Raw genomic sequence first — 72089 nt, forward strand, 5'->3', positions numbered from 1 at the left:
GAAGGCCTGGCAAGTCACAAATGTACAGAGAATCTTTGCAGAAAGGAAAACGAGAAGGAGGGGAGAAAGGAGAACAGAGAAAGGATAAAAAAGGTGGGAAAACAGGGAGGAAGGGCAAAGCTAGAAGGAGGAAGAAAGACCGGATGAGGGACACAGGTGAGAGCTATGGGGACACACACAAAGCCCTCTGGGCCTCCGGACCCAGTCTTGTCCCTAGCCCACCTGAAGGTCCCTGCAGTCCTCCCTGTCCCCTCTGTCAGCCTAGTGGCTCTCTCTGCTCCAGAGCAATTTCCTGGCTTGAGGCACATAGCCAGACCACAGTCAGGACAGGCGGCAAGTGCCAAGGCAGCTCTGCATGCATGAGCTGTGGCACTGACGCTGAACCCTGCAGCTCCTCTGCCCAGTCTAGAAGGAAAGGGATTCCGGGCCTGTGCTGCCGTCCCGGGAAGGCCCCAGAGGGCACGTGCTCCCTGATCCTGCAGGAGACCGCAAGGTGCTGCCTGTCCTCTTCGGGTTCCTGCCTCCCTACCCGACTTCCTCATCCCTCACCAAGCTCCAGGGGACACCTCCCAGGTAAGGCCCATCTTTTCTGGGCCTCCTCCGGGACAAGCGGTATCACCCCAGCCCTGTTCATGGCTGTGGTAGACAGCACTAATCAGTGTATCACTTGGGTTCTCCTTGAGCTCGGACAAGTCTGCAGAATCCGCCTCCCAGAAAGTTGTGGGCAGCCTCCACTAGTCATCCATGGAATAACGAACCTCACTTCCAAAATTCCATCCTTGGACATCATCTCATGAGACCAATGGTGACCACTGTCCTGACACGGTGATACAATGACCCTCAGTCCACTGGGGAAAATACAGCATATGACCATATTTTATGATAACTGGCCTTTATCATAGTATTTCATCACACTTTTATAAATTAAAAAAAATAAAGCACAGAAAGGTCAAATCACTTACCGAGGATAACACAGCTTAATACTGGTGGGCCCAGGTGGTTGCTAAACAGTACTGTCTCCAACAGGTAAACTGCAAAAAGCCATTAGTCAAAGTGAGGGGGCCACACGGCCTGGACCATGGGACACACCACTCCTCTGAGTGAGCTCAAAGGGTCAGGAGCACACACACAGCCTATAGCCTCTGGCCCATGGTGGCTACGCCTGCTCCAGCCCTGACACTCATCAGAGGCGAAGCTCAGTGCTGTTGGTTACCCTGAGTGGCAGAGGCCCAGGGCTTAGGAGTTTTTCCTAAGTGCCCAAGTGCCCGGCTGCAAACGAGTCATTTCTGTGCAGAGCTGGGAGCCTCTTGCAGAGAGTTCCCTTGGCTGCTTATCAATGCCTGCAAGCAGAAGCTACAACATAGTTTTCTGTACCTTAGATCTTTCGCTACCTCTCTCCAAAGCCACTTCCAAGGAGCCCATCCCTGGCTGCCCAGCGTGAGGCCGATCCTGCCCCACAGGGCTGACAGCTGGAGCCGTGGGTCTGGAGTTCCTGCAGACCCAGGGGCAGCATCAGAAGAAAGAGGAGCTGGGCTCTGACCATGGGCCCTCATGCCACAGGCTGCCTGTGGCCTCCGGAGAGAATCCCCCAACTATACTAATAACTGTAGTTACTGAGGCCTCCCTGCACCAGGCTCCAGGCTAGGAGCCTCCCCTGTGTTCCTATATGAGTCAGGCAGATTGCACAGTGGTTAAAGTCAGCCTAGGCTTCAGATTCCAGCCCTGTGGTAGCTGTGACTAAGTCATTAAACCTCTCCGACCTCAGGTTCCTCATCTCTACAGTGGGACCACTGATGGTCCCGCTTCATAGGCGTCTTATTGAAGAAGAATGTGTGCAAAGCTATCCTTGTTGTCACTGTATTTGATTTTCACAGGAACTTCTGGAGGAGTGATTATTATTCCCATTTTCCAGAGGCAGAGACTGAGCGCTCAGAGGTGGTTAGGCTGGACCACTAAGCCTGTGTGTGTCCCAGAGAAGATAAGTGAGGCTTTCTTCCCTATGGACCCAAGGTCCTCCGAGGGCCAAGGGAGTGAGCTGATCTCCCGGCTGGGAGCTGGTCTCAGCTCTGCCTCCAGATCCCAGAGACGGGAACTTCACTCTTTTCCTCTCCAGTCTCGTTGGTGTTATGGGCAGGTAGATAGTGGGGCTGGAAAGTAACCGTGAATCATTCCTGCTCAGAGATGGCCCGATCCTCCTAGGACGCCTGTAGCTTTACCACCCCAGAGCTACTCTAGCAACTTCTTTGTCCATGTATCTGCACACCCAGCACTAGCACTCATGCATGTAGTGCTTGTCTGTGAATTCAGGATGGATCCATCCCCACTGCCTTTTCGCCAGGAGCCTTTTGGCAGTACACACCTACACAGCTGCACGTGGCAGCTTAGCAAACACCTGGTGTTCCACCTTCAGCCACATCTCCTTTAGGTAAGCATCGTGGGTCCCTAGAGTATCTATAAGCAGTCAGTCATCCTGGTGGAAGTGGTAGGCGCAGACCTGACCCTGTACCATGAGGGGTATATTAGAATGAGGCTGGGCACAGACAGAAACTGAGGCAGGAAGTGGTGAGAAGATGCTCTTCTGCCCTCTGTGGGCCATTCTGCGTCTGGACCCCAGTTCTGAACAGGTAAGCAAGAGGCCCTTCTGTTCACCGAGAAGAGGTCAACAGCCCTATGGCTTTCTCCCACCAGGCTGGGGTGGGTCATGCCCCTGGGACCCACAGACATATTTCCCAAAGCCTGTCTAGGCTGCAGCCCTGGGGCCAGGGCATGAGCCATCAGCAGTGGAGAGTGGACAGAAAGTCTGGCTTCGGAACTGCCAGCCCGCCATTCTCAGACTACTCTTGCAGCTGGCACAGTCCTTGGGGCTTTCACTGCGGTGGGCAGCCTCTCTGACCAATGACAAGCCTCAGGGACACAGGGGTGAAATGGCTGTGACACTTGTCACCTTGATAGTCCATGGGTGTGGCTCTGAGGTGCACAGGCAGCTTTCTGTCCCAGAGCATGGGCCGGCCCTCGGTGGGACTTGAGTCAGGAAGGTCAGTCTAGACCATCCATTGTTCCCACAATGACCTCCTGTTCCGATCTCCCAGAGGCGGATGTGTCTCTTCCCCCCAAAGCTGCAGGGTCCTCCTGAAGCAGTGCGTCAAGCCTGTTTGCAGTTTTCTCAGTTCTTGTAGAAGAAGCCTGACTGTGCTCCCCGAGAGACAACAACACCAGCTAGGAGTGCTTTTCCCACATTCTAGGTCCTTGGCTTGTGAAACAGCTGCATCATGTCCAGAAACACCCGTACTAGTCAAGTGGAGGCCCCTCTTTGGACATCTAAATCCCAGGCTCCTTCTCTAAAAGCCTAGATTTTGATAATTCTAATTCCTCTCATTTATTTCCACATCCATGCATGCATAACTACCCACAACTATATAAGCACGCATAACTTCTCACACGCCTACATGTACACACGTGTGCTGTGCATACCAATCACAAGCTTTTGAAGCTTCACACAGCATGGATGCATACCACACACATTGTACATGCACATGAGTGCACTGTGCATAGACACATGCAGAACTATACACAGCATGTATGTACGTGCCCATCACGCACATTGCATATACACACACGTGGGCACCATGCATGCACATCACACCACACTACACGCAGGTGTGAGCACATACTAACGCGCACCCTGCATATCCCATCCACATGTCTGGGTATGCTGTATAGGCAGGTAGAAGCACACATATTTGTGTACATACTCGTGCATATCACACATAAACATATATGCACCTCACAGGCAGGTCCTCAAGAATGTGTAACACATCGCCTGTACACAGCTGCACATCATGTGCGCATGTACAAATGCACTAAATATGAACGCACCTGTGTGTGTAAATAACCAGTATACATTTGTATTTGTACGTTCATGCACTCAGCATCACACACATTCACATCCTACGGGTGCACACACACTTACCATGGTACACGAGTACACAGCACCCTATGTGTGCACATGAGTGGCCAACATATGCACATGGAGCCACACACACGCGTCACATATGCATCTCGCACGCACTCACGCGAGCGGTCTCACCACCCGCAGCACGCACGCCGCAGGCGCACGCGCGCTCACGCCCTGCCCTCGGTCTCGCGCGGCAGCCCCGCCGGGCCGCCTGTAATTGCTCTCAGCCCCGGAGTCTGGCAAAACGCTCTTGCGGGGCGTGGGCTGCGGCCCCTGATTAATGCCAGCTTTTCCCGCGCCCCCAGCGTCGACGCCCCTGCACGGCGGCGCGGCCGGGCCCATCCCGGCCCAGGCTGTAATCAAAAGGCCGCTCTGCGCGCCGGGCACCTGTTTGCGGGCTGCGCCCGGGCCGCGCTGCGTTTTATCTGCGCGGTGAATAATTCATGGCCAGGGCTGCTTTGCAGTCAAACGCGCGCGCTCTGTCCGGCGCCGCCGCCGCCCGCCGGCCGCTGTGATTTATTATTTACTACGCGGCCGCGCCGTGTAAGGTGAGCATTGTGGCTGCTCGCAGAACTGTTACAATCTGGCCTCGTTAGTGGCCTTTCTTGCTGCCTCTCCAAACAGCGGCCCCGCTTATTGATTTTCCCGCGGAACCTCTGCCATGAAATCCCACCGCTGCTGCTCTCAAAGCGGCTGCTATAAAGCCAGGCTTGGCCCTTCTTCTCCAGAACAAGAACGTGTGTTTGGGTGCGCTGGCGCCTTTCATCCATTGTGTCTCCCGCGCAGCCGAGGCGTCCCCCATTAGCGCGTCCCCACCGGCTCCCTCCTCTCCTGGCGGCGACGCGCACCTCGCGCGGCTCGGGCCGCTTCTGGCGGCGGCGGCCCTTGGGGGACGCTGGGGCTTTCATGGCGGCGACGGCGACACAGCCGGTCTGAGGACAAAAGTTTTCCTGTCTTGGAAGTTTTCAAACGCACAGAGGCTGATCCGGGTAGAGGGTGGGCTGGCTCTTCTGGCGACTTTCCCTGATGCAAGGAAGAGGGGTCTCGGAGGACCCCGAGAGAAGGCGGAGAAGGGAGGCCGTGGTGGGTGCCGACTGCGCGCCAAGCTCTGCGCTTGGGATTTTCAGGTTCAGTGAATCCTCACAAGACTCCCGCGGACAAGGGCGTGAGACTCAGTTTGTGAGCTGGTGCAGGTCCCCTAGCTGGCAAGAGGATGTTCTGGGTTTGCACCCGACGCCCACGGGTCTCACATCTTGCTTTTTCCAAAGCCACTGTGTGCCCGCGGGGTACTATCAGCGCTGAATCTTGCTGTGCGTTGGGGTGACCCCGGCGTGTGTCCAGGGTCCTCAGCGTGAGCATCCAGTTTTCCAGGCTTCAGGAACCCACTCTGTCATTGGGAGAGCCTGTTCGCCACATAAGTGCTCTTCCCCGGGCTGCCACCAGGCCTGAAGTTGACCCTGGCGGCCCCCTCTACAAAGGAGGTCAAGGCTGTAAGCCTGCTTATGGTTTCACTGTGAAGAAGCCGTGATGACACATTTGGAAGGTTCTGCAGGGAGCTCAGAACAGGTCTGCATTTCCCTAAACAAGCATTTCTGCTTTGCAGTTTGGCAGAGGCTATGCCTTGGATAGGGCACCCAGAATCCAGCAGAGGGTCCTGAGGAGAGATCCCCTGGGATCCTGGGCTAATCTGGCCCACTGATTCGAAGGGGTGCTTGGACATTGCCCTCCTTCTCTTTAATCTGCTCCTTGGCAATACTGAGTGTCTTAAAACCTGTCCTGCACTCCATGTGGTCCGGGCTGGGAACCTGCAGGAGAGGAAGGAGCCACACAGGCTGCATCCTGGGTTCTTCCATTCAGCTCTGGAGCAACCTGCCAGGCAAAGCACAGCCCATGGTGCCCCTTCCTATGTGGCCGTGCTCCTCTCTTGCACACGAGGCTGTCTACTGTCAGCGCTGTAGTTTTGCTTCACCTTCACTGTCACTTATGGGGCTCCTGCCAACACCCAGACAATGATCAAGGTCCTAGGGAACATGGTCCTAATTGTAAAAGACAAAAACCTCTGCCCTCATGGGTATGCCCCACCGGAAGGGAAACCAATCATTCAAAACAAATAAATCAATAAATGTCATCTGGAGTAGAGTGCTCCCAGCCATGGGAGCCACTTCCCGCCCTCCTGTGCCTTGCTGTGAGCCCAGGGAGCTGGGTCACACAAACTGTCTCCGGGTCGCTGCCCGTGGCCTCCAGTAGGGGGCACTGACTGGAGGCTGGACGTGGTGGGAGAGAGGCAGGGTGATTCTGCCCTGCGGCAGGGTCCTCCATCCACTTGTGTCTTCCTGGGCTCTGGCACCACCCCTGCTGCCTTGCCTAAGTGTGGGAACAGCTGTCCACTGTTGCCAGGCCCCAGTGTCCAGAAGGTCCCTTTTGGTCCCTGAACCCAGCCCACAGCCCATAAATAGTGCCCTATGGAAGCCTGGAATCTTAGTCCACTGTGTCTTCTGTTTCCTCCCAAGACCTATGTGAAAACAAATGATATGAAAAGCAAAGCGAGGTAAGAGGATGGAGGCAAGGAGGATGTGGTTTGGGGTAGGGTGGTTCGGGATAGTTTCTTTGGTGAGAAGACTTTTGAGCAGTGAAATGAAGAAAACACATGACTAACCATGACAGTGTGTGAGAACAAGAGGCTGAGGCAGGACAGCCGGTGCAGAGGGCCCCGAGTGAGTACTGCTTAGGGCATTTAAGGAACATTAAGAAGGGCGATGCGGGGGAGTGAGGAGAAGAGATGGGTGGGGTTGAGAGGTGGATCCCATGTTGTAAACAAAGCCTCACAGATAGGGCTGGGCTCGTGATCACTCTTCTTTGGATCAGGAAACTGAGGTTTGGAAGAAGAAACTGGCCTGAGGTCACACAGGAAATGTCATGTGTCCCTTTCCCAGAATGGACATTGTACTGAGGGGTCCTGGACTGAGGATGGGACACCAAGGAGGATGCTGGGGACAGTGTCACCCTCGATCTTGACCAGTCTAGTTGACTCTGTGATGGGCTGAACAGTGGCCCTGGACGTACACTTCCTGATCCCAGCACCCGTGACTAAGTCACCTTATCAGAGAGGAGGCTTGCAGGCCCTGGAGGCAGGGGAGCAGCCGGGCCCAGTGAGGTCATCACAGGCACCCCTGGAAGATGGTTGAGGAGGGAGGCGCAACACAAAAGAGGAAGAAGGCGAGCTGCAGTAGGAAGGCAGGGAGTGAAGGCAAAGGGATGCGGGTGGCTTCCCGGAGCTGGAAAAGCATTGGAGGGACACCTGGCCTGTAGCTCAGGGAAACAAACTGATGTGGGTCTGCTGGCCTCCAGGATGGTAGGAGAGCACCTTCCTGTAGGTTTTGGGCACTAAGTGTGGGACAAGTTGTTACAGAAGCCACTGGAGGTCCAGTCACGCCTCTCCTCCGCTCAAACCCTTACATGGCTTCCCATGGCAGTGTCAAGGTCAGGCTGTCCTCCAGGCCCAGCATGACACGTTTCTCCTACCTCTCGGGCTCATATTCTGCCCTCTACCACTCACCTGGCTCACTCTGTGCCAGCCACAAGGGCCTCCTTTCTGTCCTCACGCACCCCAGGCATGTCTTCTCACCTGGGCCTTTGTGTGGACTGTCTCCACCTGGAAGCCTTCTCTCAATGCTGCTGATGGGCTATCACTTTCTCAACAAGGCGTTCCCTGGCCTACCCAGATTTTTTTTCTTTTACGTCCTACTGCACACCAGCTGCTATGATTTCTTGATCATAGCTTTGTTTCTTGTCTATTTCTGCCACTAGATTGTAAGTTCCATGAAGGCAGGAATTTTTTTTTTTTGTCTGATTCAATACTGTATCCTCATTACCTAGGCTGTGCACATAGCAGGTGCTCAATAAATATGTGGTCGATAGGTGGATGAATAGTGTTCTCCTGGGACTGTCCAATCCTACTAATTGCCCTTTGGATAGCCCAGCAAAGTGAAACTGTGACCACTCCCCCAACTTCCTTTGGCCTGGAGAGCAAATAGGTCTGATATCCTTGCCCTGTGATGACTGGACAACACCTCAGTCTGGGATCATTCAGTGGACAACCAAGCATTTAGTGTGAAAGACCAAGGGAATGTTGAGGTCACACCCAGTCCCTGTCTGGACAGGAGGAGCCACAACCTCATGGAGGGGAGGCATTGATTATCCAGGGACCCACCCCATACTCTGAGGTGGGAGATCCTCTCCCAACACTGCAGGGTCCCGGGTAGACACAGAGTGCTCTGGCCTCTGTGCTGGGTCCTAGGGAACAGCTGAATAATCCCTGCCCAGCACTGTCATTTATTCCCCTAGCACACATTGAGCACCACCCATGGGCTGGACCTTGTGCTAGCACGGGGTGAGGTCATTGGCTGGACCAGGGTTCTCAGCCACGACGCTATGAACATTTTACCCTAAATAATACCTTGCTGTGAGGTTTGTCCTGCACCTTTTAGGAGGTTTATCTGTAACCCTGGGCTCTACCCACTAAATGCTAGAAGCATCACTCTCACTTGTGGTACCTCAAATGTCTCTAGTCATCATCTTATGATGAGGCATTGCTGGAGGTGCGAACCGCTCAGCATCACTGTCAGGTCCCAGCCCTCAGGGCTTTGCAGTCCAGTGCAGGAGCCAGTAAAGATAACTGCCAATGACAAGACGGTGTCCCATTTATAACTGGAGAATGTGGAACCTTGTCTAGGGCTGGTCTAGGCTCTGCTCACACTTCCAATGGGCAGCTCTGTGCCTGTACAGGCTTTATTTTTTTCAAACTATGATACTGATCTGATGGCTGCTCCTTGAGGTTCCCATTCATTGGATCTGTGGATGAGTCCAAAGACCACATATTCTCTCTCAGACACAGAGGATTATACTTCACGGGCCCCTAAGAGTCTCCATACTGACCCTCATCCCTGCATGAACTTGCAGACCTAGAGATCTTTGCAATCATCTGGCATCGTTGCTCTGACACAGATACAAAACCAGGGCCCCTGTGAGGAAGGATTTGCTTGTGGTCACACAGAGCATTCACAACATAGACGAGACCAAAAGTCAATGTCCTGTTCTGTGCTCACCCTTCTCACTTTTCTATGCCAGTTTCCATGTTTCTTCCCCTCCCAGAACATGCCAGGGACATGTGCAGAAGGCCAGGGACTGTGTGTTAGTGCTAGAGTTCCCACCCTATGCCTCTGCTACGTTCGGGAGAAATGGGCCTCCGCCCATGTAGCCCAGGCTCACAGGCTTTCAGACACTATTGACTTTCACGTTATTTGAGTCTGAAACTCTAAATTAAAAGAATCAACTATTGGACAAGAAAGCCAATCTTTAAAAAGGCAAATATTAACTCTCCTGACAACTGAAGATGTAAGAGAAAGTAAATCAGTCCCACTATAACATATGACTCAGCTGTAATATTTTCAGAGTCATAAAAATGTGAATATTTAATGTTCTTTTAACCAAATCTATAAGGAGAGGATGGGGGAAGGAAAAGGGAGTGGAGATGGAAGACTGCTGGGCAACAGAGATTCCTTGAAGTTAATACACGCCAAAAAAAGCCAAAAATGGACTTTCAGGAACTACATTTATGCTCCAACTGGAACAGGGATAAAATTCAGCAAAGCAGCTGAAGCAGTGGTTTTGAGGATGTTGTACATGTGGTCCTGAAGACACTGATCCCTGAGAGATGGGAATCAAAATAGGTGAGCTCCACAATCCTGTCTATGGCCATACCATCCTGAACGCTCCTGATCTCATCTGTTCTGTAATCTTAAGAGAGTTTCTGGCCACAGCATAAAAAGAGGGGAATCAGCATCTAGTGGATCCTTTGAGTTGGGGAGATAGATAAAAATGTCCAGCTGGACCAGGCAACTGAGGTGCACAGGGAAGATTGTGAGAGGAGAGAGAGCTGCATTAGATGTGCAGAAAGTCCCCGAGTGCTGGTGAGCATAAGCAGTTGGGCAAACTCCAGGAGGTGGGAGAGAGCCACTAAAAGGAGGGAATCAGAGGCTGGGACTCACATAGGGCTGGGATAGACCCCTCCCGTGAGCCAGAGTAGAAAACCCTAATAATTTATGGGACATTGAATAGACCACTCAGAAGAGCCTTGCCTCCATAACAGGAAGAATTAACCCTAGACTAAAACTACTCTGGTCCTGCCAGAGACAAAGAAGTACATTTCATAATGATAGCAGGATCAATTTCTCAAGAAGACCCGGTGATCTTGAACATGTATGTGCTTAATAATGGATCTTCAAAAAACAGAAAGCAAAAACTGAACTGCAAAGAGAAATAGAAAAGTACACAATTACACTTGGAAATTGTAGTGCCTCTCTCTCTACAATTGATAGAAGTATACAGAAAATCAGTAAGGCTCTGTAAGATTTGTGCCGCTATAGCAATCAATTTGACTTGATGGAATTTCTAGAATACATCATCCAACAAGAGCAGCACACATTCTTCACCAGCACACATGGAACATTGACCAAGATAACCCATCTTCTGGGCCATCAAACAAGTCTTAGTGCACCTAGAAAATGCAAAATATGTTCTCTGACCATATAGACATTAGAAACCCATAGGAATAATATCTGGAAAACTAACATTTCTAAATAAATCATGGGCCAAAGAAGAAATCAAAGGAAAATTGGAAAGACTTTTTGAAATAAATGCACAAGAAAGCAAACTATAAAAGCATGTGATAAATTTAAGAGAGCATGTAGGATAATGTATAGTAGAAGGAATAATAGCTTCAAATCAATACCTTAGTTTCTCTCTGAGAATCTTGAAAAACTTTGAAGAACAAATTAAACCCTAAGTAAGTAGGAAAAAAACCTCAAAATTAAATAACAAAGTAGAAATAAATGAAAACAGAGAATAATAGAGAAAAGGCTAGTACTTTGAGATTGTAACCAAATGGAATTTATTTCAGAAATGCAAGATTAATTTAGTATTTAAGTACCAGTCAATGCAACTATATTAACAAACAGTTTAAAAATGTAAGCATTCAAGAGATACGTTTAAGACAGTTAAAAATCATATATTGTTTGATTTTAACACACACCCACATACATACAGCAAATCATGAAGGGGAGAAAACTTCCTAAATTTGATAAGGCCTTATATAAAAATCTGTAGCTATTCATTTTAGCTAAATCTTAGAAACAACTCAGACACCCACCCGCTGAGGAATGTATAAAAAAGTTATGGTATTTTTATACAATGGAGTATCACTCAGCTATTAAAAAAGATAAACTCAAGGTTTTTGTAGGTAAATGGATGCAACTAGAGACCATACTCATAAATGAAATAAATAGGACGCAGATGTGGTCCTTGGTGTAGAAGCCTGAAAGACTAGGTAAAATTCAAAATGTACAATAGATGATAGGAAAGGGAAAGAAATTGCTCAAAGGAAGGAATGACTGGGATGAGGGAAAGAAGAAAAAAGAAAGAAGGAAGGCAAAATATAAATATATATATGAATAGCTGCAATGACTGTATTGCTGATGTCTGGTGGTGTATTGAAATGAACAGTTAATGCTTACAATCTTTTATGTTCTGATTGACTTTGCATGCTTGTGTCTGGTGGTCTGAGCAGCTCACTTGAAGGTAACAATATGCAATGGAATTACAATGGTGACCTCCTACCATCTTGTCTAGTGATACTCTGTATTATCTCTAATGTTTTATTGAAGAATTATTTTCTTATTCTCTTTAATGGTTTCAGCAATCTTTCATTCTTACATCTGGTAATCTGAGCAATGTAGTTGAGGATAGCGATATGTAATGTAACAACCACTGTTGATTTGTATTATTTTGTCTTGAAACTGTATCACTTTGAATGTTCTTGCTTTGATTTATTTATGTTCATGATACTGGTATGCTGCTACTGTTTTATTTTTTTGTTTGTTTGTTTCTCATTTACTACCCTCTTTAAAATAAAATTAAAAAATTTAAAAAACCTGTAACTAACACTTAGTAGTGAAACATGAATTAAGATAAAAAACAAAATATGTTCACTTTTTAATTTCTATTTAGTATTGTTCTAGAAGTTCTAGATAGCATACTAAAGCAAGAAAAGCCACTAAAAAGCATACAGATTGGAAAGGAAGAAACAAAACTTTGGTTAGTCACACATTACGTGATTGTCTAGATAGAAAAAAACCCAATGGTGTCTGTGGAAAAATCTACCTGAGTTAAGTGACTGTAACAAAGTTGCAGCATTCAAAGTCAATGTACTAATATTAACTGTATTTCTTTATACCAGTGAGGGTGAACCTTTTAGATACAAGTGCCCAAACTGCAACCCACTTATTTATTACAAAGTGCCAACACTGCAATTATACCTGAATACTGAGGTTTTACTTTAGAAAAAAAGCAACACATATATTAGCATCTTTTGTCTTAAAAGAAAAATAACATGCATGCCATAGGTTGGCCACCATTGCTCTATACTATCAATGCATACTTGAGAATTGAAAGAAAATATACTATGCACCAGAATGTGAAATATTTAAGGATAAATCTGAACAAAATATGTGCAAGATATGTGCACTCAAAGTTATAAAAATTAATGAAAGGTATTAAATAAGAACTAAATAAATGGAGAAGATATCATATTCATGAATCAGAAAATTCAGTGCCGTTAAGGTATTACTTGTGCCAAATTGATCTTTCAATTCAGTGCAAGCTCAGTGGAAAAGCGGGCTTCTTTGTAGAAACTGACAAACTCATTCTGAAAACTTACACAGAAATTCAAAGGACCTGGAAGAGCCAAAATACTTTTGAAAATGAGATCAAAGTTGGAAGACTAATACCACCTTATTTCAAGTAATCAATATAATATTCAATATAGTAATTAATATAGCATGGTATTGGTCTTAAGGTAGACAAATAGATCAATGAAACAAAACAGGGATTGTGTAAATGGGCACACACATACAAGAAGTGATCAAAAATACAGTGAATGTTTGAGATACATTGCCAAGAGCAAAGTGATGTGTGTTTGAAGATAGGATAAGTATTCTGAGTATTTTGAGGGGAATTAATGACAACGTGCCTTTTACTGTAATATTTCAAAAATTGAAACATTCACTGTTTTGTATGCTCACTTAAACATGGACAACCAACTTTTTAAAAAAAGGTTTGAAAAGAATTTGATGAAGAAGTGATAATCTCCTATATAAACAGTGGCAGAATAATTTGATATCTACGTGGAAAAAATAAGCCTTGATTCATACTTCTCTGCATGTACAAAAATGAACCACAGATCTCAAAATAGATCATAGACTTAAAACATAAAATTTAAAAATATAAAATTCAAAGGAGAAGGCAATCTTTGGGTTATCTAAAGATTTCTTAGAAAAGACATCAAAAGCATGTTCTATAAAAGATAAAAGTTGATCAATTGAACATTATAAAAACTAAGGAGTTTTACTCTTTGAAATGTACTGTACAGAATTAAAAGCAAATCATAAGCCCTGGGAAATGTTTGCAAACTATATACACGAGAACAGGCTTAATAGCCACAATATATACGTAATGCTCAAAGTTTGATATTAAGAAGACAAACAACTTAATGAAAAAATGGGCCAAAGATTTGAACAGACACTTAGGAGATACAGAAGTGGCAACGTAACATGTTCAACATCTTTCGTCATGAGATAAATGTAAATTACCTCCACAATGAAATACACACCACACTAATTAATTAAGATGGCTGAAAGTCAAAAGACTGAACACACCAAGTGTTGATGAGAGTGTGAAGAACTTGAACTCCTATACAGTGCTGATGGACATGCAAATGATACAACAATTTGGAAAACCATTTGGTAGTCTCTGCAAAGAGTTACATAGACACACCCATCTTGTGACTGAATCATTGCAACTCTAACTATTTCCCTAAGAGGGATGAAAGCGTATGTTCCCAGAAAGACTTGTGCATGAATGTTCATAGAGGCTTCAATAGCTGCAAACTGGAAGCTGTCTAAATGTCCATTATTTTAAGAGGTAAACAGATGGTACCGCCTACAGAGGTATATGAGTCAGCAATAAAACATAATGAGCTGTTTAATGCAGCAACATGGATTAATTTCAAAATAATTATGCAAAATGACAGAGGCCAAAAGAAGAGTATTTGTATACAATTTTAGAAAGTGTAAACGCATTCACAATGACAGAAAGGCAAGCTTGGTTGCTCGGGGGTAGTGGGGAGTCCCAGTGGGGGGTAGAGGGAGGGATAACCTAGGAGCAGACGGAAGTTTGAAAGGTGGGATGGTGGAGGCGTTTGCCACCATTAACTGTGGTGATGGTTTCATGGGTCCGTGTGTATGTCACAATTTATCAAGATATATATAATTTATCCTATGTCGGTTATACCCTAATAGGGGCTGGGGGTTTAGCTCAGCAGCACAGCGCCTGCCTGGCAAGTGCAAGGTCATGAGTTTGATTCCCGGTACTGGAAAAAAACAAAACAAAAAGAAGTTATACCCTAATAAAGCTGTGAAATTTAAACAATGTTACATAGAACTTCAGTAAATAGTACAAGGCAGAGCTTTCAAGGTAGAAAATGGATGTTTGAGGGAGTGGGAATTACAGACAAGGTAGGTGAGGTGGGGCAGAGGACTTCTGCTTTTAACTTTAGAAAATAATTGCACTTTTACAAACACCTACATTTATTATTTTGATGCTTTTTTAATAAAAAAGTCTCTCACACAGCACACACATCCTCATGCGGTCCCTCCTCTCAGGAGAAGGCTGGCAAAGTGAGCCTGTCACCCCTATGGACTTAGGCCATTTCTCCTCTGGGTTTTCGGCATATTTCTGTCCTGAGTGTGCCCAGCAGGCCCTGGATAGAAAGTGTGATGCTGAGATTTGGAGGTTGGCTGCAGGGTGGAGACAGAGCAGGCCCCTGGAAGGACCTTCTGGCACCCTGAAGAGCCCTGTGCTTACCAGGGAAAGCTGAGGGAGCAGAGCAGAAGGGGCAGGAGCCCAGGAGGCTGGCAGAGCAGTGGTGGAAGTGTGCAGCAGGGCCTCTCCACTTCCTATGGGTGCCTACCCCAGACTGCAGGCCAAAGCTGGGCCCCCAGGCACATAACAGTAAGCCACAGGGAGCAAGTCCTCCCTGTGGCCCACACTGGCCAGGCTTAAATACCAGCTCTGCCCTTTCTCGGCCCTGTGATGGATGTCATCTCTCAGTGGTTGAGTTTGCCCCCTTTGTGAAATGGGCTACTGAAATAGATTTCCATTCCTCTGCTCCATATGGGAGGGTCTGAGCTGAGTAGCTGTTTGACTTTTCATTTATTCACTCATTCATTCATTCATTCTTCACATATTCAGGGAATGGCACATGATTCACTGTCCTCCTACTGAGGACATGGTGGATAAAGCCCTCTGAGAAGTTGCTCATTCAGGCTTAGGACCCAAGAAACACCCACTGTTGTCATGAACCCAGGTGACTTAACCTCTCTGAGGCTTAGTCTGTCCAGGGGCCGTGAATATGCCACTTACATCAGAGGGTTGTTGTCAGAATTAAGTGAAATATTAGGTTGAAAAAATGTCTAGCAGCAGCAGGCATTCAATAAACACTAGCTTCTTCCAGGGTTCCTTTGGATTCTCCACCCTCTCCAAAGGACAATGACCAGATCTGATTCCATAGCATAAGCCCTGGCCTGTGGTGGATGCCCTGGCAGAGGTTTCCAGGTGAGTTACTCCCTGAGTGAACAAGGCAATGCCTGGAGAGAGGCCACCCGCTCTCTCCCCCTGCAGGCCTGCCTGAACGACTGACATATATATTATAGATGCTTTTCATCTTGATAAATATTTCAATGCAAATAAATAAAGGATGCTATGCGCCTCTCAGTGAATCACTCTTTGCAGCTCACTGCACTGTCCAATGTCAAAGTGTCCCCCGGGATCCTTCCCTGGCTGTTGTGGGACACTGTGTATGCCCACACAGGGGCAGAAGGAAAGAGCTTGGCAGGTTCCTTGCAAAGGGAAGGTAACTTCTCACTCTGAGGATCTGACCTTCTATTTATGGGGGTCTGCATTCAAGTGACATCCACACGGCTCATCACACCAAGTGGCCCTTGATCATTGGCGGGGACATGCATTCCACATGTCCAGCCTTGTCTGCCACAAGGAAGAGTGGCACCTGAAGGTGTGTTCGAAGAAGGAGCTGGCTAGAAGGTGAATCCAGATGCTGCCTTCCAGATTAATTTAACTCCATTCTACTCCTCTGCTCCAAGTGAGCGGGTCAGAGCTGGGTTGCCACTTGATTGAGTGATTGACTGATTCATTCATTCATTCATTCCTGTATTCAAAGAAGGGATCTCAGGCATCTTTGAAAACCTTCTATGTGGCAGTGGTGATAAAGGAGACAATCTCTTTGTGGCAGGTACAATGCTCAGATGGCCCTGATAAAGTCTGAATGTGGTTTTTCTCCTGAAGTTCACATGTCAGAACCTGGGTGCTCAGGGCGGTGGCTTTGGGAGATGGTGTGGGACCTTCCAGAAGTGGGGTTCCAGCCAGAATCCCTTGGATCACTGGTGTCCCCTTAGAAGGGCCATGGGACCCCTGTCTCTTTGGGACTTCCTGTTCTGCCATGATGTAACATAGCCCAGAGCGTCCTTCCTGGAGCTGAGCTGATGCTGGCTCCGTGCCCTTGAACCTCCGATCTCCTAGACTGTGAGTTAAGTAAACCTTTTTTCTTCATAAAAGCCTGGCTCAGGTATTTCATCATAGTAGGAAAAGGGGACTAATACAGCCCCTGAGATTTCTTCCTGTACTATCTATGTCCTGTAAAATCCCCTCCTTTTTACCATGGGCAGGACTTAGAAATATAATGGAACTGAAATCTGTGATTATGTTTCCTTATATGGCAAAAGGGAAGAGATTTTGCAGAAATGATGTCTCAAATCAATTGATTTTTATTTCAACAAAAAGGAGGTTGTCCTGGGTGGGCCTGGCCTAAGGAGGTGTAAGAATGCCTAACAGAGACTGGGACATTCTCTTTCAATTTCTCCTGCTCTGCAGAAATCAGCTGTTATAGAGGAGAAGAATCTGCACAAAGGTTACATGGCAGATAGCACCCCAAAATTGTGCACTTTTTTTTTAGTACCAGGAATTGAACTCAGGACCTTGTGCTTGCCAGGCAGGTGCTTGTGCCACCGAGCTATACCCTCAGCACCCCAAAACTGAAACTATGAGTGCCACAAGGGAGCAGGGCTACAGCCGTAGGAAGCAAACTGGATCCCACCAGCAATTACAGCTGAGTCTGGCTGAGTCAGTTACAGCATCCCTGAGTCTGTGACACCATGACTGTAGTTTCCCAAGACCAGAGGCTGCACACCCACACTCCTGAGCCAGGAAACTAAGAAAAGAATTATCTGTTGTTTTAAACAATATAGCTTTCATGTATCTCTCTTGCCATTCTCAGAGTCTTATAGGGGAGACAGACAATGCCAGACAGTGGGGCTGGGTGGTCATGAGGGTAACAGGAGGTAGGGGAGCATCAGAGAAGACCTGGCCAAGAAGCAGGACTTGGTAGGGGATTAGGACAACTCAGGGGAATGGGGGAAAAGAAGAAGTGCTCCAGATGGATGGAAAGGCCCTGCTAAAAGCCAGGCATCAAACAATTTGGGCTGATAGGTGAGAGGGATGGAGGGGGGCCAGAAAGAGACACAGGAAGAGGCCAGCTCCTTGGTGGCCTTGCTCAACCTTGGGGCCTTGTCCCTGCGGCAGTGAGGGCAGTAATGTGCTCAGGCTGAGCCTCAAGAAGATCATCCTAACTCAAGGTGGTGGGCAGAGAGAAGAGGAGGCCATGGGCCAGGTAGAGGCTGTGCAGGTCCCAGAGACAGAGCAAATGGTGGAACTAGGGGGGCGGCTGTGGCGGCTGGGGTGTGGACTCGAGACTTGAAAAGCAGGGCAGATGCCCAGCCCTGCGGGGTAGGAAGGAAGGGAACAGGCAGGACACAAGGATGAGTCCTTTGGGCTGCAGGATAGGTGCTGATGCCCTTTCCTGAGACAGGGAGGATGAGGAAGGGCAAGTTTGGGGCAGGAATAACAGATGGAAACATCTATATAACGAGTACCAGGCAGCAGGGCTGCTCCAGGGTGCGTTAGCTGGGAGAACTGTGAATCCTACCCAAAACTCTGCAAGGCTGGGATGGTCATGATTCCCATTCACAGACAGCGAGGTTAAGACCCAGAGTGGTTAAGTGCCTACCCCACGGCCACACAGCTGGTTAGTGTCAGGGCCCGGATTTGAATGCCAGCTGTCTGGCACCAGAGGGGGTGCTTTGAGCCACAAGGAGCTGAGTCTGGAATGGTTGTAGGACTCCTGTGGTGCTCCCGGGCGGGCAGTAGGGTGGCTGCTTGAGGCTCAGGAAAGGGATCTCCACTGATGCAGGATGGTTGCATGTGGCAAGTGGGTCCATGGGAGCCAGGCGCATCCAGGAAGGAGAGGCTGGGGAGAGGAGAGGCGGGCAGGACAGCGACAGGAGGCGCCGAGGTACTGAAGAACCTGGGTCAGAGGGGCAGCTTTGAGAGTGTGGGGAAGGTTGGTCAGAACCCTCAGGAAGTCTATGGCACAAGGAAGGTGGGAAGGATGTGCTCTGGAGAGGACTTACCAGAATCAGTGCAACCAATGGTTCTTATCAGCGAAGGACTGGAAAAGGGAAATGTCCTGCTCTCCCCCAGATTCCTAGTTTGAAAAAGGTAGACATAGACAGCTCCAGGCCACCAGCCCAGGGGAGAAAAGAGACAGCATAAAAAGAGGGAGAACTCTGCCAGGGGTGTCAGAGAAGGGCTTCCAGAGCAAGCGGCATCTTAGCTGGACCACAGCAACTGGGAGGCAGAGAAAAGCCAATGTTTCTTCTGAAAGCTCAGCATGGTCAAAGGCCCTGTGGTGTGTGGTCTTCCAAGCTAGGCTGGCATACCCCCCAGATCCAGACCCCACATTCATTCTCTATTGGTTGTGCGAGGCCTAGAAGATGAACACTTGCTGAATAGACTTTGCAAGGGATCACAAAAGCCCAGGACTTTCCTGCCTCCATTCTTAGAGGCTGGTCAGTGGTGTCCTCTGGAGTCAATAATCCTCAGGGGAATAGGAGGAAGAATGTCCCCTTCAGGGGTCAGCAGTGAGCTGGCAAAGGACCTGGGAAGCCCTGGAAAGAAAACTGTTGAGAGGTGGTGCAAAGTCGCCTGGGTCCCCGCAGAAGCTATTGGTGTTGAGCCAGGGAGGCGCAGCCTGGCCAGGGCCTGGGCAGGCAGAAGAAGGAAGCGGATGTATCCCAGGGCCTTCAATGGTCAGGGAGGAAACTGAACCCTGGGGTTGTGGGGTGGGTATACAAGTGGTGACTCCCACTCCTCTCCAACCCGCTTTAGTCTCTGTGCAAGCTTCCCCTGTGCTTGCCATGTTGGTTCCCTGAGAGGGCCAGAAACCCGGGAGACATTGTGAGAATTCTCTCCCTACTTCCAGGTTGGGGTTTTGTGGTCTGGCTTGGGATGCCTCAATCTGGCAAGGGCCACATGGACCTGGGTAAAATGGGATATATCTAAAATAAATAAATAAATAAATAAATAGTGAGGGTGGAGTTACCGAAAGAAGAAGGAATTGGTGGAGCACCTACAAGGATAGCTGTCCACATAGCAGGACAGCTAAATCCTTCCAGCAGCCAATGTATATTTGTCAAATAAGACTTTAGCCCAATACCTAGCCACCTAGTCTCTCTGTCCTTTGGATTCTGTGCCCCGAGGGATCCCACCATTGGGCCGTCCTGTGCTCTATGCCTTAAGGTTGTGCTTCCCCTCCACATCTGGAGATCTCACCTCTCTGGGTCTCTCTCAGCAGGCTTACAAGCTACCAAGGCCAAGACACTGGAGATTACCAGAGCTGTGTTTCCAGTTGAGATTTTGGGAAAGGCACAACCTCAATATCAAGGCCTGACTCTCAGGCAGTGTGGCAAGCAGAAGGGGGGACTTCCAGGGATTCTGACGCAAAGGTAGAGAGATCTCTTTCCTGTCTCCTGTTCCCACTGGAGATAGATGGTTTTTCCAGGAACTCCAGGCCTCGAGGCTCTTTAGTCACATTCATATGAAGTGTCTTCTGTTTAGCTGCCACCCAATTAGCCCAGTTAGGTCCATGTTTATGGGACAAAGAAGATACGTCTGTGTCATTAGGACTGAGGAGTGACTCCTGGAAGCAGAGTGGACAAATAGGTCATTGGCAAAATTTACCAGACCTTCCTACATCCCTCCACATTGCCCACTGGTTCTCTTCCTTGTCCATGTGTCCTACCTACGCATTCCACAAGCACCTGTCTACAAACTCATCTAGCTATGTGCTATTTGTGTCTACCTGTATCTTTCTGTCCATCCATCCATACATCCATCTATTTGCACATAACTGAGAACTCTTATGGGGTGGATCTTTTGTGGGACATGTGTTGAATCATGTCACCTCCTCCAAATCCACAGAGCTGAGGAACCAGCTGTAAACATCACTCACTGTCTGGTTCTGTGACCAATACTGTGGGAACTCCAAGGGACATCTAGCTGCCACAATGACAGAGTAGCTTCAAACTGGCCAATCTTCAGAATTTGCCGGGAAAGAGGAGAAGGAAGGGTGCTCCAGTCGGTAGGGAGAGGTGGGGATGCTGAGGGATGGAGAGCAGGGACAGAGGTGGCTGTGCACAGACACGCACAGTCCCAGGCTCTGGAGCTGCCCTCTGAGCCTGAGTCAGTGTCGAGACTGACCTTTGTGGGGGTGGGGCCAGGAACAGAAGCGGGGTCAGAGGGCAGGAAGCTTGGTACCTGCAGGAAGGACTCATGTGCTTCTTCTCCTCCGCCATGGAACAGTATCTCTATTTGCACAACGCCAGTGATGGAGCTGGGACTCCCTATGGGTGAAGGAGAGAGTGGGGTGGAATTTAGACGTCATCTCCGTCTCAGAGTGAGCTCCTGACTGACCAGGAGCCTACAGCTGACCAGTTGTCTGGATACAGATGACAACTTCAGAGCTACAGAAACACAAACTGTGTGTGGTGGATGGGCTGGAGGCTGGAAAGGTCAGAAAGACAGGTCTCAAGAACTAAAACCAGCTGCCAGAGCCCTGAGGCCTGGACTTGGGACCGCAGACTGCCTTGAGAAATAATGACCTCAGAATCGGGGCAACGAAGAAAGACAGACCCAGAAAGCAGAGTCCTGGGATCCTATGTGTCTGTCTCATCTGCACTTTGGGGTAGGTCGTCCTCGGAGAAGTGAGGTCCATGATTACAGCCTGGCCTCTGGGGGGGCAGTGACCTTGAACAATGAGAGCAGTGACCGTGGCTTGTTCTTGATGTGACACATCTCATATGTACAACCCTATGCAGCAGGCATTCTTTTGTTTGTTTTTGTTTTTGTTTGTTTTTTGGTTTTTCTCCGGTACCGGGAACCGAACTCACGACCTTGCGCTTGCCAGGCAGGCGCTTTTGCCGCTGAGCTAAATCCCCAGCCCCGCAGCAGGCATTCTTAATAATCCGCATTTTACAGATGGGGACAATGAGGCACAGAGAGAACCACATCCAAAGTTGTGCCAGTAAGTGACGAAATCCACTTGCCAGCTGGAATTCAGACCTTGGTGGTCCGGTCAGAGTTCACGATGCTCATTACCCATCACCCATCACCCATGAGATCCATTACTTATTGCCCCACATCGCCCCTCACTGCTGCTAAAGAACAAGGTGCTAAGGTACCGCACGCTCGGAAGACCTCTGGTTGCGCTATGTGCCCTGCTTTTATTGTCCCACCTAGGAGGAAATCAGTTATCATGGGCCACAGGACAAACCCATCCCTCCATCCATCCATCCATCCATCCATCCATCCATCTATCCACCCATCCATCCATCCATCCATCCATCCATCCATCCATCCATCCATCTATCCACCTCCCCTTCTTCATTTCATCTCCCTCCCTCCTTCCCTCCCTCTATCCCTTCTTCCCTCCCTCCCTTCTTTCTTCCCTCCCTCTCTCCCTCCCTTCCTTCCTTCCTTCCTTCTTCCTTCCTTCCTCCTTCCTTCCTTCCTCCCTTCCTTCCTTCTTCCTTCCTTCCTTCCCTCCTTTTTTCCTGAAAACACTATTTACTTGACTTTCCTGTGCATCGAGCATCTAGACAGTGTGCCCAGAAGGTAGTCAGGGACTGGGGATGGCCTGGCCCCCGGCCCAGGCAGGACCAAGGGCAAAGCTCACCTCCTGCAGACAGATCCCAAATCACTACGACTTAGCCTGCAATTCAAAGCAAAAACAAAAAACCAAAAAACCCAAAAAACTAAAACCTTGGGAAAAGCTCAGCACAGTTTGGGAGAATTGGGACTAGTTTTCCCCTAAGCCCACTGCCTGCCAAACAAGACAGACCGACAGACAGACAGACGAAAGTCAACCCTGAACCCATACAATTATGCGCTGAGCCAGCAGCCCACTCTGCACACTTCTGGAAACACAGCGAGATCTGGGGTGTCAATTATTTAAACCCTAATTAACATAGCTCTGCATGTCTTTTTTGGGGGCGCACTCAGAACACACGGCATTGTTATCGAGGAAGAAAAGAGAGAATGAAATATTGATGGGGGCCGGCTTTGTTCTCGCCTCAGCAAGAGCAGCCTGGTTGTAGGAAGCGGATTCCCGCCGTTGCTGCAGCTTTAATTAGGAAGGTCGGTGGCTTCTCGGGCGTCTTGGATTCCTTTAATTTCCACAGAGGGAAGCGGCTTCCGAATTTTATTGAACACAGTTGAATTTTTATTTTCAAAAATCAAAACAGAAACAGTTCTTGGCATCTGTTATGAGCGCTGGGTGTTATTTGCTCTTTAGAGATAAAGTTGTTTTTATATGGAGAGAGAGAGCCAGGGAAAACGGGGCCGGAGATTTGTCCTGGGAAAGCTACCCAACTGGGAGCTGGTAGTCAGCAGAAAAATAAACCTCTACCGGCCCCAGCTCGGCCAGCTCCTGCTCTCTGGCTTGCCCACGAAATCCATTTGACAGCGAATAGTTTGAACACTGGTTGAGGCAGTTAACCATTGGAGCACCGGAGTCTGACCTGGTTCCAGAAGTTTCTGGGACAGGAAAGGACAATGAGAGAAGTCATACAGGGACTGAAAGACTGATGGACTGAGGGACTGAGGGACTGAGAGAAGGCCAGGGCAGGCCACTAGGAGAAAGGAACCTGAGAGGGACTGTCTTCAGCCTACATGAAGGTCACAGAAGCCTGCATGCCAGCCCTAGGCTCAGGGTGGGATAAGGGGCCATGGGAAGGACTTGGGTTTAAGTAGCGTCTCGCCTTCCTCCTTCCCCTGTGGACTGGTTGGCTGGCTGATGGGCTCATTTATCAAGCATATGTTGATGTGTATAAGAAGTCGGGCACCCAGCAGGAGCCAAGGTCCCAGAGGGACACAGCTATGCAATCACCTGCATGGGGACTCACAAAAGAGCAGTCTTGTGTGACAAAGGGTGGGGTGGGACATGTGGGGGTTCTCTGCTGAGTGTTTGTTGGAAGGTCCCAGCAGAAACGCCACGGAGGAGGTCCGCTCAATTGAGAAGCAGTATTTGAGCTGGTCTGCAGAGGAGATCTCAAGGGTAAGAAGGAAGATTTCAAGGGTGAGGTGTGCCAGGCAGGAAGAGTGCCCACGGGCGAGGCTGAAGGTGACTCGAGCTGAGGCAGAGGGAGGCAACTATGATGGCCACCAGTGGCAGTGTCTCCATGGACTCCACTTCAGGATGCCAAGCCAATGGACCAGGGAGGCCACCGGCCTGGAGCTGGGAGCGGGGAGGGGTGTGGGTCCACGGCATATTTGGCCGCATGGGAATCTCCCTGGCATCCACATTTTAGTGACAGGTGTGAGTTGGGGGTAGCATGAAATGAGGTCACTTCTGAAGATACCAACACTTTCCAACTGCAATTGAGCTAGGCTGGTGGTGTTTTTGAACAAACGTGCTGCGAGCTTATGGTGACAGACACACTCAGAGCTCCATGCAGTGTCTGCATCATCTTCCCACCTCGCTGCACAGAGCTTCTGGCTCTAGCTGTGCCTTTTCCCCTAGCAGTCAGCACTTGCAGCTGTTTTGCCACTGGGCTGCCCTCAGGTTGCTGGAGCATGCTTTGCCTGAATGCACAGAAAGCCGGAAGCATCTGGGCTTGTACATCCTTTTAGAGCAGACTGACAGGCATGGGGTGTGCAATGTCACCCCATCTGCTCCTGAGCGGGTAGCTCTGAGCACTGTCTCTGTGGCACTCTGTGTGAGATGCGCCTCTCTTGGGCCCTTTTCTTTCCCCGTTGCACTTTCCTATCCCCTGTGCATTGTGACTGAAACTGCTACCTGATAAATTAGTTTCTGTGACTCTGAGACTCTGTCTCAGACCTGGCACCAGAGAACCCAACCTCTGTTGTGTGCTCTAGGTTGCTTTAGGGTGTGGAATAGCAATGTCACATAAGTCAAGCACACACCATGACCATTATCTACCGCCACTGCCACCATGAATGCACCAAGCAATAATCTAGGTCTTGAGAATGCAGCAGAGAACAAAACTGTCAAAAGCTCCTGCCCCCCAGAAGCTGACACTATCCTTCACGAGACAGAAAACATAAACAGGGTGGGCAGAAAAGGCCTTCCTGAGAAAGTGACTTTTGAGCAGATATCTGGAAAAGACAGGGAAAGTGCAAGATATGAAAATTACTCGTTGGTTTTAAGAAGCAATGGCAAGTGCAAAGGCCCTGAGGCAGGACATGCTTAGAGCATTCAAAGACTATTCAAGGAGGCCAGAGTTTCAGGGGCCCAGCTTATAAAGGTCAGAATAAAAGAGATAAAGGTCAGAGAGGTGAGGGGCATAGTGTACGTCAGGCCTCTTATTTTCACTGCACACAGATTAGCTTTTATTTTGAGTACAGTAGGAACCAGGAGAGGGGTCTGTAGGGTTGCCATGCAGAGCAGTTTCAAGCCTGTGCAGAAGTTCAAGAAGGAGCTGACCTCCACAGACTTTCAGGGCACTCTGACCAATGTGGGCCGAGAAAGATCGGTGCTCTCCTGGCAGACTGGCCTGTCCCTAAGAGTTTTTTTGCCCCAGCTGCCACTTGAATACACTCCCTGTGTCTTTCACATGCCTGTGCACACAGACAGTAATGAGGTCCTGGGACGCAGGTGCAATTTCTCAGTCATTCATTCCACAAGTGTTCACTGGGCTCCCAGTTGTCTCAGGTGCAACTCCGGGCCTGGGAGCTCCTAGGAATCAAAGGAGACCAGGTCCCCACCCGAGTAGACCAGGTTCCAGTGGGGTGATGCCCCACGGATGAACGGCACTTCTAAATCCTAGGCAGAAAAATAAGAAGAGGTTAGACCACAGATTCTCCATCGGGAAGATATCCCACCACCACCTTGGGGATGTGTGACAATGCCTGGGGACATTTGATTGTCATAACCTTCAGGACAAAGGGGTTAGTTGAATCCAGGGGCAATGCCAGGGATACTGCTAAGCCTCACACAATACCCAGAGCAGCCCTGGGTCTGAAGCGTGTGATGATGTGGTGCCAAATATCAACAGAGCTGAAATTGAGATGTCCTGGGTTAGAAGAAAAAGAGGGGCAAGGAGGAGCTACTGCAGCCAAGATGGTCAGGGGAGGCCTTTCCAAGGAGGGAACCTTTCAGCAGGGATGTGGGTGAAAGTGGGGAAGAACTTACACACACACACACACACACAGAGCCCAGGCAAAGGCCCTGAGGTAGCCAACCCTTTGATATGTTGAAGGAATACTTGTAGTCACAATATATCTTCTGAAGGACTTTGGACTGTTCTGCTCTGTGAATTAGATACAGAGGAGCAGAGAACCCACTCTGGAATCATTTCCCAACATCATCTTCCCATGAAAGGAATCTATCTTTCGTTCATCAGAAGCGGTGCTGGAGACTTTCCATCTTACGCCTGCCTCCGAAGTATGCATTTTGGCCGGAAAGGGCACTTTCTTCTAAAGGAATGATCCCCAGACCCTTGGACTTGAATCTGCAGCCCTTTCTTTAGGAACGGGGCTCAGAGAAGAGCTAGGGCAGGCTGTCAGGCGATAACTCTTCCTGGAAGGATATTTGCAAAGCGTTTCACATCAATGATAGTTTCTCTTCACCCCTGAATAACCTGGAAAAGTTACCTGATCCAGCGGCATCATGCCAGTGCTCTGTTTTATTGAGTTCTCTGAGTCTGTGGGAGGAACGGACTTGTCTAAGGTTTTATAGGTAGCAATGCAAGGTTGGGGCCGATGTCCCAACTCGGGAGCCTCCCTTCTACATTTGCTTTGTTTCCCAGCCACATAGGCCCTCCAGCCCCTCTCCAATTTTATAAACCAGTCTCAGCTCTGAGAGTTTCTTTCTCTGGGGCCCACACCCTCTTTGCTGTGACATTTCCTCTTCCCACCTCGAGTCTGCCTCCCAGGGCCAAGCCTCGCTGGAGGCTTTGATTAAAAATGCACCTTCTAATCTCATCAGAGGCCAGAAACATGCATATATGCAAATCAACATCTGCTCCTCTAGTCAGGGAAGGATCTTCCCAAAGTGCTCTGGGAAAAGGGGCCCAGCCCAGTGAACTCAAAGGAGAAGATTCCAGAACATCCGAAAGTCACTTCAAAATCCCTGGGTCCCTGATGAAGTTTCACTGCTAATGTAATTGGAGCTTCTACTTGAAGGGGCAATAAAGGAGCGCTCCCCCCGTGGCCAGGTCAGGCTGAGGCTCCCTGCTGATCAAAGCCCTTCTGTGGTATAGGGGACACGTCTGGCCCTTGCTCCCAGGGAACCCAGTCCTCTGGCTGACAAGGGAGGCAACAGCTAGAGGTCGCCTCTTGGCTTTCCCAGGTGAGTTCTTTGCCAGTGCAAAGGCATAGGATCTTTTCCTGGGAGAGTCACAGTCCAAGTGAGGCACACAGTGCCAGCTGCTATAACAGGTAAACCCCAGTGTCCCCAAGGCCTAAGACAGTGGCGCTCCACCCATTTCTCTCTCACATGGTGTACAGCAGTAGCAGCAGGTGAGGTTAAGCTGCTTCTGGGCCCCATGCATTAAAGGCTCCTTATATCACCTGTCCCACTCTCCTTTAGGACCTGGGTCCCCTCCATGGAGAACTGCACTGAGGTTCTCTGGTCCAGGCCAGAAAGTGACACATACCATTTAATGCCCACTTTCCAGTGGCCAGAACTTACTCTCACCTGACTTATAATGATTGCATCAACCTCACACTGTTGCTAAAGTGATCTGCATGCAGTAGAAACTCTACTTCAAATTCTGAACAGTTGATCCTGTCCAGGGATAGCTGTATGTGGAACAATAGATACTCTTTGTGGGCAGTGACAGAGCTGGAGGTCCCCAGTAAGCCATGTGATTACAGGTTCGGAGAAGGGCATGTGGATACTAGATAGTTGACAATATGCTGTGTGGCCAGAGTTTTGCATACTGTGTTTTGTGTTTTCACTTCCCATCCCATCTCCAAAATGTCCATGAGATAATCAACAGTTTACTATAAAATAAGCTCTGAGTTAGAGGACTTAGCCCCACTGTGGCTGATGTGAGTGTTCTGAACACATTTCAGGTAGTGTAGGCTAAACTGTGAGCTTAGTAGATTAGGTGTTTTAAATGCATTTTGCACCTGTGGTATTTTCATCTCATGATGGTTTTATGGGACACGACCTGTTGGAGGTGGGGAAGCACTTGAGCAACCTCGAGGTGTGTCCAGGGAGGAAGAGGAGACCCCAGGTGTGAGCACTCAGGAAAGGCCATCCCTGCAGACAACTTTGGAACTGAAAGGGCCCTTAGAGCACTGATTGCTTTAGGTCCTTTGGTTGTAAGCAAAGGAAGCAGATTAGCATTAGAAAATTGACTGGCAGAATGGTAAGGAATCAGCAGCTTGGATATGATAGAAATGTTCTGGAGGCCTAGGAAGCAGCAACCATAGCTGTGGGTCACAGGAGGAATGGAGGACCACATCTGGGGGCAGGAAAGCCCCAGCCTCTTCATCCCTGCATCGATGGGCTGTGATCACGTGGTACCCATGACCTCACTGATTGGCTACAAGAGATCACACATTTGGCTGCAGAGCAGGAGAGGATTGATCCAGTCCTACTGGCTTCAAAATAGCATGACAATCTCCAAAATTTGTCCCAAGCTTCCCCTCTAAGAAAGAGGGCCATTCTCTAGGAGAAAAACCAGGATGCTGATTTCAAGAGGTTGGGTTTGTGACAAGATCAGAGCTGTTCCTCCACAGCTGGATCCACCGGGGACCAGGAAGGGTGGCAATGAAGAGGCAGAGCTGGAGCCCCCATCTTCTGAGGATTGTGCCACCTTTTATTGGGTGTCATATGGAATTTGAGTTCTCAGTGCCTTTGAGGTCCAGTGTTTCTCCTCTGATGCTTTGCTTACTCAGGGCCTCAAGCCACCATGGTTCTCTCTAGAGGAGGCATGTCTGCCGTGAAATTTGATTTTCAGATGTGACCCATGTGGTTGGGCTGGTGTGGTGCACAGTAAGGGCACAAAGGAAGAAGGCATATCACAGAATCCTAGGGTGAAGCCTGCTGGACAGCTGTCCTGACATTTGGATAGGCAGTTAGCATTGATGCCTGTCTCAGTTCCCTAACACTTCTGACCATATTATTTTGGAAAAAAAAAATTGTGCATGATTATATTTTGGGTACACATGAGTTGTTGTGCTTGCCAAGCATGCGTGCACTCTTCTGTTGGAAAGAGTGCCCTAATTTCCTCCAGGGAACTGGCCCTCTTTCACTTTCAGGCTGTCTGTTCCTGGGGGACTAATTTCCTTCCCTAGCCCTAGCAAGAACATTAACACGGGCCTGGCCAACTAGAATTAACCAAGTGTTTGGTTCAGGAGCTGGCACATGACCTAGTCTGGCCCAATCAAATGGAATTCTGCAACCTTTGCAAGAGTAATGGAGGTAGACTTGCTTGTGGTCATCATTCTTGGCTAAGGATGAAGCCATACAGAAGAAAGCAGATGTAAAGGTGAATAATCCATTCCTGATGACACACCTAATGCCTGGGCCCTCTGTGGCTGATGCCTGACAAACTTCTGAACATTTTAGTCACATGACCTCATAAGTTTCCTTCTCTCTCAAATTGGCTTAAGTCAGATTTTCTTTACTTGTACATGAAAGACTTCTCCATAGCATAAAATTGTAATCCTAGAAGTCTCAAGTTGTAGGATTAGGGAGCTTTTAATTTCTTCCTTTATTTTTCTTCTGTGAATTCAAAAACTGATCTTTGACCATTTCTGTAACTGAAAATAAGGCTATATAGCATTGACGCATCTCCCCCAGGGACAGTGACCGAAGCTCTTCTCCCATTCTGGCAGCCAGGAAAGGCCCAGTAAGAAGATACCAGAGTGGAAGGGAAAACCACAACCTGTTACAGCCATGCTGTGTGTCATTGTGTTGGGTCCTGGCAGATTTTATTTCATTTTCACGAAGACCCCACCAAAGAGGTCCTCTGTGTAGCCCCTATTCACAGACAGGAAACCAAGGGTCCAGGAGGATGGATCATCACCAGAGTCACCAATGGTAAATTGCACGATAGGGATTCAGCTCTAAATGCCCAAGCTCTTTTTGCTGCTCAGCCCTGCAAGAAGTCAGTGAGGTCCAGTTTCCATTAGCAGATCTGGGGGCCTGGCTTCGGCAGGAGCAAGCCCGCTGTTAGACCACAGAGACCATCCAACCGCATCGAGGTCTTAGTGTGTGCGAGGCAGGATAGGGTGCAAAGGATAGTGCAGAGATCAGGGAGATTTGTCTGGGCTGTTTCAGAAAAACTGGTAACTCAGTGGCTGTTGTATCATTCAAAAATAGGAATACGTATTTATATGTCTGTGTATACATGTATGCATCTGGATCTATGTCATTGTACCTCTATATCTGTATGAGTACAATCAGCTTGAACCATATGAAATTGACAGTGTTAGTGCACTGTTGATCTACAATGTAAGAATGGTTCTCTCAAATGGTTCAGTCCTAAACTTATACCCGTATCCATGTCTAGATTCACAGTTGTATCCATATCTATATGTATATGTAATTCCATATCTATCATCTATCTTCTGTCATATTTATATTTATCATCTCTATCTAATCATCTATCTATTGTTATCTCTATCATATCTATGTATCATATCTATCTACTATCTATTATCTATCTTATATCTATCATATCCATATCTCTCTATTATCTATCTATATCTATCATCTATTATCTATCTATTTATCTACCTAGCTATCTATCTACCGTCTATCTCCCTTTCCATGAAAAGACACCAGTTCCTCTAATTCTGAGACTTGGGGTACCACTCACACCCCCATTTTTCCCAAGATGTCCTGGAGCAGAGAGAGAGCAAGGCCTTGAGGACTGAAGGGCTTCCAGCTCCCCAGCATCAGCAGCTCTCCCAACCGCAGAGAACGCATCTGCCCTCGGCTGCATGAGCTGATGTGGGGAGGCACCCGTTCATGACCTCTGCCCCTGCACCCCGCAGGAGGAGGGAGAGATCAGCGGACCACTTGACACTGCGTTGCTGTGATGGGCAAGGGAGAGCAGCTCAGAGGACGGGCCCAGGCTCACATCCCCTGGACGAGGAGGAAGGAGGCCACAGAGGAGCCAGGTGGAAAGTGGGAGGTCTGTTTTGAGCCCGGCGCTGTGCTGGCCCAGCTGTTTCCTTCCTGCCCTCTGCTTCTGCAGGGGGAACTCCACCCCATAGGTCCCGCTCCCCAGTCCTGCCTGCCCTCTCTGCCAATCCCTTGCAGGCTCGGTTAGCCTGGCCTCCAGGCTCCCCGTCCTCAGTCCCTGCGGCCTGTGGCTGCCCAGCTAGGCCCCCCAGCCGCCTACTCTGGCTGCGGGCTGTTTGTGGAGCCATCCCAGGCAGCCCCAGCCTCTGTCTTCCTATTTAGACAAACAAACAAAAGCCGTTTCGGTTACCACGGGCGGGCTGTGAGGCGTCCAACACAAACCGAGGCCGCCCGCCTGGCGTCTTCAGATGCCGTGGGTTCGGTTCAGGCAGTCCCAAGACATTTGCCTCGTTCCCGCTCTGCTCTGGTTACCCGACTCTCCACGCCTCAGTGACACCCATCCCCAGGGCTGTTCTTAGAGGCTGGGGGAAGCGGGCCTGGGTGACTCCCAGGCTGCACAAGAAGCCTGGAACCCAACGTCCCTGGTGCTGGCCAAGCCGGACTCTTGCTGCCCTGCTGTGGAAGGACTTTGCTATAGCCATGTCCAGTACCCATTGAACAGGCAAGAAAACTGAGGCCAGAGAGAAGGGACTTTTACAGATAAATGGTGAATTTGGGACAAAACCTTTACAAAGCTATAAGTGTAGTCAGGAGCCAGCCGGATGAAGGCTCTCAGGGGTACTTTTGGCAGGATTTCCCTTCCTGAGTCTCTTCCCTGTGGGCCTCAGCACCCCGCACCTCTGCTCTCAGAGCTCTCTATTCTTTGTGTCCACCTCTGCTGGTAAAAATCTCTGTGAAACTGGGGTAAGGACAGAAAACAAGGCACTGTCAATGTCCCGAATTATTCAGTACCCAACCACATGTGCAATTTCTGAATTACATATCTGTAGCACACATGTACTTTTAAAATCACATATATGTATTTTAAAATTGTCTGCATGCAATATGGGTGCAGCTTAAAATCGCATGCATGTGTGTGCTTAATTACATATCTAACATGCATGTCATTTTAAAGACCCATGCATACACACACATGTGCTTGGGTGAATGTTTCTGGCACTGCATCCCCAAAACTCCCAGTGGGGTTGCCTCTGGGGAGAACAGAAGAGGATGTGCCTGTCGAGTCTGCCTTTCCTCCTGGGCCCCTTTGGTGTTTTGTGTTCACTTATGTGTTCTTAGTAACAACTCTCCTGGGGTTGCAGTTATCATTCCCATCTCACAGACAGAGAGACCGAGGCACAGCCAATAAAATAACTCAATTACAGCCATCCGGCCAGTAGATGGCAGAACTAGCACTGGAACCCTGACACCTGCGCTCTAAAGTGTAGATAGCCACCTCTGGGTTCATCTGCCACTATGTAAAAACTTGACAAATAAAGTATGAACGAATAGGTACACCCCAGGGAGGACGCGGGAAGAGAAGGCACGGTTGGGCCATGGGCCACGGTGGGCTGCAGAGCCTTCGGCAGTGAGCATCCACCAGACCCCCTGGAGAGCTGCTGTGAAAGCAGCGGGCAGGGCAGGATCCCCGCGCAGCTGCTCACTGAGCACCATCTGACCAGGCACAGAGAAGCGGGCAGGGCCCTCTGCAGACTGGGGCAGATGCTGATACTGAGGACCTGCTCCTCCAGCAAGACCAGCGGGGACCTCTTGGCTCCAGTGCCGCCTCCTCAAATTTCAAACCCGGCAATAGTCAATCAATCAATCATAGGAGCCATAAGAGTGTGACAGATTAAAGACAGAGTCTCTAGCAACCTCCCATGAGGAAGTGGCTTCCTTGTTTCTCCCTCTGGCACCGCGACACCAGAGGAGTAGGGCGTGGTGTGAAGTGCAGACTCTGACCTTAGCAGACCCACAGCTTGCCCCTCCTGTCTCAGGCGCAGTCATTCATGGATCCCCACCCCTCCGGGGGTAAGAAACCCAGCCTCCTGCTGGAGAGACCGCACGGGGCGGGAGGTAACCCGGATGAGCCGAGGTAGCCATCCTTGCCAAGCCATCAGGAGTGAAGGCGCCTTGGATCCTGCGCACCGCTGTCACCAACTGCACACCACCGAGTGACCCCAGTCAACACCTCTTGCAAAAAGACCTGGCTGGCAGAGTCCCACTAGGATTCCTGACTCAGACAACCACCACCCGGTCAGGGAAGAAAATGTTGCAGGTAGCCCTGAGCCTCTGAAGTGCCCCTAGAGGATCGCCACCCCTCCTGTGAGGGGTGCCACCAGAGACAAATATCTAGGCTCTTTCATGCTGTTCTCTTCTGTTCTAGAAGTCATCTGGTCGTTCATGTACATGTTCTCAAATATATATTTTAATTTTACTCTTCTTTAACTGTATAAATGGAACCATACAGTATACATTCATTTTGTCTTTTTTAAGCTCAGCATTATGTTTGTGGGACACCTCCATGTTATTTCATGTATCAATTCTTCAGTCATTTTTATTGCTGTATAAAACTCCATTCTAGTACTACTAAATAATGTATTTGTCAGCTGTATTGTGGATGTTGTTTCCAATGCTGGACTCTTTGGTCTATGCCACCATGTTCATTCTTGACTGTGCTTCCTGGTGAATGTAAGCTCACAGGTTTTAGTACATCAAAATAGTGGAATTTCTGGGTACCACCCATGCACATCTTTTATTCTTTGAGATAATGTCTCACTCCAGTTTTCACTCCCATGGTACCTCATTGTTGGTTTAATTTCCATTGCTCTAGTGGCTAATGAGGTCAGCCACCATTTTTCATATTTATTAGCCATTTGCATTTGTGCTCTTCATGAAGTGTCTATTTCTATGTTCTCCCTATTCCTCTATGGACTATCTAGGATTTTAAAAGTTGGTTTCTAACTTTAAGCATGGAGAGACTCTATCCTAAAATACAGACATCTGACTTTAGGAGAGAAGATCGACTCTCTGGCCATCCCAGGCTGGTATTCCTGTAGACAGTGACGCAGAGGGCCAGGTGGTGGAAAGTTTCTTTAGTTGGGGTGTAGGTTGCCAGTGTTCCATGGTGCCTACTGCCAGGCTAACTTCCTTCCTCGAGGTATTGGGGACCTCTGCTTTAGTGTTTCAGAGCTGGGCCAGCTACCCCTGACTCCATATCCACCTCCCTTTCTCCCAATCTGATCTTCTGGGGATACTGAGAGGAGTGGTTTAATTTGTTTATGTCACTTATACCTTCGCCCGCTGGAGGCGCCCTCTGCAGGACTTGCTCTGGTCAGTCAGTCAGTCGCAGCCCAAGAGGCCTGGATAGTACTTGAGCATTAAGCCTTGCCCCCGGGCAGCTCTTGAGACTCTGTGCTAGACTATAGGGTGTAGGATGAGTGGCCGTGTAAAATAAAGCCACAGCCAGCCCAGGTCTCCCAGAGAAACCATCACCATCCAACCCGCCGCTCCAATGTGCTACTGGACTGCAGATACATGAACAAACCCTGCCAAGGTCAGCCCACGCTGGCCCAGACCCGACCAGAGGAAAGGCCCAGCTAAACTCAGACCAAGCCAAATCACTGTACTGAAGAACAATAGGTTGTTTTGAAAGTCACTAAATTTTGAAGTGTTTTGTTAGGCAGCAAATCAAACTGGTAGACTTGTCCAATGAGTATTCCACAAGCCCTGAGAAGGAAGGCAAAAAAGCAGATCCTTCCTTGGATCCAACATCCACATGTGCCTCTCCATGGGAAGAAAGAGCTCACCCTAAGCAGGATCCCCTTCTCCAAGCGATGGGGGCCTGAGTTCCCTCCTCCGTGGTCCCAAACTCAGGCACATCTGCATTCTGTCCTGGGACCCTGGCATGTCTAGCGTGATGTGACCTCATCATCCTCCCAAGAGCACAGGCAATAACCCAGTATAACGGGTTAATATTTTCTCACCTTAATTAAAAGTCCAAATGGGAATATTGGCAGCTTAGGCCCTCATTTGAAAATTGAGCCATATTCCCATTAATAGGAACGTCTAATTAAAACATCCGTTAAAAGTCCATAACATTAAGTTAATGGGGGAAAGCCAGGAGGAATTCAATTAGATTTTATTTCTGTAAAATTAATAATAGCAACTTTTAAAAAAATGTCCCCAATGCTGATTGTTATTCATAAAGGCTCTCTGAGCTTTGGGATGGGAGTCTTATTTCCACAGTTTTAGAGATCAGGAGAAACTCAGATGGGATTCTAGCAGGATCCAGCGGGCTGACACACCATCTCCTGTCTCAGAAGGTGGAATTCTTGGCTTTCCATACAAAACGTTCTAGCGCCACTGAAAAGGCTCCCGACTGGGAATCTGCAGGCCTGTGTCCCAGCTAAGGACTGTGGCTCTGGCCCTTGACCTTGGTTAAATAGAAGAGGAAGCACCATTCTGACCTATGATTCCACAGCAGCCTCCTGATCCCAAAAGACAAGGGAGATGAAGACCTTGGAGGAGATGAATTTGTCTCAAAGGGAGGGAAGAAGGGGAGGAAGGGGCCTGGCTTGGAGCCATGAGATCTTTAATGTTTCAGGAAGTAATCACCTAGAATTTAATGGACCCTGGGAGAAGGACAATGACAGCTATTGTCTTTACCAGCGGTTTAGGTTTTATTTTTGAAGAAAAGCATAATTACTCTCTACTTCAATAAAATAAAAAGTGATATGCTCCTTTAAAAATACAAGAGATTTAAAAATGTGAGAAAATGAAAGTAATACGAAGACCATTCTAAATAGCCATTGTTCTCCTACTGCAAGCTCATCCTGTTTCTCCTCCAGGCGGAAGGATGCGTAGGTGGGTAGAAAGCTGGAGGCTTGGATCAAAACAGAAACAAGTCATAGAAATGGGCTCCCACTATGTATGTTACTTGAAATAAAAGCCATTGGATGTGTTGAACTTGAATTTAATGGAAGATAAATAAACTGTTGTGAAACTAAAGTGTCTGCTGAATATTTCCTTTCAAGAGCTATTCATTCCTAAAAGAAGCAAGGTTTAAGAAAAAAGCCTGGGAAAACATTGAAAGTCTGGGTCGACATCAGAAGGGAAGCTGTTGGCAGAAAGTCCTGGAATAGGCAGCTCACACTGGCTGAAAGAACGAGGGAACTGATGTGTTTCAGAACTCTAATGCTCGGGGTTTCCGGTCACTCAGTCAGGCAGTTCAATGATTTTACTAAGGTTTGGATTCCTTCTCTGCTACCCCAGAGCTAGCTGTGTTCCAAGGATGGTTTTCTTGTGGCTCCAAAACTTCATGGTGCAAAGATAGCTCAGCCTATCAAGCCACTACTTGCCTACTTTCCTGCATTAAGGGGATCCTTACAACCAGTGAAGAGGAAGGTACCATTAATATCTTTCTCTTATAGACAAGAAAACAGAGGTTCAGAGAAATTCAATAACTTGCTCAGGGTAATACAGCTAGCAAGTGGCTAAGCCAGAATGCCAAAGAAGCAGTCTGGGACAGATTGCATTACTTGCCTTGATTTTTCATCCTGTGCTGTGTGCCTTTGTAATACTTCTCAATAAAGCAGTGGAGTGTTTTTCCATCCTTGACTTTAGGTTCAAGTAGATGACTTTCTTTGGCTCAGGTCATAAGATGCAGGGGGCGGTGTGCTGATTTTAAGTATAACTCTTAAAGTTTGTGATTCCTCTGCTTGCAAAAATATTTCTGGGCAAGCTCACTGGCCATTGCTACATAGGAACAGGCCTGGGGCCCAGGAGGATATCTGTTTTATAGCCTGAATCTGCTCATTCCTACCTGACCCCTGGTATAAAAGTAGGCCTGGCCACAGGTCATCTGAGTTGTTCCAGACAACCCACTTTACCTAAATGAGTACTCCTGCTCAGGAGCTGTAGGAGTTTGTGGTTGGCTGTTACACAGCAGTACTATGGCAATAGCTAACTGGTGCAACCTGACACCTGAGCTCTTAACTATGGCTCCATTTGTTTATGAGAGCTCCAGTTCTTTACTGGACTGAGGCAGTCCTTCTAGAGTGAGGAGAGGCCTTGAGGCTGGGGAGATCTCAAAGCCAGGCAGCTGGACTCAGGACTCTAAGCTGCCCAGGCTTACGGTATGGGCACATGGCTAAAGACCTAATAGCACCAAGCCTCTCTGTAATGCTTTTGGCAGCAGCTACCAAACTTGGTCTGATTGCCAATAAGACTCACCTCCACATGCGTTTTCTTACCTCCTCTCTCCAAGCTGTGTTTGCTTGGATTCTTGGAAACCAAGGTAGGGCAGAGGAGCAGGCATCTCTGATGGACTTTACCAGGCTTGAGTTAGGACAGAAGCAGGGCAGAAGCTCCAGGCTTGGCAGCCTTTCCCTTGCTCTGAGTCTAGCTACTCTGACTGTGGCTTGCCACTCTTCCTAAACTGAATGTCAGTTCTGTGATTGTCTCCATTTAGCTTCACTTCCCAGAAGGCAAGGACTATCCACCTTGTTCATGGTTATATCTTCAGTACCTGGAACATAGTAAATGTTTGTAGAAGGGAAGGAGGAAGAGGAGAAATACATGGAAAAAAGTAATTTGCCTTGTATCCTCAGAATGAACCTCTACACCCGAGGGTGGGAGTTCAGGGTCACTTGCCAGCCATGTTTTGAGGTGACCATGACCCTCAGATGAAGGAAAGGTTGGAAGTAACTAGAGAATCTCTGTCTGCTCCTTGAGGATCTGAGAGTAATAAGAGTCTGGCTTCTACCTGGAACTGGGCCATCAGTATGGTTCTAGTTACTTTTCTCTCATTGCTGAGACAAAATACCTGAGGCCTAAAATTAAGGAAGGAAAGATTTATTTAGCTCACAGTTTGTAGAAGTTTCAGTCCATAATCAGCTGTCTTCAAGGCAGGGTGTCATGGCTGAGGAAGCAACAAGAACATAAAAGGGAGGAGAAGCCTCTTTTCTTCCCTTATATTGTAAGCAGGCTACCTGGCCTAGGTTGGATCTAGGATGTAAAACACTCTAGGATGTAAAACTGCTGAGTCACTTAGTTAAGCTTCTGCACTTCTCGAGGTGACACAATGTATCAACCATTACAATGTACCACTTGTCAACTTGGCAACTAGACACATTCCTTTTGTTTTGTTTTTTGTTTTTTTCCAGTACCAGGAATCAAACTCATGACCTTGCACTTGCCAGGTAGGTGCTGTGCCACTGAACTAAATCCCCAGCCCCTAGACACATTTCTTTAAACGGATCTCCAGATACAAAGACACGTTTATTTTTATCTTTTCACAACTTGAACATTATAACACAGGTTTAACAACCCTTAAGAAACAGTATTAAGTCTATCAACATTATATTAAATTAGAACCATAACATTCTATCCTGGCTCCCCAAAGACTCATGCACACCTGTTTAGGCAAAAGGCATTTAGTCCCTCTCTAAAAGTTGCCAAAATCTAAGTTTCAAAATTGCTGAAAAGTCCAAGTCTCAAGTCTCCTCCAAGATGTAAGGCAAACTCTAATCTGTAAACCCCTGTACACATGAAAAGTTAAATGTTTCCAACATTCAATGACATAGATAAACATTTCTATTCTAAAAGTTAACAAGCAGGGGGATATGAAGGATTAGGACCAAAGCAAGTCCAAATTCCAGCAGAGGAAACTTTAAGTCCTGTAGTTCCAAGTGTAGTGTCCTAAATAATCTGTGGCAAGTTGTGAGCTCCAGAGGGCTTGGGTGGCTCTACCCCTATGGCACTTCTGGTGGTTGTAGATCCCATAGCTTCTCTCTTAGGCACATTTTGTTTCCTCCTTGCAGCTTTCCTTAGATGATTCACTTTCCTGGCTTTTCCAACCTTCTGGGGTCTCCACTGCACCTTTGGCTTTTCATTCTCAGCTGCACACACTGCCCTCTCAAGGGCACATTGCCTGACCTCCCAAGCCTTCTGAAATTTGGGTGGAAACCTTCTTAACCCCCAAATTTACATTCTTCATGCACTTAAAACCAGCACCATGTAGGTGCTGCCAAGGTCTGCTGCTAGCTGGAGGAGTAGCCATGCTTTTCTCTCTTGTGTCCATAGGGGTCAAGTGTCCAGATCACTGAGCACTCTGAATCCAATTCTGAGGAACTGATTTTCTAGGCCTCCACTGTTCTGGAATATGGTGTGGCCACCACCATTCTGGAACATGGAGCTGTATGGCTTTCTTCTCAAAGCAAAGTCTTTCACCTTTGCAGTTTTCAGGCTGCAAAGGGTGGAGATTTGCTGCTTTTTGTGATGTCCTCAGGCCATTTATGTACTCTGCTGTTCCTCCTCAGCAGTTGAGATCTCCTCTGCTCTACCTTTGAAGTCCACAACTTTATTGGAGCTTCCTTTTTTGTCAAACTCACAACATCTTAAATCATTCTGCTTGGCTCTTTGCTCTTGATTTTCAACATAAATCTGGCTAAAATCTCCCAACAATAACCATACCACAACCTCAACATTCAACTGCCTTGAAATTTCTTCTGCCAGATTAATTAGTCTACCACTCTTAATTTCAGTCTCAGGCAAAGTTTTTGGACAGGAGCAAAATGCAGAGAGACTTTTTGCCAAGCCATAACATACATCATCTGGAGTCCGACAGCCAATGCAGTTCTTCCTTCCAATAGAAAACTCCTGAGCCTAGTCTTCACTGTGGCAGGATTTCTATCAGCCTTCTGATCTTCTGAGCTTTGACCAGAATTTTCCATACAGAACAGCCTAAGGTGTTCCAGTGTTACTCTTTCAGGCAACATCTATGAACCTTTCCCAACTCTTCCTACAAGCCATTCCCAAAGGCTCATGAACCATATGGTCAGGTATAATCACAGCAACAACCCCACTCCTGGTATTAAATTCTGTGTTAGTTATTTTTCTTTTGTTGCTGAGACAAAGTACCCAGTGCTCAAAATGAAGGAAGGAAAGGTTTATTTAGTTCACAGTTTATGGAAGTTTCAGTCCACAATTAGCTGGCTCCAAAGCATGGCTGAGGGGCAACCACTCATGGTGGCAGAAGACAGCAAAAGCAACAAGAACCAAAAAGAGGGAGCAAGCCTCTTTTCCTCCCTTATATGGTAAGCAGAGTACCCGCCTTAGGGTGGGTCCTCTATACTCTAGGATGTAGAACTTCTGAGTCACAGCTTCTCAAGTTGATACAATGAATCAACTATTATAGTTGTGGTGGAAGCTCTGGTTCCTTTAGGAACCCTCTTCTCCCCAGACACTCCTGATCTCCACATCTTGGGGTTCCCCCAGTTCTAAGAGACCAGACTGCAGTGCTCCTTCCCTCCTCCTCGTTGATGCTTTCACATCCCAGCATTGGTCATCTTGCTCAGTCTCCTCCTTGAGAACATGGGGACACAGAGGCATAGAGAAGACTAATCCAAGGTCACAAAGCAAGTCAAAAGTATCTCTGGGACTAGAACCCAGTGCTTTGAGGTCCATACAGCCCTGTATACTCTCAGATGTAGCTCCTTACCATCAGTCAGGATAAATGGGATCCTGGAGGGGACCAGCACAGGAGGAGCTTCTGGTGTACAGTGGCAAGGGGCATGGGCAGAGGAAGTGGGCACAACCTCCCCTGGATATCTAGGGATGGTCCTCAGCTGAGACACATGGCCAGGTCAGAGGTACAAAGACAGATGACCAGGGAGCAGCCTTGAAGATCACTGGACTCCTTTCCTGCATAGTATAGAAGCTAAACAGAGGTCCAGGAACAAAACCTGAAGACATAGGTACCCTCAGTGTAGAATCAGGACTGGAACTCAATCTTGCTTCTCAGTTTATGGTTCTGTGGCAAACACTATCCATTAGCTATGCAAAACTGTCACTCATGCCTCTTTCTTTCTTGCTAAGCCAGTACCTGTCAGTGAGAGGTAAGGAAACCTTTAACACATGGCCTTTGGGACTATCCCAGATCCCATCCTCCATAACACTTGCATGATCAGGCTAAGGCAGGAGTCCCTGACAGGTGGATTATGACTTCCACGTGGTACCTAGAGGTTGAGGTCTTTTCTGTATGCAGCCTTCACTCTCCTTATTAATCCATGGCTGAGCCAAAATAAAGGCAGGCAGACCTGCTTCCTTAGTTCCTTAGAAGACAGAAGTTCAATAATTCCCCCCAAACCCCATGGAGTCCAGCAGCCAGCTGCACACTCTACAGGCATCTCAAAAAGGCATCATCATCTCCATCCTGGCCCACTTCCCCTACTCCAGGCAAGCAGCCCCTTCACCACCTGCTCTTGTCAACTCTAGTGTCCAAGCCTGGGGCCCCTGGGGCTGGCTGTCTTCTTGTTAGCAGGGCCCCTTAGCCACCAAGTATCACATCATACTCCCTCCACATTGCTCCTGCCATCACCTAGCATGCACACCTGGGTCCTGGCTGCACCTCCTGCTTCAACAGAGTTCCCTATCCCTTTATCTGCCCCTGAGGAGCAGGGGTCAATGTGGTATGTGTCAATGGTGCTGAGCACAGGGTGGCACTTTAGTATTGAACATTGCAGAAAGTTATCAACCCAGTGCTCTGACCAGAATGATAACATAGAAATGTCCCTGTCTCTCTGCTTGAGAGGCCAAGTGGTAATGTGCGCCCAGAGTCTGGAGTCCTGTGTTCAAGTCCTGTAACTAATGCCTTCTACCCGAGTGATTTTGGGCATGTTGCTTACCCTGCCCATGCCTCAGTCTGCTCATCTGTGTGATGGGGAGGCTGCTCGCCCTTCCCTAGGTTGTTGAGAGAAGCCAAGGAGATGGGAACAAAGCACACTGTAACACCTGGAGAACTTTAAAATCAGACTGGCACTTGCTGCAAATGGTCCCATGAGTTTTTTGTTTGCCCCTCCTGAGCCAGTCTCCAGCCTCTACTCCTGCTCTGCAGCTTCAGAGAATGAGGTGGCAGGTAGGAGCAAGGGGCCCTCACTCCCTGATGCTGGTTGGGTTTGGCCATGGGAAACCCCAGCTGGATTGCAGAGGGTACAGGGGATATGAGTGGGGACACTTTCTCTAAGTTTCCTCCCAGCCTGGTGGTTCTGACTGTGCCCCAAAAGCAGCACCCTGGATAACCACACTCTCCAGTTCTGAAACAATCCCCTTTGCGCCAGTGTCCACAAACAGGAGCCCTGCGGTGCTGTCCCTCCCCTGTGAGAGTCCTCAACCCCACCTGTGCCTTTGACTCAGTTCCTGCGCTGCTCAGTCTTGCCATTACCCGGGCAAATGCACAGTATGTTGTCCTCGGAGCCTCGACCCCTTCTCTGTCATCAGTTATGTTGATGCTGTTTCATGTTTTCAAGGGTTTCCGCACCTGTGATCCCCATAAATTTCCTCTAGGGTAAGACAAAACCCTACTTGATAGCAGAATAATCAAGCACCCAGAGAGGGGACAAGCCGTGCCCAAGGTCATGCAGCCGAGGAGGAGGAGGGCGCCCCCCGCTGGTGCAGCGTGGGATTCATCACTATCTCTGCTGCTCTCTGAGCCAAGCTGCACTGTGGGGTAACAGGGCTGTTTCCTCCTGGCCACAAAAGGAAACTTTCTGACATCAGTGATCAGAGGAGCTGGGCTGTAGGAGAGGCTTCAGGCAAGAGCCAAAAAACAGCAAAGATTCAGAGCTGGAGACGGAGTGTTAAATAATAAATAGACGCCAAGACCGGGCCTTCACATGGAAGCCTGGGGGGGTGGTCTGCAGCTAGCATGGGGTACCCGGGAAGCTGCCTGCCCTCGGCCTACAGGGTTCTCTGGTTATTGTCCAAATGGTCAGTGGGACAGAGTCTTCGAGGACAATCTTCAAACCCCAGAGGGGGGAAAGACTGAATATTTTGGGATGATCCCTGTTTCATACAAATAAAGAGGCCCTCAGAAGTCATATCAAGTGTCTGAACTTCCTGTGTATTAATCCGCTTTCATGTGAATTATGCAGCATTGTCATGTAGGAAAGGAGCAGCTGGACGTTGGATGGGGGGTCCTGGAATCAAAGGGGACTCACGCTGCGCTGTGGCCTCTGCAAAAAGCACACGGAGGCTGGGCTGCTCCGTGGCGCCTGGTCTCCCTCAGACCCAGGAGCCAGTGTGTGCCCAGAGGGGCCGGGAGGCCCAGAGCCAGCGGCGAGGACGGTCGAGCTAGGGAAGAAGGCAGACGTCCTGCCTGAGGGCCCACTCCTGAACTCCTGTGGGCGGTTGCTATGTTGACAAGCAGCCCCAGAGAAGAAGGACCAGACTTTTCCAGAGAAGCTAGAAACCTAGATTTTTATGGTCATGCCCAATCTTTAGATATTGGTGACAAATTCTGATTTCCAAAAGAGATTGCGTGAGCCATACAAAAGTCCCTATGGGTAGCCTGGTGTGACCATTATAGATTTGGTGTGAGAGGCGGGTCCTTCTTGAGGCTTGCTGGGCTCTTTGACATGGGCTCGAATTGGGCAAAGATAGTCAACTGTGTCTTCTTTCCTTCCCTTTTTACACTCCCCTCAGATACCCCTCCATACTGCATTCAGTTTCCTAGGGAGGGAGAACCAACACCAGGCTAGGACGGAAGGTTCATCTTCCCCCAAATTCATACACTAAAACCCTAACCCCCAGTGTCTGTAATCTCTAAGGAAGTAATTAAGGTTAAATGAGGTCCTAAGGAGGGGCCCTGGTCTGGCAGAATTAGGGTTCTTTTAAGGAGAGGCACTACCAGAGCTTCCTCCTCCTCCCAGTCTTCTTGATTCTCCTCCTCCTCCTTTTCCTCTCTCTCTCTCTTTCTCTCTTTCTCTCCCTTCCATCAAGAGCTGAAAGGCTGTGTGAGGACACAGTAAAAAACTGACTGTCTACAAGCCAGGACAACAGTCCTCACCAGACACCCTCCTCACCGCCCCCCCACTGAACCCTGACCTTGGACTTCCAGTTTCCAGAACTGTGAGATAATCAGTGTCCACGGTTGGAGCAGCCTGCGGTATCCTGTTCTGACAGCTTCTGCTGCCTAAAATAGGGTCCAGGCACTCTTATTACAGAGACTCAAGTTTCCAAACTGCTGAATGGGATCATATCCACCTCTCAGTGCTTGAAGCTGGGACCAGCAGTGGCCATGAAAGTCCTTTATAAGGATGGTCATCTGTGATCAGGTGGAAGGTGGGGCACCCTGAGATCTACCTCATACACAGGTAGCAAGTACAACTATGAGTCTATATGTTCCATGTACAGGAGGTCACCTTTTCATGAAAGAGAATTAAGTTTTATTTTTCTGGGTTTTAGAAACTTCCCCTCAGGTGGCTTGGCTTTTGCCCTGTCTCACTTAATTTGAGAAAGGCAGATGGGAGCCGCTCTGGGTGTTTCTTGTGGGAAGCTTTGAATTCAGGCAACTGGGAACTTGTGCAATTCTTAGACAATGAAGCGGGCAGAGTGGGTGATGGAAGTGGGGATCAAGAAGGCTGTTTCTGACTATCAGGGGAAATCTAGACTTTGACAGTTGTGAGGAAACTGCCAACCTGCATTTTAGCTGCTGGGAGCCTCAGTGTGGGAACTTCTAGGAGGATGGTTGGTGACCCAGTACCTGCTAGAATGCCTTCCTTTCTTCCCTTCTTCTTTCTTTCTTTCTTTCTTTTTTTTTTGGGGGGGGGGGGGTTTCCGGTACCGGGAACCGAACTCACGACCTTGTGCTTGCCAGGCAGGCGTTTTGCCGCTGAGCTAAATCCCCAGCCCCCTTTCTTTCTTTCTTTCTTTCTTTCTTTCTTTCTTTCTTTCTTTCTTTCCTTCCTTCCTTCTTTCTTTCTTCTCTTTTCTTTCGAAAGCCAAGGCCTTTGCATTGAGCCACATCCCTAACAATTTTTATTTATTTATTTATTTTTAATTTTAAGATAGCATCTCACTAAGTCGCTGAGTTGGTCTGGCCTGGGCTCAAATTGTGATCCTCCTGCTTCAGCCTGCTAACGTGCTGTGATTGCAGGTGTGTCCCACCATACAAGGCTCCTCAGGGCCTTTCCTGATACGTAGGCCCGGGAACTTCAAAATGCCTCCTCCAGTAGTGGCTGTGGACATAAAGGCCCAGACACTAAGACAGGGAACAGCCTATCCAGCCAGCCTAGCAGTTCTTGGATGAGAACTATTTTCTGTACAGCCTCTGCTTGGACAAAGCTGGCTGTGGCCTCTGGAAGGGAAATTGCTCTATGGAGCTCAGGAGGCTCCTTACTTTGGACTCCTGCTTGACCTCCTTGGCCTTCCCTTCTCAGGTCTCTGCAGCCTTGGGGTCCTTCTTATTTCAGCTGGTGTGGGCTGTTTCCCTACTCAGGATTTCCTTCTATAGCCCTTCCTCCAGCACAGCAACCAACGACAGATCCAGGTAGCTCATTAAAATAACACAAATTCGCTCTTTCTCCTTTCTTTGTTTATTCTTTCTCTGTAGAAAGCAGTATTTGCCACAGAGACTGAGAAATGTTGTGGGATCAGCCAGACATGGATTTGAATCTCAGCTCAGGTTTTGAAGCTACACACTTGGGACCTTGTAATCCAAGCTTCAGTTTCTTCACTGACAGTTCTGCATTGAGGGTCATAAGTCATGGGGCTGAAGGGATCAGAGCTCACTAACGAAGCACTGTCCCAGTAGCACTGTATGTGCTTGGTGGGGAGCTTTGGGTGTTGTAGAAGAGTAAGCCAGACAAATCCCTCAGTCTCAAACATCTGCTGTGGCTTACCAGGCAGGGGACCAGGCTGTTGGAGTAAGATCCAAGCCTTCTCTGGCCCTGTTCTTGAGCTTGTCATCAGACAGTCATCCTGGCAACAGCACGGTCACCCCGGAGCTAGAATTCTCATGCCAGGGGGAGATGGGAAAATCCCTAACATGTACCTGTTGTCAGATGCTGACAAAGCCAGCCTCATCACCACCAGGCCTTGTCACAGTGGAATCATGTCTGCAGACACAGATTGCAGCCTGAAGGTTATCTCACAAAGCCAGGAGATGGGTGGAGGGTGTCTGCAGGAAGACCTTTGGTCACTCCTCCCGGAGGCACGGAGCTCTGCAGGAGTGAGGCTCAGAACAGACCGCCCCAGCTCCATCCCAGGCAAGAGGCCGGTCCTGGGGCAACCAAAGTCCTGCCACCCTTCTTTTCTTGAGAGGGTGATGGATTGAGACATAGAATTAATATATGTCTCTATATTTATATATAAAACCTTTACAAATCACATCCCTCGAGCCAGGTCTTTAAATAATGGAAGACGGTAGATTACAGCTTTATTAGTCCCTTCCAAAAGCTTATAAAAATTATCTTTTGCCGCTGGGAAGACATTTTATCAGAATTTATGGCAACTCGAGTCTTGAGCTATCAGATTCAGAAACCAAGGCGCTTTTTGCAGCTCTTTCTGCTGCAGACAGACTCTGGTCTCTGCTTCCCTTGTAAATTAAAATCTCTAATGTTATCTACTTTATGAAATAAGACACTTGGCTTTCTTACCCTGAGCCTACTCTTTAATTAATATAGATTTGAGTAGGCAAAAGCTATCAGTGGGTGTGAGTGGCTGGAGTGGGTGTGGGGTAGCAGAGGGAGAGGTGTAGAATCCAGAAGAAAGAAAACCCAAAATGTGCCCTTCTAGGATCAACGCTGTGAGTGTTGTGGGCAAACTCTTCATACAAGGCTTGGAGAGATTTTCCTGTGTGTGTTCCCTGGCTGCAGCTGGAAGTCTCTGACAGTCATCAGCCAGCCTTTCCCATGATGGGGTATCTTCCACGCTGAAAGCTGCAGTATTCCCAGGTAAGGAATTCCCCAACAGGGAAACTGAGGCTCTATTCACTGAGAGCTCACATCTAGAACAGGACCTCTCAAGTGTATTCATGAATCAGTGCCAAGCCATGGACCTTTGTAACTGGACCATGAAAGACGAACAAGAACCAAGATGAGGGTTTGATGTTCACAACTTTAATATTGTTACAATAGGCAAATATTTGATTGAGAATGGCATCTCATTGGACAGAATTTGAATAAGTTTAGACATCCCTTGTTCATTTCCCTAGAGGTCATTTTTAAAAAAACATTCTTTTTTGCAAATATTTGTAAGAAGTGATTTCATGCTCTTGATCTCAGGTTTATTTTCTAGATCATTTTATTTATAGCTTATTATCTTCTGAAATATCTTTAAAATGCTTTTATATTTACTAAGCATTTCCTCTAGATTGTGATGGTGGTTGTTTTCTAGATTAATGTCTAAACTACTCAATTTCTCTTGTAATTCACCTTTACTGTATTTTGCAGAAGTCCGTGATGGGCTGGAAATGAACAAACAAAGTGAAATTGGTCTCTTGCTACAGGTTGAGAATAAAGGGGTCTCCGCTGGCTTTGGTGGGAGCAGGGCTGCCTGGAAGTCCCTGGACCAAGGACAGTGGGCTGTGGCAACATGAACAGAGAGGAGGAAGAGAAACCTTAGTGTCTGGGGCCAGGGTTACCCTAGTAGAGGATGCAAGCCAGGTGGGGGCTACCTCCCCTTGCCTCATATTTGCCCACACAGCTGTCTCTCCCACCCTGGGCATTTAAGACTCTCATCTGTCATAGCAGCAATCCTCCTGCTCCACAGCCCCTGCTCTGCTCCTGGTGAAAGGATGTCAACATCAGAGGAAGTTGTTCTTACTGTCATCATTACAAATAACACCACCACTAATAGTATCTCCATCATAGTACTCTTCTGTGGCCAAGACATTAACAACGTACCGAACATTCCAGGCCTTTTCTACATTTCCCCACCTCTTTGCAATTAAGCAGAGCCAGGTATTACTTTTGACCAATGTCCTGCGAGCAGATATGATAAATGTCACTTCAGGGCCAAAGCATTTAAAGGTGGTTGGACCCACCAGCTCTCACACCTGGCCACGGTGACGTGGGAAGGTATGAACTGAGATGACGAAGCTGGAACCAGAGAAGTTGACCTGAAATAATTATGTGTTAAACCACAGAGACTTCAGAGTTTATTAGTCACTGCACCATGGCCTAACCTAATCTAATTAATACAACTTCATGTCTTCCAAAGCACTTTTTCAAAACCATTAATCCGATCTTCTCAAGAGTCCCAGGAGAGAGGTCTGATAAAAGCAACTGTTCCCAGTGGATGTATGGGGAAACTCAGACTCAGAAAGGCCAAATGATTTCCTCGGGATTGCTCAGCTAACTACTTTTTATCTTTCTGGTAATGGCTACCCTGGTGGGTGTGACGCGAGGTGACATCGCAGGGTGGTTTGCTCAGTGTTCCCTGATAGTGAATCACACTTCTCATCTACATGTTGGCCACGTTTATGTTCTTCGGAGAAATGTCTACTCAAGTCCTATGCCAGTTATTAAACTGTCTTATATATTTTCTTGCTATTGAGTTGTATGAGTTCTGCATAAATGTTGAATATTAACCCCTGAGACTATACATGATTTGCAAATACTTCTCCCCAGTCTAAAGGTTACCTTGGTCTGTTGCTTTGCTGTGCCATGCTTTTTAGTTGCTGTAGTGCTGTTGTGAGTTTAATGTGGTACCAGTGCATGGCGAACCTGAACTTTTTGTTTAATATTCAAGAAACCATTGCTAAGACCAATGCTAAGGAGCTGTCTGTCTGTTTCCTTCTAGGAGTTTTATAGTTTCAGGTCCTCCTTCCAGGACAAGAGGTAACAAGTATTGCTGCGGGTGTAGAGAAGAGGGAAGCCTCGTGCACCGTTGGTGACTGCAGAGGATGGTTCTGTCACCGTGGAAAACAACGTGGAGGTTTCTAAAAAAATTTCAAATAGAACTACTACAGGACCAGGACATTCCTCCTCTGAGCATGGAACCAAAGAAAATGGAGTCACCACCACTTAGCCGTATGTACACTCCCTGTTACCTGAAGCATTGTTCCCACCCACCAAGATACAGAAACAACCGAAGCATCTCTTGACAAATTAGTGGATAAGGAAATTGGTGTCTGTGTGTGTGTGTGTTTGTGTGTGTGTGTGTGTACAATATTCACCCTTAAAAAAAAAGAGATCCTGTCATTTGCCACCTCATGGATGAACCTAGAGGGTACAATGCTAATTAAAGTAAACTAGACACAGAAAGGCACGCAGAATACTACGTGATCTCACGTATATATGGGATATTTTAAAAAGTGAAAAATACAGAAATAGAGAGTAAAACAGTGGTAACCAGAGGTAGGAGGGAGAAAAGAAATGGGAGTCATAAGTTGAAAGGTAGGAAGTAGCAGGTACACAGGATCGGTAAGTTCAGTGAGGAAAGACACAGCATGAGTAGTACAGTGAATATCTGTGTGATGTATTGTAGGTTTTTGTCAAATGAGTGAATTGCAGCTGCTCTTGCTGCAACTGTGTAACATGACACACATTTAATTCGGCTCACTGTAGCCGCCATTCTACTACTTGTTTCCAAATAAAAAAATTAAAATAAATTAAATAAAATAATTAAAATAAATTAAAATAAATTTACCAAGAATGTGGGATTCAAACACAATTCTGCAAAGTCCGGCTCCACACTTTTCCCTCTAAGCCATGTTGATGTGTGAAGAGGCAGCTTAGTGGACCTTCTTTCCAAAGTTACTTGTTTCCAAGGTGGTGGCCTGCAGAGAGAGAGAGAACTACGGCACAGCTGATGTCTAAGGTGTACCTCTGCTTTCTCGGAAAGAGGACCTGACGTTAGAATCCCAGGGCAGACTTTCTGGTAGGGCTGCAGATAGGTGGAGGCGATAGCGGTATCTAAGATAAACATGGTGCTGCCTCCTGAGCCATGACATGGTGGAGGACCCTTTGGTCCATGTGCTGAGCAATCTTTGTTCTCCAGCCAGGCCTTGGCAGTAGGAGCCCAGGCAATCTGCTGGATACAGGCAGATGAGCCTGTCCACCTGACCTCGGTCAGTACTGCCTGGTGTCTGGTCCCACCCACTTCCCCAAAGAAAGTGTTGGGCAGCCTTCCAGGATGAATTTTTATACCTTTTAATAGAAAAAATAGGAAATGGGCCTTAAGAGAAAGTGAGGAGTTATTGCTGCATTTAACTGCTCTAAAAATATCTCCCTGGGGTTGCCTGTGAGTTCATGCTTGGTGCTGATCCAGTGTTCCAGGGGGACACAGCCAATCCCTGAGCAGGGCTGAGAAACCAAAGTGACAAACCAAGCTGAGACCCCGACAAGCAAGGGCTCATGCCAGGACAGCCCAGGGCGGGACAAGCCTGTGTCCCCTGGCTTGGCTCAGTGCTAGGTACTGCAAACCTCCACTGTGGGAGGGAAATCGACAGGGTTCCCAGTCCTGTCACTGCCCCCGTTCACAGTGATGCCTTGGCCATATCCATTCCTATCTGTGCTCTAAACCTCTGCCTGCCTCATCTGTCAGAAGAGGTTTTTTTCCTGAGGCTCCTCCTGCTGTAGATAGCACTGCTTGCCTTCCCTTCTTCACACCCCTTCCTCCTGACAATCTGTCCTATTCAGACTTCCACCCATCCATTGCCAGCTCTGGAGTGGACTCCAGCTTCTCTGTGCTGACCTGCGTGTGATGTTCTGCAGCAGGATTCTTGCGCTTAGGGGTGGGCAGGTGTCCTGCATTTGGTCCATTAAGGTGAAGGAAGGCCTTACACAGAGAGGGAAGTTTCTGTTTCTCTGTATCCTGGAAAGTCTGAGTAAGGAAACAAGCTTCCATCGATGCTAGTACCTCAAGTGAGGGACCCAGGTTTGGTGTGACAGCCATGAGGATGGGGCTCACAGCCCTCCCCCCAAAGACAGCTCAGTGAGGAAGGGTCCCAACTGTTCTGAAATCCAGTGCCACATTTCTGCCAAGGTCTGTTTGCCCCAGCTGTTTGCAGCCAGTGTGTGACAGGAACTGTGTCACGCCTGGTCCCCTGGAGGATGTGGTGGCTGTGTCCATCCGCTCACACTGCGCAGTGGGCTAGGATGTTCCCCTGGGCTTCCCTCTCTTCTTCTTTCCCTTGGCATCTACTTTTCAGGGACTAACTTCAGTGGTGCCAGGAGAAAACATGCAGCAAGATGGAAACGTGGGGCTGGCTCATGTCCCACATGATGGGAAAGATCCTCCCTAGGTCGGTAGGTGAAACACAGATAGTGCTAGGCATAAAGTAGGGGCTCATTGGCCTGAGGAGACACCCTGGGAGAGGGGAGTTGTGGGGTATTTGAAAACCGTGAGTGGACAGTGTGGGGGAAGGCAGAGTGGTGAGCTGGGTGTGGTGGTGTGCACCTGCAAGCCCAGCATTCTGGCGGGGTGAGGTGGGGCAGTTGCAAGTTTGAGCCAGCCTAGGCCACTTGGTGACTTTGTGAGACCCTGTCTCAAAATTTAAAAAAAAAAAAACAAAAAAACAGGGGATGAGGTCGTAGTTCTGTGTGAAGGCCTAGGGTTCAATCCATAGCACCGGGGAGAAAAGGAGAGTTGGTTGAGTAGTGTTGGGCTGCGACCGCCACGGCTGTGCAGAGGGAGAATAAGTGGCCAAAGGCTCTTCACAGCCAGCTAATAGCCCCATGCAAGTACCGGTGCACCCTGGTGATAGCTCGCAGAGGCTCACGTCCCCTGCCCAGGAAGGTGGAGCAGCTGAGTGATGCACAGAGATTGAAGCTCCAGCCTAGAGCTATGGTCCAGAGGTGGTAAGCAGCTCAGCCTAGGCAGGGCCTAGGTCCAGGGGAGAAAATGTGGGATCCTGAGATATGAAGGGGGATGTCTGCTCGGACGACTCCGATTGTGTGGGGATTAGGCAAACCGTGGGCTCTGAGGTCTGTGGACTGCCTGTCCCTCCCAATGACAGCCTCTCTTTCCTGTGTATGGAAAGACGCTGCCGAACTGCACTGGGGAGGGAGCAGCTGCCCCACCCCTCTGCCAGCTTCCAGGCTGACACCAGGCCCAAAGCTTGGCTTCACACTGAGCCAGATAAGGACAGGAAAGGACCAGGTACCTGAAGCAATGTGGGAATAAGCGGTGTGTTGTGGCTCAGGTAGCAGTTTGGGGTGCTCCTGGGCTTGGGTCAAAGGGTTCTTGTTTAAGGGAGCTGGAGAAAGAAAGAAAAGTAAGTCAGCAAGAAGCTGTGGATTTGAGGTGTTTTCTTAGGGCACAGATATTTAAGACCCCAGCGAGGCCCTAAGGCTGGGGCAAGCCCACTACCTGGGTGGTTAGTTGAAGCCTAGGACAAGACAAGACTGAGTCACAGGAGAGTGGCAGTGCCCAGGTTCCCCGGCAGAGGAGAGAGGGAGAGAGGGAGGGAGGGAGGTATGTGGGGATTGGTGTGCTGAGTGGATGCATTATAGAAGCCAGAAGGCCCATCAGAGGATTTTGTGCCATGAGAGGTCCCAGCAGGACCCACTACCCACCAAAGCCATCAGGATGCCCTGGCATGAGGGCAGGCAGCGTTGCAAGAAAGCTTGGCAGAGGCTGTCCCCAGCAGGGCTCTAAGAGTGGGGACCAGACCTCACACAGGGCCTCAGCTGCTATACCCTAACATCCTTCGCCACCTCCAGACTCGGCACCACCCACTCCAAAGAGCTGCTTCCACCCAGTGAATGCGGGTGGAGGGATACTGAGGCAGGTTGGTTCCAAGGAGGAGTCCTCTATTGTGGCAGCACTGGCAAAACCTTGTTAAATCTTCTGATGAATTTCTGGCCGTCCAGGATGCGCTACTCGCCCTCCCTCCCTCAGGTCCACTTGCGTCACCCTCTTACCCAGCTCTCTCCCCACCCACATCATCCCCCTAATAACATCCTTGTACATTTACTTCTTAGGCTAACACACCCAGGGAGAAGCCAAAGCAAGGAAGGCAGACAGACAGGAAGAACGGCACTTGAAAATGTCACTGAACTGTCAAATCAACTGGCCCTGCTGCCGTCCTTTGAAATTTCTGCTCCTGTGCTGTGAAAAGCTCTGTATGAGCCACTGTGTTAGTTTTCTGTGTATGAACCACTGTGTTAGTTTTCTTTTCCTGGCACCTGAGTTAGCCACAGTCATTAAGATCATCTGTGAGAATTTGGGCCTCACAGTGTAGGAAGTCTCTAGCCTGTGTCTTTCACCTACAACTGTTTTCCCTGCATCACAAGGCTATGCAAACAGTGACTTTTCCAAATGAAGAGTTTTTCTTCAGTAAATGATATACAGTTCTGCAGACAAATAGCCACTCGGTAACGAACTGGGTGAGTCACTGAGGGCTACTAAACGTTGGTGTTTGTAAATGAAAATCAGCATGTTAGGAGAGCACTCTGAAGATTTGATTCAGCATCTGACTAAGTAGTCAGGATGCCAGGCAGATTTTGGCAGCATTGCAAAGTGCTACCACATGTTCCCACAGGCAGAGATGGAGGCGAGATGTTGGGGCAGGATCCTCTGAGACCAGGGCACCATCAGGCTGCCTTGGGCTGGTCCTGGTTTCCAGTTGCTGCTATTCTTACATTTTAATTATGAATCGCTGTTGGTTTGCTTCCCTCGTCATCAGCTCAGCTTGTGGTGGGTTGTTGGTTAACCCCACAGCGTGTAGGGCTGCATATTTGCACCAACAGAGTGTGGGGCCTATCATTTTCCAATAACTGCTCGACTCTGGAACATGTAGGTGCTGCAGTTTGGCTGTGAATCATCCATGCCCTTATTTCGGCAGTGGAGGTGGCTGTGAAGGTCCTCAAGGTCCCACACTGGGGCTCTTCAGTATCATGGCCACTGTCTCTTTCCTTTTGGTGCAAGATAGGCTGAGATGGATGGCTTTGGGGTTTGGTTTGGCCCAAAAGTGCTGTAGACACATAGTTAGGAAGCCAGTATGTTCAAAGACAAAAGGGATAGGGGTTCAGCAGGGAAAAGGCAGTAGGGGATAGTGGAAGGAAAAGAGATCTTCACCCTTCACCAGAGGGTAGACACGTGATATTGGCTTCCCGTCTGCATTCTAGTCTAGAACGCATGGCTGGGTGGATGGTGTAGAGTGAGAGGCTGGCATTCAGTGGTCATCAGAGACCACATCATCACGGGTGATTTTTGAGGAGGGACCTCACTCTGTGTCATCACTCCAGCACCAAAGCATTAGGTTTCCTAGTGGCAAGCAGCAGGAATCAACTTGCCTTTAACCAAAGCTCCAGTGAACATTCCTGGGGCATTGATGATAATACGGAGAGGTCTTCATTCACATGTTCTGCACAGTTGATGTGCATGTACTTACTTAAGCCTTTACAATCCCACGGAGTAAGAAGCATTATCATTCCCATTTTGCAGGGCAATAAAGTGAGGCACAGATAAATTCAACACCCTGCCCAAGATCATACAGCTAGTACATGGCAGAGCCAGTCACTTGCCTTAGGGTGCTAATGTCCTTTGCTCTCAGGATGGTCTTCTCTGTACCTCTCCTCTTGGAGTTTCTGGCATCTCCTGCTGCCTGCCTGAGGCATAGCATGCCAAGTTCCTTTATTAAAACTTCCTCAACTCATCTTAATTTGAATCATCTATTATAGCACTCCTGGCATATTTCATAGACTCCTCAACACTATCCATCATAAACTATACCATTATTTGATGTACCACAAAGACAGAGAAAAAAGACAGCCCATTAAACACTGCCACACCACTGCTCACAGGCCAACAGCGCAGTAAGGAAATGTATGTCCTACCATCAGAAAGAGACACTCTTATATCCATTTCACAGATGCCAGGATGGTGACACAAGGAAGAGGGACTTGCTTGAGGCTGCCCAGCCAGCAGGTGGCTAAGCCAAGATTCGAAGGAGAGTTTTGTTCCAGGTCCTGCATCTTAAGTTCCCCTCACTGCTGCTCTTGTCCAGTGGAGCTGGGCTATAGGAAGGTATTGAAGGGGCAGGTTTTGTATTTGGCTGGGGCACACAGGAAGGGCTGGGAGGGGAGGCCTGGCCAGCCTCCAGTAGGCTGAGCTGTGGACTCTGAGCTGGTCCCCTTGGTCTGGCTGCCCAGGAGAGTGAGGGGAGCAGAGAGGCCAGCTCCCCCTGCAGGAGACATCAGATTCTGCTCTGGACAGGAAGGAGGCTTGAGATGATGCCCTAGTCTCCTGAAAGAGGCCTTGATTCCCTCCAACCCCTGCCTCCCAAGTTCATCTTGTCATTGTCGACAAATATAGACCAGGAGAAACCTAAATAAGCGAGTGGCTGCTGGCCTCTGTGGGACAGCTAACCATAATGGGGGCTTTCGGGTTCTGCTGAGACACAACATCACATTCCTAGGCTGAAATAGCTGGGTGGAGAAACAGGGCATTATTGGCCGGGAACACCCGGCCAGGATGAGCCAAACAAGACAGAAATAGGCCCAAGCCACCACATGAAGGGAGCTTGTTGGGGCTGGGCTGCCTGTGTCTGATTGGCCCTGCCCTGACAGGGTGGGTGCTGCTACCTGAGGAGGCCCCGGCTTTGCCCAGGGAGAAGGCACTGGTGTTGAACTGGGTACTCAACCTTCCTTCAGCAGCTAGGGAAGGAGCCCCCTCCTGAGACAGGATCTATGGGGCTTGAGATGGGACACGGGCCATGGGAGGTCTGAGCACCACAAACACATGCACACGCACACACACACACACACACAGAAGACTTGCTAACACACACAGAGAGACTCAGACACATGTACTTCAGGGCCATAAGTATATGGGTAAGTTCATGCATCTATATATACCCACACAGGTATCTTTGCATGGGCAGGAACACAGAGGCACACACAAGTCATGATGTCATGCACATAGACACACGTACACACGCACACCTCCACTCATATGTCCATATACATGCAGCAGAACATACATGGAGAGACCTACCCAGTTTACTGTGTCCTTTCAGAGATACACAGATATGCAGTAACAGACACATGCAACCCGGCGGTTATCCTCGGCACTCACGCATACACACAACTACATGCATATGCATAAGTGTATGTGTGTATGGTGTCCATGTGTGTGGGTCCATGTACATGAGTGCATCGTCCTGGGGACGTTATCCCTAGCTCCTTAGGCTTATTTTGCCGTAAGTAATTCTCCCCCAGAGGGGCTGCATAAGGGTTGGGGCTGGTGCGATCTCACCCCAGTGAGCATCCAAGCACAAGCTCAAGGGTGCTCCAGGATGGGTGAGTCAAGGACATTCAGACTTTGTCTTACTCTGCACTCCATCTTCTGCCACAGCTGGTCTCTGTCCACCTCATCACCCATGACCTGTGCCCGGGAGTGGGTAAATAATAGACTTGTTTCAAGCCCTCCTGTAGACTAGGACAGTGCATGTCCACAGCTTGATGCCATAGCCCCATGGGTTTGTGAGTGCTGAGGACTGAGAGCTAGACCAGGAGGCTCATTCCTTTCCCCAAAACCCGTGGAGGTGCTTGGGTTCTGCACCCAATGAAACATAAGGAAAGCAGAGGACAAGGTTCTGTATAGCCCGGGAATCAGTCAGAGAAACTGAGGCCCAGGGAGGGCCAGAGTTCCCCAGAGTTACACCTGTCTTCTCCCTCCACCACTGTGGGGCTGCCCCATCTTGGGGCCCCTGGTGCCTCTTCCTTACACTAAGCTGGCTGGTGAAACTGAGCCCATTAGGCAGCCAGACATCCCAGGAGCCCTTGGGGTTTCCACTATGGTTCTGTCCGAGCTCTGCCTTGGGGCAGGAGGGGCTGGAGGCTTTGGGACCAAAGTCCAGGTCTTCCTCCATCCCCTGAGTATTGCTGCCAGCTTGTGTCCAAGCCTCAGAGCCCCATTTCTCACAGTATCCTACGTATCCTCCAGTCCTAGGGGTGCACAACAGCTTTCTGGTCCTAAGATCAAGCTGTACTCAAGAAAGGCAAAGGGAGACAGCAGGGGTCAGTGTTTGTTCAGTGGCATCCACATGGGGCCTCCATGGGCAGGGCACCCAGCCACCTCACAGACACATGGTGTCAGAGTCACAAACCTCAGCTTGGAGCAAGTGAGGGCATGAGCAACTCTTCCCAGGAACCCACACTGGCCTCTTGGGAAAGACTTTTAGTTTGCACCATTTTGGGGATTTTCCAGCTTCTGTTTTGTAGGAACAGCAGCTTTTCTTCCAGGGAATTTTTAAGTTTTAGATTAAGGTATAATTTGCATTCAGCAAAATTTACCCTGATAGCATACAATTCTCCTGCTGTGACCAAACATGCATTGTGTAACTATGACCACAATTGAGATAAAGCAGAGCTCTATCATTCCCCAAACCCCTGTGTCCCTTTGGGGTCAACTCCTTCCCCCATCCCAGTAACCAGTGTGACCTATTTTCTTCCCCTGAAGTTTTGCCTTTTTCAGAGTGTTCTGTAAATGGAATTGCACACCATACAGCTCTTTCATTTAACATAATGCCCTTGAGAGATTCCATATGACTATGTGTATCAGTAATTAATTGCTTCCTGTTGCTGAGTAGTGTTCAGTGTATGGTCAGACCATAGCTTGTTTATCCATCTCCACAGGAGGGGCATTTATGCTGCTTCTACTTTAGGGCTGTTACAAATAAATATTCTATGAACATTTGTGTACAGGTGTTTTGTGTAAATGGATGTATATTTTTTTTTCTTGTTTGGGAAATGAAATCTGGGTCATCTGGTAAATACATATTCAACTGTCTAAGAAGCCTCCAAATGGTTTGCTAAGATGTAGCATTTTGCATCCCCACCAGCGATGGATGATGGTTGTATTTATTCTGCATCTTCAATGATGGGCATTGTTACATCCCCCAACTACTCTAATAAGTAAGGGAAAGTGGTACTTTTCTGGAAACCCTAAGGTAGCTGCCTTGGGTGAAGCTAGGAGCCAGAGCAGTGACTCTAAGCCTTGCCCACTGCTTACTGACCTTCCTCCACAGTGGCATAGGCTCTGAGGATCTTCTTGGAGCTCAAGAACAAGGACAAGGCCAGAGAGGAGGATTGCCCAAGGCCATAGCTCAGCAAGAGGAGGTACTAGGCAAGGACCAGCTCCCTGGTACTAATGGCTTGTCCTTTTGTGAGCACTGTGTCACTACCAGAAAAGAGGGAAGTGTGGTACTCAAGCCAGGCCTGAAGAACCTCACACCACCCTGGGTGCAAGGATGTGGTGGGCCCAAGACCACTATCAGATTGGGGTGTGTGGATGAGACAACATGGTGTAGGGGAACGCCAGTGTCTTTGGGATCATGCAGAGAAAATTTTTCCGAAACCCAACATGAGTTAGGTTTTCAACCCTTGGTGAGTCGCTTTACCTCTCTGAACCTTAGCTTTATTGACAAAATGGAAGTATAGACTACAGGACCATTGGGTTATCAGAAAGAATACAGCTCACGACACAATTCTGTATTAATGTGTTTATTCAATGAGCTCTTATCATGTGCCAGGCACTGTCATGGGACTAGTGTGGTGCTTGCAGTGAACAAGGCGAGGTTAGATCCCTGGTTTCAATGGGGAGCAAGGCACGCTGACATTAGTCAATTGTGTAATATTTCAGGTAGTGATCATGTGATGGAGAAAAGTAAAGGATCAAGCAAAAGACAGAGTATCTGTGGAGAAAGAGGGTGCCATCTAGACAGAGTAGTCAGAGAAGGCCCCTTTGAGAGGTGACATTTGAATAGACACTTAAATAATGTCAGAAAACCAGCCACGTGGTATCTGCAGTAGTTATGAGTTGTGCGTCCTTGAACAGAGTCTTTAACCTCTTTGAATCTCAGTTGCCTCATCTATACAATAGACTGAATTAAAATCCTCTTTAGTGGGTAATTGTGCAGTGGAGATAAAGTATATGCAAGGCAGAGCAATGTCTAACCCAAAGGTGATGCTGAATTTAAGTTCTCCATTCCTAGGAATTTAAAGTCTAGCTGGCTGTGACACAGGGAGCACATATGAAAATAATCGAATAGCTCACAAACACCTTGAACATCTTCAAAGTGCCCAGCATGCTCTAAATGTCCCACATGTGCTCTGATAGACGCACTTACTGGTGCTTGTGTCCTGTGAGTTGGCCATTCTTTCCCTCGAAGTAGAGTGTGCGCCCCAGCCTTGACCGGGAACTCAGCCACACGACTGTTTTGGCCAAAGGACTGTTAACAGATGTGCCACAAGCAATTGCCTCTTGAGCTTCTGCTACCCTCATGAGGAGAATCAGTCTCAGTCAGCTCTTAGATTTCAGGAAGAGGACAGAGCCAGAGAGGAGACACATATGGACTGCAGCGTGGAGCCACGCTCAGCACAGCCAAGCCAGGATCAACCAGCTTCAGCCAACTCCAGTGCATGAGCAAGAAGACAGATTGTTCTTTAGGCCACTGAGTTTTGGGAATGGTTTGTCTTGTAACATTACAATGGTAACAGTTGACTGACCCATATGTTAACCACTTAATCCTTGCAAAATTCTTATGAAGTAGTAGTACCCTTTTCACCTCCATTTTAGGGGTAAGTATAAGGAAGTTAGAGAACAAAAAACCATTGAGTTTTGAATTCATACAGTCTGATTTTAGGGCACATTCTATCAAGCTCGGCAGAAAGGAGAGTGAAGAAACATGAGAGGTGTTGAGAGGTGCGTGGGTTTGGTGTTGTGAGCACCGTAAGGAGGTAGCTGCACTGTGGGGCCTGAGAAAGCTGTGTGTGAGGCAGACCGAGCACACCTGGGGTGATGTTGAATCGATGTCTGAGTAGATGTCAGGGAAAGAGAATTGCAGGTAGAAAAGCTTGCCTGTGTGGAATACCTGTGTGGAAGGCCCTGCATATTGCTCCCTGTCTCAGAACCTGACAGCCTCAGTTCATCAGCCACTCCTCACCTTCAGTTCCAGCTCACTGTCACCTGCACTGGGAAGACTTCCTCATCTTCCAGGAAGAGATTAGTCTCCCCATTTCACTCTCCTGAGCCTCAGGTCCCTGGTCCTAAAGGCACATACCTTGAATTGTTACAAGCATTTGCATCTGTTTGTCTTCATCCATGTGGTAGTACCAACACTTGGCCATGGTTTGTATGCAGTAAATGTTTACAAAGTAAATGCAATTGCACAAATACATGAGTGAGGTATTGCTGAATGACAAATTACCCCAAACATGGCAGCATAGAACAAGCCTAAGAACATACCATTGCACACCATTTCTAGGGTGAGGAATTCAGGAGCAGCTCAACTGGGTGGGTGGGTTCAAGGGGTCCTGTGATGTTGCAGTCAGGTTGCAGGTCAGAGCCACAGCCATTGAAGGTTCAGTTGGGGCTGGGAGATTCTCCACACATACTGCAACTCCCAGGACTGGGAAGCCAGTGAGATCAGTGGGTAGAAGACCTCAGCTCTGTACCTCACAGCTCTCTCTTTAGGGCTGCTGGAGTGTCATCACAGCATGGTGGCTGGATGCCCCTCCAGGGAACAAATAACCCAAGTGGTCTAAATGGACAGGCCCTGTCTCCCATGCCCTAGTCTCAGAAGTCACATGCCACTATTTTGGTGGATTCCACTGGTCACAGCAAGCCACTCTGACACTGTTGGGGAGCTGGGCTGCATGAGGGCCTGAAAGCTTGGAGGACAGACATGGAGGAGGGACATCTTAGAAGTGAGCTACCCTAACTCATAAGCCAATCAATTACAGATGATGGTATGTAACCTGAGCACAGTAAGCATGGCGCTATGACAGAAAATGGCACAGGCAGGAAGGAGCACATCTTCCTGGAGCTCATAACAGGCCAGACTGGAGGTGAAGCTTTGAGTGTATGGTTGTCTCCTAGTTGCTGCTTTCAAGAAACACTGAGAAAAAGCAGTGACAGGAACAGGGAAGGGAGAAAGCAGGGGGAGGGTGAGTGAGGAAGAGGGTTACTCCTGTGGACCACTGGGCCCCATGCTCCTGGGGACCTCTGAAGGGAACATGTCTCTAAGCGTCCCTCTGAAGGCCGTGGGGTTGGAGCATTTATTCATCAACTCCTGTTCTCCCCTCATTGATCAAATGGAATATTGTCTCCTCTGGCCTGTCCTCCCAACTTCCCACAGCACCCACGAGGCTGCTAAGGCTTTGGAAAACCCAAGAGAGAAAAGCTGTGTGGTGTGGTGACATTGGGAGAAGGGAGCACTGACTGCTCTAGGGTTGTTGCTACCAACAGCTGCAGCCATAGACCCCGTGAACTGAGGAATGAGGCTCAGACTTCATGAAAGAGATGCTAAAGGGTCTTTAGAGGGCCATTTGGAAGGGCCTCCCAGGAAGCAGCACTGAAGCAAGGCTAGGCAGGAAAAATTAGCTTTGGGGTGAGCAGAGGAAACAGGGACACCAAGTGCAAAGCTCAGAGAGAAGGGGAAGGGTGGCCGGCCCCAGAACCCTTCAAGGCCATGTGGCCAGAACAGAGGCCCCACAGAGGAGGAGACAGGCAGGGCCAGAGCATGCAAGGCCTTGCAAGCCACATCAGGAAAGGACTGACCAGTTGTGGGACCTCAGGCAAGTTCTTGCATCCTTCCAAGCCTTCTTTCTTACAAATTAAATCTGACAATGCACATACAATCCTGAGCATGGCCTCTGGAACACAGTTCTTGTGGAACACATTGTTAGTTATGTGTTTATTTCATCTTCAGCCCAAGTCTTGCCCACTGTCCCCTTGTGTGCTGGTCTCAGCTAACTCAGGTTTCAAGCAAGGTGTGAAATTTCAGTGCTGGTCCTCCTCAGACCACGGCAATCCAGCAACATGCTGGTGGCCAGGAGCAGCTCAGAGGCCTTATAAGTTCCTTCAGCCCTTTGCAGCATGGAAGGTCACACTCTACTCTCAACCCTTTAGCCAGGCCAAGCCCTTTGCGTGCTTCATCCTGGCATGCCAGGCGGCCTTGGGCAGCGTACCTTGGCCTCCTGCTGCTCCCCTGCCAAATGCCTCCTTCCTCCCCATCAACCTGTGACCGGTTAAAAGGAAAATTTCTTTCTATTCAAACACCAAGTGTGTGGGTTTCCTACACCAAGCCACTCTAGTTTTCTGAAGGCGCCAACTGGGTGTCCAGCAATTGATTCAGTTCTGGTGCTAACTACTTGGAATTGGTAAAGATGCCATAGGGTAAGGCTCAGTCCCACACACTGTCCCCAGTCCAGGTGCCAGCCTCAAGTCCCAGAACTACTGACTAACCTGACTACGGGCAGGGGTCCTCACAGCCCTCCCTGGGGTTTGCTCATTTGGCAGAATGGTTCCTGGGACATAGAGAAACTCTTGACTTATGGGCACTGTTTATTAATGCTCAGGAGGTTACATTCCAAAAAATTACAGTGAAAGTCACCTGTATCCGAGAGATACATTCATTACTAATACATGCTGAAAAGTGAAAAATCAAAACATTTTACCTTTGTATGTATTATACTTATATAACAAAATACATGACTTTTTATTTATTTTAACTATAATCTAGAAATTATTAAACAAAGAAATATGACAATACTTATATTGTTTGAGTTTGTTTTATCTCTCAGGACAGTACACTATGGAATGTCACATGTCTCTACAAAACACATGTTATAAACAAGCCCATGGTTTAAATGCATGTTTGTCTTCCAGGGCTACACCCTCAACTAAGACTGGTGTGATTTTGCATCCAGTTATAGTTATTTTCTCCTTTTTCCTCCCCTATCACTGGCTGACATGAGATTGTATATGTATATGTTTATCTATCAGCTTCCCCATACAATATGAACTCTGGGGGACTACTGTCCTTTATCCCTTTTTGTATCCTTGATGCCTAACACTGAACTTAGTAGATACTGAGGGACAGTAGCAAACCGTGGAGCACTTGAATGACTGATCTCCCCATCGCTGGCCTGGCACCATGCAACAATAACAAATAACAATTTACTATGCAGCGCCTGTGCCGTGCATATGATGATGATCACTTACGCTCATCTCTAAGCCTTAAAATAGTCTGCTTTGCCTCAAGGAAGGTGCTGTTATTTTCTTTTCATATATACATGTAGACTCATTATATTATTTATTAAAATACTATATGTACGAATATATGCATTAATATGTTAATTTGTAATATAATGTATATTATGTATAAGTGAATAAATAAATGAATCTATCAGATACTTGTATTAGCTCTACTGTGTGCCATGCCCTCTTCTATAAAGTTTATGTTATGGCTTCTATGGAGATTTTCCCCTAAAGTCTCATACACCCACAAGTGGGGTTTTGGGAAGTGGCTGGATCATGGGTGTGATACTAGATTAAGGGTTTGATGACTGGGTTAGTCCACTGATTGGTACTTCTAGGTGTGAATAATAGAAAGGCCCACCTTGGGTGTGTGTGGCACACGCAATAGACTTGTAGCCTGGATAGGATAAAAGGGAAAGGAAAGCTCACTGCTTTCTGCTTACTGTCTACCCTGCCATAGACTATTTCCCCATGGCCGTGCCCCTCTGCCATGCCACACTGCATATGGAATGAAAACTCTACTAACTGTGAGCTAAAAATAAACTTTCTCCCTTTAACTTGTTGGTGTTGGGTATTTTGACCCAGCAATGAGAAGGTAATCAAGACAGTTTACAATTACTAATTCTTTAATTCTCACAACATCCTTGATGGTAGTTGGAATAGTGACTCCTTTAAGGATAGGTCCATGTTCTGAGTTCTAGAATGTGTGAATGTCCTTATTTGGAAAAAGAACTCTGGTCACTGTAATTAAATTAAAAATCTTGAGATAAGATGATTTAAAGTTTCCCAGTGAATTACTCACTTTCCCATCAATGGGACAAGATATCTGACACCTGAAACTTAAATTTACTTATTGCTTATTTTGGCTTACAGTTTTAGTGGGCTCAGTCCGTGGTCAGTTGGCTCCAAGGCAGAAACAACATGGTAGAAGAGCATGGCAGAGGAAGGCTGCTTAACCCACGGTAGCTAGGAAGCAGAGAGAGGAGGGAGACTCTGCCAATAAAAATTCACCCTTCCAGATCACACCTAGACACCCACATCCAGCCAGGCTCCCAAAAGCAGAGTCAGCATGAACTCATCAATGGATTGCTCCACTGATGTGTATAGTGCCCCCATAATCCACTCACTTTCCAAAAGTCACACTCCTGAACACATGAGGCATTTGGGAGACATTTTAGTTCTAACGCCTAATGCCCAAGAGGGTCCTAGAAATCTAATGCCTATAGGAAGGAGAAGAACAGACTCTGAGCGGAAAGATAAGTATGTGAGGGTGAAAGTAGAGGTTGGTGTAGTGTAGCTACAGACCAGGAGCTCCAGGACTATCAAGAGCTGTAAGAGACCAGGAAAGTTCATCCCTTAGAGCTTCCATGGAGCATGGCTGTGCCCACACCTTGATTTCAAACTTCTGCTCTCTATAACTGTGAAGAATACTAAAGGTACTTAGCTTGCAGCAACTTGTTATGACAGGGGAAAAATATAGTCCTGTAAGTGAAATACTATTACCAGTGCCATTTTTGAGATGAGAAACTGAGGTCAAAGAGGGATGAAGAAATTTTCCCCAAACCTCACATCTGATGAAGCAAGGAGCAGGATCTAAATTCAGAATTGGTGCTCAGCAGAAAGAAGTTACATGACTGGGCTACTGCCTAGTGGCTGATAGATGGCCAAACCAGGATTTGAACCCAGGACACTCTGGCTATAGAAAGCAGCAGGTTCCATTAGGGCAGAAATACCACATGCCTCTCCAGTCCTCCCAATAGGGCCCTCTCTGAAGCTCATATTCAGAGCTGCCTTTTCTGGAAAGTGATAGTTGGTGTCCCAGCCCTTCCACACACATGGAAATATCTCCTTGGAGGACACAGCCACCACTATACTGCAGAAGCCATGATTTAGACAGTGCAGTTCCATATCTCTTCACTTTATCTTCTTACCATTATGCAGTACCTGGTGCCCACAAATGGCCTCACATCTATGGCCCTACTGTTCCCAGGGATCCTCTTCCCAGCTGCAGTCCCCGAGCTCATTCAACACCATCATGATGCCCAGGTTGGATGGCATAAATCAAGCAAGCTTGTGCATCAATTATAAGGTCATCACCCAGTACAGAGAGAGATTGGCTAGAGTTTCACAATTTCATATCTTATTGGAACAGCTGGCAATGTCAGGAGAGGCATGGCTTCCAGTTTGTCATCATAGCCCTCCTGCTAACAGGAGCAGTCACCTCCACTCAGCTTCTCCAGACTCTGGGGTCCATCCATGTGAATGGACCTAAGGGGGCAGGCTTTGTGCACCTAATTCTCACCTCAGTCTCTCCCAATGCTGCCCCAAAGCCCTCATGCTTCCCTATTTTGGAGAACATGCTTGAGCATACCTCTTAACAGAGCAAGGGTGATTCCAGCCTGAAATCACTGTTTGGAATGAGGTATTTATAGACATCTATGATCAAGTCCATGCTCCATCACTTACTAGTGTTTTGTGACTATGAGTAAGTTACTTACCCATTGCCAGTCTCAGTTTCTTCTTCTGTGAAGTGGGTCTAGAGGATTAGATGAGATGATACATGCAGACCACTCAGTTCAGGAAGTGTCCCACACAAGCCCCTGCTTTGAAAGTCTTTTCATTGCACAGTGCACTGCTAACACTTGGGACACTTGAACAAACAAAAAATGCTATGTAATGCCTGGCTGATCTACAGGCGACAAAGGAAGGTGGCTTTTGTTGTTTGATGAATGATCATCTTGTGATAGTCTGGAAAAGAGGACAAAGATATTAGTAATGAATGCTTAAGCTTTACTTTATAACCTCATTAAACATGCCAAGACCAGAAAATAACAGGAATATTGATGAGTTGTGGTTTCAAAACATTGTAGAAACCTAAAAATGTCTTTTATTTTTAACATTAGTCTCTATTTGTTTTGAGGTGCTTGCCAAAATATAACAGGTGGCATTTTCAAGCCCACAGGCTCTTCTTTGTTTTGTCAATAAGAAACATAATGTCCTCTTGTTTTAATTATGACAAACAAGAAACTAAATGTTTACCTGAGAGATACTTGAAAATACACTCAAATAACATAATGGCAATACATTGAGTGAGGCTGAAGTACACATATTTGGCATAGCTAGTTAGTTAGTTTGGCATAGCTTTTCTTGTTGCTGAGGTGAAATATTCAACATCCAAAGTTAAAGAGGGGAAAGTTTATTTAGGTCACAGTTTGTAGAGATTTCAGTCCATATCACTGGCTCCAAGGCAGGGTGGCATATGGCAGAGGGGGCAACTGTTTATGGTGGCAGAAAACAGCTGTTCTGGTCTGGGTCGACATGTCCTTCCAAAGCCTCATGCAGTCATGGTGCGGGCTTCTAGAGTCTGTGATTGATTCATGGTCCAATGCTGGGATTATGGATGTGAGTGCTACACCCGCCCTGGGGTGGGTAGACTGCATACAATATGAGGGAGGGAAAGAGGCTTGTTCTCTCTCCCCTTCCCTTCTGGTCTTACTGCATTTGGTGTCTTCCACCTGCCATGAACTGGTGCTCCTCTGCCATGTCACCCTGCCTTGGAGCCAGCTGGTTATGGACTGAAACTTCCACAAACTGTGAGCTATATAAACCTTTCCTTCCTGAATTTTGGAATTCAGGTATTTTGTCTCAGCAACAAGTGAAAAGTAATTAATACAACAGTAAAAGCAAAAAGAACAAAAAAGGGAGAAACAAGCCTCCTTCTGCCCCTTTTATTTTATCTAGACTGCTGGCATTAGGTCAGTGCCAGTCCAATCAGTGAACTGATTTAGCAATCATTCACCCTTAATCCGAGTACCCTTACTCACAGCATTGAACTATGAATCAGTCACAAACTGTAGACTCAGCTGTCCCCTAAAAAGCCCCACCTAAAAGCGCATGAGGGTTTAAACACAAACCATAACAGCTAGTGAGACTGATAGTTAAAATTTGGTATTGGCTATACAGCGTAGCTGGAGACTGCGAGCAAGGACTGGTGCAGTACTTGGAGCCTCCTTTTTAAATCTAGCTTAGCTTTTAACTTAATATTACTATTTTTCTCTCTGTGATTTTGGTTATACTTTCCTGCTGTGGGTGTTTATGACCAAGTTACAGTGAGGCTTGTGTTAATCAAAAGTAATCACTCTTTATACATATTTGCTAAGATTAGTTTAAACTCCTCAGATATTACTTTTGGGGTCATGGGCAGAGCCTCTTTTCTCTTCTAGTTTTTTCTGTACCAGTTGTGTCATCTGCCAGGACGGGTCATGGTCTTTGCTTGACTGTGGCTTCTCTTGGTAGCATGGGGACATTGTTATCTTTAATGGAGGCTCCATTGAGCACAGTGTATACTGGTTAAGTCCTGTCTCCTGGGATACAATAACCTCGCTTTGTAGGAGGTTGAAAGACTCACCAGAGTTGTAGGATTCTTTAGAGGGGTTCTATTACATCCTGGATCCTGGCTGACCTTGAAGGGCAAGAGCCAAAAACGGGCTGTCTTCATAGCCCAATTATTTTCCTTAGTTTTGCTCTCTAATCCTCAGTTGTTGAACATCCAAAAGGTCAACTACAGCAGTATTGAAGTAGGAGCAATGGGTTTAACTATCAGAATCTTATCTGGATATTGAGCACTTTGAAATATAAATTATGGCCAGAGAATTGCTATTTTTTAAACCAATCATGATTGTTTTAGAAGTTAAATCCTTGCAGAATGTTAACAAATAACAGTTATAAAGTTTTACAGGGATATTTAAAACCAAGAGTAAAGAGCATTTTAGCATAACAGTTATGATGAGATTATTGTATGAGAACTATAAGCTTTTGTTATTATCTTTAAAACATACTTAAATTCTCATTTTAGTATAAAGTAATTTTTAATCAGTTACTTTTATCCAAATACAAAATATTAAATGACATAAACTCATCACAATTTGCTACTTGTTTCTTTTTTAAAAATATAATGGTTAAGTAGAACATACTTGTTTACTGATGTACTTTATAAATAACCATTGTTCAGTGTTTAGTCTTTAGGTGACATTGTCTGAACTGCATATTGTTTTGGTACATTTAGCTGTCATAACACAATTATATAATGGTCACATAAACATAAACCTGAAAAATGAAATCATCATAAACAACTTTAGTCTGTTTGGATCTGAAGAACTACTTTAGGTCATCAGTATGATAAATTTTTTTTAAGTTTTGCATCCTAGAAATACTATACACTTGGGAAACACAGACATGTTTAATGTACCATAAGGTTAGCTATAATTAGTGTCATGGATACATAGAAATCATTACATATATATTAATTGCATATATTTAGTTTTCACTCCTCAGGCAAAATTTAGATTTAACAGGTTTACATGATGCAAAGGCATTGATAATAATTAAAGGACATCTTCAGAGCTCTTACAAGTTTAGGAAACCACGTTAAAGGCCACAAATAGATTTATTACCCAGGGCTGGGGATTTAGCTCAGCGGCAAAAGCGCCTGCCTGGCAAGCGCAAGGTCGTGAGTTCAGTTCCCGGTACCGGAGAAAAACCAAAAAAAAAAAAAAAAAAAAAAAATAGATTTATTACCCAGTATATAAGTGTATCTCATTTATAAACAGTCGTTTTTTTCTTTTTTCTCATTTATAAAATAATGAAATTTTAAAAAATCAAAACCAATAGAAGTTGATCAAGCTTTAAATGGCAGCACCAATTTAAAGAGATGCCAAAAATTTTGATTGTTTTATATGTCTAAGGCCTAAGTGTAGTGTATATTGCACGCAAGAGAGCATTTATTGTTATTTTGCATGTATTAAACTTAACCTTAAAGTTTGGCTTTATAGCATATTTTGTCTTTAGACGGATATACATCTCCAGCATCAGATGTATACAGGTTGTGCTACAAACTAATATGCTGTTCATGCAACCAATCATTACCTGATTAATGAAAACATTTTACAAGCCAACGTTTAAATAATCTTAAAACTCAGTTTTTTAGATAACCAGAAGCATAATGATGGAAAGTATAAAAAAAATTATTTTTGTAAAATATAAAACCTTTATTTTTACTGTAGTTTTTATGTTGAACCAAGAACATTTAATTAAGAGAATCTTATTGTTTTAGATATAGAAAATTTAACCTTTTAATTATAACCAACTTAATTATATATTACGATAATTTAGTAAGACTCTGGGAAAACCTGCCGAAGTCACTCATCAGTGGAGAAAATTAAAGTAAATTGAGTCAGGGAGCTGCTATTTTTTTAGCCACAGAGGGTAGTTTTGTCCAGTAGCTCTTCAGGCCCAAAGGATCCAATTTAAGAGACATTTCTTTCAATATTTTTAAGATAAAATTAAATACTAGAAATTTAACGCTTAGCCAACTAAGAAATCTTAAATCTTTATATATTACTAATTTATGAAAACACATTTAATAGATCAAAATCCATTTTGATGTTTTAAAAAGCCAATAAAAATTGAATTTTCATTTAGCAACTGATGACTTAGAAATTGCTATAAGCATTTATAAGTAGTAATCTTATTTATATGTACTTATTTATTCATCTTAACAAGCATTTTAGATGACTCACGAGAACCAAAATATAGCGTAGTTAACATCCTTTTTCATCTTCAACCAAGGAAAACTTCTAAATTAAACTACAAATTCTTAGGATCTTTGCTTATTTTTCCTTCTTATTATAAAACCTACCTTGAGGCCTTTTTACTCTGACTTATACTTGGAGAAAAATCAACTTTTTCAAATCTTCTATCTTAAATTGGTTTCAAGCACATAAAATATAACCAAAAGTTGATGCTTTAGGGGCACGGAGATACCCATTATCATTTAAGATATACTGTATATATTTAAGGTTTTCTTTGTATACTTTTGGAAAGACACAAAGAGAGAAAGAAAAGGGAAAAGGAAAAGGAAAGGAAACAGAGGAGAGGAGAGGAGAGGAGAGGAGAGGAGAGGAGAGGAGAGGAGAGGAGAGGAGAAGAGAAGGGAAGGGAAGGGAAGGGAAGGGAAGGGAAGGGAAGGGAAGGGAAGAGAAGAGAAGAGAAGAGAAGAGAAGAGAAGAGAAAAGAAAAAAAGAAAAGAAAAGAAGAGAAGAGAAAAAAAGAAAAGAAAAGAAAAAAAAGAAAAGAAGAGAAAAGACAAGACAAGACATGATCTTATTTAGGTCCCTAAGATCAGGCTACCTCATTCCAGAGTTATGCCGCATGCGCAGTGCACCCCAAACCAGGGTCCCCCATCTCCCACCACACACAGTGGTGGATTACTGAAACTGGGTTAGGTCACATGCACAATGCATCCAAACTGGGTCACACTTGAGAATCGCCTTCTTCTAAGCTGAGGTACCCATATGTGTAGCCTGGCTAGTGTCAGCGCCAAGCTATGTGTGTAGTCTGCCTTGTTTTTCAGGACCAGAACTGCTGGGCAGGGAGAAGCTCTGCTCTGCTGCTCCAGAATCAGAACCACCTACAGTTAGCTCTGCCCTGTTTTCTGTCATTGGCTAGTCCAGGTGTCCCTGATAGTTATGCATAAATCTGTTGCTCATGTCCAGCACAAGTTTCCTTGTTCTTAGCCCATAACTATTCCAGCCTTTATCAACAGATCAGGAAAGTGGGTGAGGGAGTTATACACAAGAGCTGCATTTTACTGAATGGTTTACCTCAAAGGTCTTTCTATCTAGGAACCTGTCACACACACACAAGGAACTCCTAGAGGGTTTAAAAGGTCCAAAGATGTCACTTACCAAGGGCAGATCACATAGCAATTTAGATAGGGAGATAAACTTGCAGCAAAAATTATCAGAAGGCTGCCTGAACTAAATAAGCTGGAGGAAGGAACCAAGCCAGCATTAGAGATGTGATCCTGAGAGACTCCAGAGATACAAATACCTATGGGCAGGGCTCAGTTGGCAGCATTAGGACTGAGGGACATCACAGAAGACAGCTGAGAAGGGCTAAAGCAGTGCCCCTCCCTCTGGCCTGTGGGTCTCTTCTAGTGGCACAGAGGCCATGCATTTCTCTCCTCCCTCCTACATGGTGAGATACACTAGGAACTGTCCTTGGAGCCATGAGAAAAATTCCTGAGTTCCTCAGTTCTCTTAATCCTCTCCACCCTCCAGCTCCCTGCCTCTACCTACTAACTCATAACAGAAAAATCAAAGGATTTGAATTGCTGATATTTGTAAGCCTGAGAGAAAAGAAAAAAGAAGAGGATTGATGCTCTTTTTAGGGGATAGAGGTGGCCTGGGGATTTAGCTCAAAGGCACAGCGCTTGCTTGGCAAGCGCAAGATTCTGGGTTCAATCCCCAGTACCAGAAGAAAATACCAGAAGAAAAAAAAAAAAAGGATGTCATAGGGGACAGACAAGAAAAAACACAGTGGGTTCTCTCTTGATTTGAGCTGATAGACTTCACCAGGTATCAAGGATAATGTCAGTTATTACTTGAATCTGCACATCTTAGGATAGAGATAGAAATAGAGATAGAGATATAGAGATAGAGATAGAGATAGAGATAGAGACAGAGACAGAGACAGAGACAGAGACAGAGACAGAGATAGAGATAGAGACAGAGATAGAGGTCCAAAAGAGCAGCTTTGAGAATCTCCTTTTATCTAAAGGGTTTTGGACCCCCAAATGTACATAATTTAAGGAAATTTCTTCCCTCAGGTATCACCCCAAAGGCCATTCTTCACTATGTCTTATAGCTGGGTTTTCTATGCTAGTTGCATGAGAAACTTTAACCAAGACACTGGATGGGTCAGTTATCATGTGTATCTCCCAGTTAGGCACATTTTATTTCCATCTTACCCAAGAGTAAGGAATGTTGACCTGAGGAATGAGGCCATTACCTATCATAGAGACTACCTCTCAATACATCTTTTCATTTATGAATAATGGGAGAAAGTGCCTCTGTCTTTTGTGCTTTTATGTATAAACACTCATTTTCTAGGGACTTTGGGAATCTCTATGTGCTGAAAAAGAAAACTCTGAGGCTATAAAAGTTTGCAGACAGGGAGAGAGAAAAAGGAGAAAAAAGATAAGCTATGCTTCAAGGAGCAAGGGGATGGAACAGGAAGAGGGGAAGAAGACAGAAAAAAAATGAAGTGCTTTTGACTGGACTTAAGAAACTCAGTGTACTGATGCCTTTTTAATTTAACCTCCTGGCTGGCTCTCCAAGAAAATGTCACTGGGTTGGGTCTAGGAGGTCCCCAAGGCTGAAAGAACAAACTTATCCAACCCTTTTGTAGAATAAGTTTGCAGCTTCTCTGACTCCTGTCATGGAAAAAGAATTTGCTATTTCTTTTTATTTTAAAGATAAAAAAAGAAAACTAACAAAACAACAACAATCAATAAGACATATCAGTAAAAGGCTCAAAAAGAGTTTATTAGGCAGAGATTTTAGGATGCCCGCAAGAATGGACTGCAGGTGCTCAGAGATAAATAAGACACATTATGAGCTAGAGCTGGGTGTGTTTATGGGGCCTTGGGGATGTCTTGAAGATGGGTGTTCTAGGATATGTTTTCCTGCTGTCAGGTTACCTGTCTGGCAGGCTATGTCAGAATGCAAACCATTTACATGTTTTGGAAGTGGAGATATATTGCCCATTGATATTTCTACTGTGAGTGTGGAAAAAGAACAATTTACAAGTGAAAAGGACAGGTCCAGAGTCCAATTTACAGGCTTACTGTGTCTTTAAGATTTTTAGGGTTTGTTTTTTGAGTGAGTTTTT

Source organism: Chinchilla lanigera, unplaced genomic scaffold (assembly GCF_000276665.1).
Source record: "Chinchilla lanigera isolate Chin_1 unplaced genomic scaffold, ChiLan1.0 scaffold00032, whole genome shotgun sequence".
Classification (NCBI taxonomy): Eukaryota; Metazoa; Chordata; class Mammalia; order Rodentia; family Chinchillidae; genus Chinchilla; species Chinchilla lanigera.